The 72,089-nt window shown below is 38.8% G+C and overlaps 2 protein-coding genes, 1 long non-coding RNA gene and 2 pseudogenes across 3 annotated transcripts; 3 read left to right on the plus strand and 2 right to left on the minus strand.

The window, feature by feature from the left end:
• The first annotated feature begins 17,036 nt into the window (after positions 1–17,036).
• On the plus strand, positions 17,037–30,702 carry 4930552N02Rik (RIKEN cDNA 4930552N02 gene). The gene is made up of 4 exons (NR_040661.1): positions 17,037–17,165; positions 17,786–17,848; positions 28,094–28,196; positions 29,810–30,702. It is a non-coding gene; the product is annotated as an RIKEN cDNA 4930552N02 gene (long non-coding RNA).
• On the plus strand, positions 23,886–24,675 carry Gm12482 (predicted gene 12482; annotated as a pseudogene).
• Olfr275 (olfactory receptor 275) lies at positions 27,832–28,791 on the plus strand. The gene has a single exon (NM_146858.2). It carries the CDS (start codon positions 27,832–27,834, stop codon positions 28,789–28,791), a length of 960 nt encoding a protein of 319 aa, NP_667069.2.
• Positions 44,631–45,459, minus strand: Olfr274-ps1 (olfactory receptor 274, pseudogene 1; annotated as a pseudogene).
• On the minus strand, positions 57,991–58,944 carry Olfr273 (olfactory receptor 273). The gene has a single exon (NM_146824.1). It carries the CDS (start codon positions 58,942–58,944, stop codon positions 57,991–57,993), a length of 954 nt encoding a protein of 317 aa, NP_667035.1.
• Positions 58,945–72,089: the final 13,145 nt, after the last annotated feature.

Raw genomic sequence — 72,089 nt, forward strand, 5'->3', positions numbered from 1 at the left:
GGCTTGCAATATTTAGGAGGCATTGGATAGACATGAATGTATATTTGCTAAGATATGCAGTAAGGTATTGGCTTGATCCTATAAGAAAAAAAAAATAGCTCCTTACACTTCTCTGTTGGCATCTCAATTACACCACAGATGCCAAGAATTTGAAACCACAATATTGCTTACTAGCCTTGGCTATCCTAGCAGTGACATCATTGGTAGATTATAGCATCTCTTGGATAACCTTCTGGGTCTCTGTTACTCACTTTGTAGAGGCAATTGTACAAAGGTTTTTCAAGACATTCTGGAGGTGACTCATGACTCTAAAATGTCTTTAAAGAAAAAAAAACTTATGAATTCTGGAACTTTATCTCTAAAACATACAGTATCTTGTATGTCTTTTGCCTCTTTGAAAGGGTTTCATTATTTTGTAAAATATAAAATGATACAAAGAGATACATGGAATGCAGTAGGGTGTCATTTGAAATGTAAACTGATGGAATAATTAATAAATTTTAAAAACCAGTGAATTTATAAAAGTTTAAAACATCAATTATATTTCACTTTAAGTATTTCTTCAGGTTTAAGAAGATGGGTAAAAGGAGCTTCAATTGGGGATGTTTATGTTTCAGCTTTTGTAGTAACTCTTTGGAATTTTATCACGTTTGCTTTTGTATTTCAAGTACTGCAGAGAACTGGAAATCCTATTGTACAGAAGAGCAGCCCTTGTGTCTAATTTGGAAACATGAATGCCTTTCGTTTACCACAGATGAAAAAACAGTATGGAGTAAAAGAGAGATGTTAATGATTCTTATTGTCAAAGGCACATTCGGATGAGGGCTGTGTTCGGCTGTGAATCTGTACAGTGTGTTTGCCAAACTCCGATACTGACTTGGCTCTCGGGAGCAGAGCAGACTTACAAAGGCCATTCAAACACATTCTATATGAGTTCTTTGGCTTTTTAAATCTCCTCACTGTTAATAATAAAGGGGGAAACATGTAACTTAATGTAGAAAGAATAAAGAGAGCACTCCTTCTGAAGAGTTCCTGAGTTGTAAGTGGGGAAAGATCTGCTGTCTCCTGGAGGCTCCTGATGCTCACGAAGCTGCTGCTTCCCCAACTGAGGATGCAGGCATCCCAAGACTTCACTCTAGTCCTCGACCAGGGAGCCTGCCCTTTCTATGGTACCAGGAGCATACAAATTTCAGCAGGATCACCATCATGAACCTAGTCTTGTGCTAGGTACGCGCTGTGTGAATTAAGTTGGAACCAGTTATTTGTTTTCTCTCTGAAGTAGGAAATGAGTACACAGACAACCTAAGCGGCTTGTCTAAGTTACAAAGTTGGAGAACCTGGAGGCCATGATTGTGTCACAATATCTAACTCCAGCTCCTATGTTCTTGGCCTCTTTGCTCTAAAACAGCCCCACCAGAGCCCTGTTGCAGACAACAAACCTGTCTCCTTACCAGAATAAGAGGCTGGCCTTTGTTGGTAGTGTTTTCTTGTCTATAAATTATTCTTCTAATTAGAATTAAGTGTCCTACCCTTTTGAAAATGGTGCTACTTTAAAATAAAGTTTTTATTTTTGAACTCTTACATTTTTACAAGTATTCCATTTCCTCAATAAAGGAAAAATGAGTATGTTATCTTATCAGAGAGCTACCAAAATTTTTAGTAACATATTCTATGTATATGAATCAGTAGAGTAATAGGAGCTGAAGGAAAACCATCATATTATGTGTCAAAGTTAAAGCACAGGGCCTGACACAGAGAGGGCTCTCTGTAAACTCCAGTGCATACCAACATAGAACCTCACTCGTACAGAGTGCCCCAGAGAAGCCTCTGGTTTTCTGACCATAAACATTGTCTTGTTTGTGTTAGATCAGAACAAGAACACAGACACTGAAATTTCCCATGGGGATTCAGGGCAAAACAGAAAATTATTCTCTAAGTGTCTGCCAGAAAAATCAAGAACTATCCTTTTGAAGAATCACTTCAAAGTTATTTTATCCTTTCTTCCCCTAAAGTTACTTCTAAAAAAATTCTGAATGTGCAGCTTTCTGGACAGTTATATGTTTTGTTCTCTAATTCCCCAAATCATAAAGACTAGAAAACGATTACTGTGGGTTTTTTCTTTTTAGTTAATTTTTGTTTTGTTTTATATATATCTGGGGCCCCTTGGAATAGAATTCCCATTCTGTAGAATGAATATAATTCCTATTTTTGTTTGAAGGTGTGAAGGTCTTCCCTAATCACAAATTGGTATTGCCTTGAGTTGAGTTGCTCTGTCTAAATTTCAGACAATTGATCAGGCTGAGAAACAGAGGTGAGTTCCCAAATTACAAGAACTTGACTAGGCTATGCATCTGAGGTCTCTGGAGTTTATTTTATCAAACACAATGCATTATTGCTCAGATCTCACTCTCTTTCGAAACTAGCCCATGAGTATCCTAGACAACATCTGTAGATAGCTGATACCCACATCAAGAAGTACACTCTTTAAAGATGATTTCCTATCACCTTCACAGTAGAAAGCTTCCTTGACCATTGCAGGGAACCATAGGGTTGTAGCTGCCTTCAGGGGCATGTGTCATTAAGATTTTCAGGTTAGAGTCCATGGCTCCTGTGGCACAATGTGACATCCAGTTCCCGAGAGACCTATGCACTCCCTCAGGCAGTGAAGTGATAAGGCTGCTGATACTGGTTGTGTCGTGTGATGTTTTGCTGAGGCAGAGTCATGTGATGTCTTGCTAAAGCAGACTTGTGTAGTGTTTTGCTGAAGTAGACCTGTGATGTTTGGAGAGAGTATAAGTAGGACTCAACTGATAGTGATGTTGAGCTTGCTTTGCTTCGATGGTCTTGCTTCTTTGCTGATCTTTAATTCATTGATAAATGCTGGTATTCCTACTGGTGGTTGCTCTTGCTGATTTGTGCCAATTCGGTGGAGGCCTGGCAATTTCTGCTGGGTTGTGCCACCGGTGCTGATCCGTGTTTGGTGAACTGAACTGTTGGTATCCTGACAATGAAGATTAGAATTACCCCAAAGATCTACTTCTAAACAGGTCCACAAACCCTTGTCCTATTTATCATCTTTTCTCCCCTACCTTTGGATGGTGGCTAAAATGGGAGTCAAAGTATTTCAGAACCCTGATTAAAGAAGGTTTTGAAAACTCTAATCCAACAGGCTACTTCATGTATCTCTGTATGTTTCCTTGGAAGTGAAGGAAACATGGAAGCCTGACAGGACAATTGTTCTTAGACATGAATTCTCTATACCCTGTAAAGTTTGCAAACATCATTGAGTCCTGACAACTGCAACTGTATTGATTCTGGCAATTGCCACTGTATTCTGTTTCAGCTTAAGGTATAAAAAGTCTGATTGTTCTCAATAAAATTACCAATGTTAAGTTTTCCTGTGGGCCTTCCAACTGTCCTGGTTTTATTCCTTGTGGCCCCAACCATATCAGGTGGCTTTGACCCAGTAAGCAAGCTCTGGCACCCATAGGCCTTTGTCAATCTTCTGTGCTTAGATGGAATGAAAGAGCAGCCTATGTGATTCTGTGATGCTACTCTTACCTTGAGACATTCCTCTATCTCCAAAAAGCTTTATCCTTTTGGTCATTCAAAATAAATCAGTATGGAATTCAACCCAATCCTTTCATGACAAGGAATATCCCTAAAGCAGCCCACACAATACCATACTGCCATATTATTTGATCTGAGAGGTTGCTAAGAAAATTTATTTTTAACTCCCCTAGCACAGCCATTCTCTTGGGGACTGTTAATCAATACCCTCCCTTCTCCGAGTCATTCTGCAAAAGGGACTTCTTTGGGGAGTCAAAATCACTTCCAAACTTGTGCAGAACATGGCTAGAACTAAGCCTGGAGTAATGAAACACACTTGAGATACTCTGCTCTATGAAGTAAAATGTATATGCATTCCTACTGCTTCCAACTACTTCTTTCTTTATGTTAATCTCTTACAACCCAATGTTCATTTTTCACTTGATTTTAGAGATTATTATGTGGATCCTGTGGAGCACCCTCTTCCCCCTCTCTACCTTGTCCTGCAGTTCTCTTAGTCTTCATCTTACTTGACTTTAAGCTGTTTTCACAGTTCTTTTTTTTTTTTTCATGAGTTATCCAGATAGTTTTAGATTTTACCCTTTCAGAACTTGGAAATATAGTAAAGTCTCAATTGTCATTATTTTATTAAACAAACATGTATTCTGCATCTATAGTATAGTTTAAGGTAGATATGGAAATAAAATTGTCATAGGTCCCAAATTTTTTTATTAGATATTTTCTTCATATACATTTCAAATTTCAAATGCTATCCCGAAAGTTCCCTATACCCTCCCCCTGCCCTGCTCCCCTACCTACCCACTTCTGCTTCTTGGCCCTGGCATTCCCCTGCACTGAGGCATATAAAGTTTGCAATACCAAGGGGCCTCTCTTCCTAGTGATGGCCGGCTAGGTCATCTTCTGATACATATGCAGCTAGAGACACGAGCTCCAGGGGGCACTGGTTAGTTCATATTGCTGTTCCACCTATAGGGTTGCAGACCCCTTCAGCTCCTCGGATACTTTCTCTAGCTTCTCCATTGGGGGCCCTGTGTTCCATCTTATAGATGACTGTGAGCATCCACTTCTATATTTGCCAGGCACTGGCATAGCCTCATATGAGACAGCTATACCAGGGTCCCTTCATCAAAATCTTGCTGGCATATTCAATAGTGTCTGGGTTTGGTGGTTGATTATGGCATGGATCCCCGGGTGGGGTAGTCTCTGGATAGTCCATCCTTTCGACTTAGCTCCAAACTTTGTCTCTGTAACTCCTCTCATGGGTATTTTGTTCCCTATTCTAAGGAGGAACAAAGTATCCACCCATTTGTCTTCCCTCTTCTTGATTTTCATGTGTTTTGCAAATTGTATCTTGGGTGTTCTATGTTTCTGGGCTAATATCCACTTATCAGTGAGTGCATACCTAATGACTTCCTTTGTTTTTGGGTTACCTCACTCAGGATGATATCTTCCAGATAGATCCATTTGTCCAAAATTTCATAAATTCAGTTTTTAATAGCTGAGTAGTATACCACTGTGTAAATGTACCACATTTTCTGTATCCATTCTTCTGTTGAGGGACATCTGGGTTCTTTCCAGCTTCTGGCTATTATAAATAAGGCTGCTATGAACATAGTGGAGCAGGTGTTCTTATTACCAATTGGAACTTCTTCTGGGTATATGCCCAGGGGAGGTATTGCTGGATCTTCCAGTAGTATTATGTTCAATTTTCTGAGGAACCTCCAGACTGACTTCCAGAGTGGTTGTACAAGCTTGCAATCCCACCAGCAGTGGAGGAGTGTTCCTCTTTCTCCACATCCTCACCAGCATCTGTTGTCACCTGAATTTTTGCTCTTAGCCATTCTGACTGGTGTGAGGTGGAATCTCAGGGTTGTTTTGATTTGCATTTCCCTGATGATTAAGGATGTTAAACATTTTTTCAGGTGCTTCTTAGCCATTCGGTATTCCTCAGTTCAGAATTCTTTGTTTAGCTCTGAACCCCATTTTTAATGGGGTTATTTGAATTTCTGGAGTCCAGCTTCTTAAGCTCTTTGTATATATTGGATAGTAGTCCCCTATCAAATTTAGGATTGGTAAAAATCCTTTCCCAATCTCTTGGTGGCCTTTTTGTCTTATTGACAGTGTCCTTTGCCTTACAGAAGCTTTGCAATCTTATGAGGTTCCATTTGTCAATTCTTGATCTTACAGCACAAGCCATTGCTGTTCTGTTTAGGAATTTTTCCCCTGTGCCCATATCTTGGAGGCTTTTCCCCACTTTTTCCTCTATTCATTTCAGTGTCTCTGGTTTTATGTGCAGGTCTTTGATCCATTTAGACAAATTTTTAATCTACATTCTAATGGAACAGAGTATGGAGTCAACAATTAAGAAAGGAATACTTATATAGTATTTAATTGTGAAAGTTATATGAGAGAAAATTAATAGAAGCAGGGAGGAAAGCATAGAGAATAGGAGGAAAGGGAAAGCATAGAAAGAAGGGGGGAGGAAGGAGGAAGAGCAGGGGGAGGGAGAGGGAGGGGGAAGTAGGGAAGGAAGGAAGGAAGGAAGGAAGGGAGGGAGGGAGGGAGGGAGGGAGGGAGGGAGGGAGGAAGGAAGGAAGGAAGGAAGGAAGGAAGGAAGGAAGGAAGGAAGGAAGGAAGGAAGGAAGGAAAGAAAGTTTAAAAGTCCTCCCATCCTCGTATCCCTTAGCACATCTATTCCCATGGGACCATTAATCAATGCCCTCCATTCTGAGTCTCTCTGCATAGTTCCTCTGCCTCCAACCTTGGTTCTCCCCCAGGCCCCACCCCCACCTCAGGCAGTCTCTGTCTCCTAACAGCTTCCCAAAATATGCTTTAAATTAATTCAGCCAGTTAGTTTTAATGGGCTTGAAATTATTTTCAAAATATTAAAGGCCATTATGTTGGCAACAATTCACAAAGGAAAGGAATTTGATCTGTAAAACATCATGGTACACTCAATGGATGTCCAAGCTTATAATGCTCAATAAATTCTCACACATGCTTCCATCTGGACAGTGAACTGGCAGCCAAATGGGTCATTTACACATTATTTGTGAAATGGATGCTGAAAGAGTAATTTCAAACATTTAACCCTAGCAACTCCCTTTAAAACATAATGTACATGAGCACAGCTGAAGCACACTGACAACTTTCATTGGAGCCTTTACCCACATCAACTTTTGCAGATGGCCCTTACAGAAACTGTTTTGCAAAGTTTTCCTTACCCATTCTGGAAGTTGGAAGCAGAGGAATTTATTTTCATAGCATCCTCTATGCAAACCATATATCCATTCCCCAAATGTTCCCTTGAATTAAATAAGGCAGAAGTGTAGACTGAATAAATTAAAGAAAATCATAGCATGCAAATCTCATAGAAGGAATTAATTCAAACCTGCATAGCCATTTGGCCAGAAAAAATGAAAGAAACTAATAAGTCAATCCAGGAATGGGGGAAAATACTTTAGATGGTATTTATAGAAAATGGAGTGTAGGAAATGATAGGAAATAGTTGAAATGTATCATTATGAGGGGGATTATAGGTGACTTCACTAAAAAGAGATTAAGAGAAATTGAGACTTAAATGGGACTTTAATGCTCTGTAAGTCTGGACTCAATCATAGAACAAGATTTGCTTCTAAGAAATTATCACAAATTGCACTTGGTAAGATATAGTTCTACCACCACATGATAGGAAGAATTTGAATGAAGGAGACTCTTAAGTCTCCTTTGATAGATTGAACTTTATTTTAGAAGTATAATCATAATAATGAAATACATAACTTGTTGCACTCCTACTTAATACCCATGAGTGATGTCAAAATCGTTGCTTATTCTCCCAAAATAATGTGAGAATTTACACTACTAAGGCAACTCAAAATTCAGCTTTTTGGGATTATCAAATCTCGTTATTTGTGACCCTGAAGACATGAAGCCTATATAAAGGTTTGGTTTTTGTTTTGTTTTGTTTTGTTTTGTTTTGTTTTGTTTTGTTTTGTTTTTTTTAAACACTGAGTACTGAATAAACAAAGAGCTCTTTGGTAGATAGTTTCTAGTAAATAGCTGACAGTGGGTCATTGGAAGAAGAGGTCTGGAGAACTTCACAAAGTTCTTAGAAAGCATAGTGAAGATTTAATACAGGTTAGGAGGCATTGTACCACACTTTCATTGTATTTAAGAGATGACTAACAACAAGAAATTGAGAACACTTCTTGAGCTAAGAAAGAATGTGTGTAAAGAAACAGAAGTCTGGAAGGTTCTGTCTAGTCACCTCCCAATTGCTGGCTATAATACCTAAGCATGTGAGGTAAAAGAAAGGGGCAGGGAATGGAGCCAGGATGGAATTTACTCCTTGCAGGCAAGTAAGGAGGCAATTGCTACAGGCCAGGCAAAGGACTAGGGTCCAGGAGATGGAGTGGGCACTGTGATAAACTGAAGATATATTCTAAAGGATATGTCCTTTGACCAGCTCAAGTGTATTTGCATTGTGAGGTACCACACTCAAACACTTAGATCTATAAACTAGTCCATTAATGCTATATTTATGCTATCAGTACAATACATTGTCTTGTGGTTTCTTAAAATGGCAAATGCACTTGGTAGGTAAATTACAATCAATTTAACTAAGCTTTTAAATTTTTTATTCTGCAGAGCAGGGTCCATACTTTTATGTAGATGACAGAATCTTTGTTAACAAATTTCATTTCTTGGTGCCAGTGTTAAACCAATAACAGAATCCTAGAATACAGGAATCTGCCTTTTCAGGAAGCCCTTGAGTTTTTCACATTAGCTTATTAGCCTCATATTAACAAGATTTTATTTAAAGAGTATTCAATGTGAGGGGCTGGAGAGATGCTCAGCCATTAAGAATGCTGGCTGCTCTTCCAAAGGACCTGGCTTTGATTACTAGCATGCAAATAGCAGCTCACAACCATTTGTAAGTTTAGTTACAAGGAATCCAATCCCTCTGCTCTCCATGGGATACCAGGCATGCACATGGTACACAGACAACATTTGCATACACATAAAATAAAATTTAAAGTGTTAGAAAACATACCCGGTGAATGAAAATATTCATCTTTTTTTTCCATTACTTATACTGGATGTGACCTGAATCAGAGTTTAGTAAAAGTCCAGAAATCTGGGATAATAGTGGTATTCAGTTAGATCTAACTTTATTATGGGATACTCAATCTGACCCATGGAGACTTCCTTTAGACTAGCAGTAATATGCTAATGAGAAATCTGTAAATAACAGAGAGAAACATTACAGAATGTCAAACATTGTGATTTAGCTCTAGTTCACCAGCTACCTACCTTAGCTTCCAAAGAGGTTGCTCATAATCACCAGAAATAAACAAAAAGAACCACCACTGTGTTACATATCATTATTATTCTATAGCCTTACCTAACAGAGGGTTCACTCTCTGCAAAGCACATCCCTGTACTCAAACTCCAAATTCATGTCTTTCAGATATGACCTAATCAATCGACTCCTTATGATCAGGATCAGGTAATATGGGTGCAGCAATACAATTTATTGAAATTATATCTGCCCCCCTATCTTTCTTATTAGACCTTGAGGTATTGAGAATACTCGCTCTAAATGGTAAATGTATTAGCTCTTCACAGACACCTGACAAAAAAGCATGTTTAAATGTACCTGTGAAGATTGATAAAGCAGAGAACCCTTGAGCAATGAGGCCATAGACAGTCGGCTCAGACAAACCAAGTAGAAGTCTATTAAAAACTCTAAATGTATTCAATTGCTACATAATATACCCTGCATTCCATTGTTTTAATTGGTGAGATCTACTACATTGCAACATGTAGACCATTCACAATAAAGATTTTGATACCACAGTTGTCCTAGTAAAGGACAAGATCTTTATTAGAAATCATTTGATCAATTCAAGAGAACAGCATATCATAAAATACGTGGATCGAGGAGTCAAATCAGTCCAGGCTCAAGCTACACCATATGAATCGTTTACTTTATAGTCAAAAGCCTCTTAGTTAATCTAATAATAGGAATTTCTTCACAGGTGAAGAGCTAAATTAGATAATTAAATATGGATGAAAATACACAGTATCTTAACTAAGTCACACGTTCTTACTTGCTGCTATCCTTCCACTGAGCTGAACTGTTGAATCAGGACCAGTCCTTTCATTTATAAGGCCTGGACAAACTAAGGCATAAAGGAAAGCTGTGTCATTTGATTGAGCCCAGCCTTACAAAAGACATTAGCAGAAGAATTAAACATTCTGGGATGTTTGATATTAAAATACAGCCTGTAAGCTATTAGTTGGTAAGTCTGTTTTTAGTGTAAAAAGCCTATTTCTGAGAAACTTTGAATGTTTATACCTGCATGCCCGCCAACACATGATTAGAATATGGAAATATGGAAAAAGTATGGGACACACAATAGGTCCCCAGAACCTTCCTCGGGACCTGTGTAGGGATCAGAGTCAGGCCATTGACTTTTTAGTCCCATAAACTTGAACATAGTGCACCAATAGTTAACAGGCCTCTTTAAAGCCAATTTACAAAAGAAGAAAAAAATTCTCTAGAGCTAGAGGACAAAGCAGACAGTACCAGGTTTGTTAACTCACAGCGGGAGAATAAACACATGCAACAGACTCAGGGCCGTCTCGCCTTGGTGCAATAAGCCAGGTAAAGGGTGGTTTGAAATGGGTTGTGTGATCAGAAGGTTATTCAGAAACCAAGAATCAGAGGAAAGGAAATGGACATGTTTGAATAGCATTCCACAAAGATAGAGAAAGCTAAAACTCTCTCCAGGGGCACCAACCTGTGCATTTTCTAATGGTTGGACTGTGTCCTGTAGATAAAGGGTCTCTATCTGATATGAAATTTCTCCTCTTTCTAGACTCAAGTAGATAAAACTCTTTTGTCAATCCAAATGTGCAAACTGAAGATAACTCAGTAAGAGCTCCCTAGTTATAGCCAGGTCACTTCAGGAAGGTGTGGACACTGTTCATAACTCAATCATTTGTCTCGATTCTAGTTTGTAAGCTATATAGTTATGACTGCGATCCAGGATACTGTGCACTGGATCTGATGAGTTGTCTTCCCCAGGGAAGGATTTTATCTAGCTATGCGCATTGAAGGCACCTTATCATGACTTCTGTAGAGGTGACAGCACAGTGCTCAATGGTCCAGCGGGACACATAAAGCATCCTGATTTTACATAGCACAAAGGCCAGCAAGTCTGCTTCCAACTGACCTCACAGTAAATGATATAGTCATCTCTCAAGGACATGTGTTGTTATGGGTCATCTCTTTACCTGAAGTAGTATAGAAATATTTAAATGTGTTGCAGCAAGTTGAACATGTCAGCACCTGTCAAAACACTTAGGTAATAATGAGAGTCTATGACCTTAGGACAAACATGATGTCAATAGCAAAGACCTCATGCTATAATTAACGTCCTCTATAAATTGAGTCTCTTTGAAATGACTCTTTACCAAGCCCTTAAAATAGATGTTCATGGCCTCTAAATGAAATATCCACAGTATTCATTTTATAGAATTAAAGAATCTTAACAACTAGAATTTATTTCATTTGTCACAGTAAAAGGATTGTATTTCTAATAAAATCTTAATAAAAAAAGAAACTTGTCTCTATTAATAGGTGTGGGTGTACAATATTGCATCAAAATGGTTAAATTTTTGAATAATGAATAAAGGTCAATGAAAGTTAAAAATTTAGACAGTCTATATTAAAAAACACCCAAACAATGTTAAATGGAAAATTTATACATGTTATTATTGTACAAGTTTTTTATTAGGAAAATTTACCATGATTTTCATCTGAAATTACCTTTTGAACATTTTTTCAGTTTCAAATGAATAAATGGTTTTTGATCCCTGAACAATACAAGTGAATACATTGTAATGGTTTGTGTCAAGCACAATGATAAACTAATAGCAAATCAGGATTGCATACAGTGAAAGTATACTATATGATGTACAGTTTTTCTATTTTTTATTTCTAAATTTTAATTCTATTTAAATCTCAAAGATAACACTTCAATTATTTTCAAGTTTTTTAAAATTACAATGCTTGTAGTCTCTTGTAACCTACCTGAAAAATATTTACCAAACAGTTCTTAATAAATTCTTGATAGATCTCTAATCCCAAAACTACTGGATTATCTATTTCAATCTATTCAGACAAGGTCAATTAACACGTATTTGAATAGCACCAATATTGAGTAGAATATTGGCAATGCCGTGTGAGCACAAAGAGAAAAAAGGCTGTGAGTCTCATAAGATGACATAGAGACTTTGCCTACACACCTTTCCCCACTTCCATTTTTTGGCTGAGTCTTACTAAAAGTCCTTTCATGGGGATTTAAAGGAATATGCATTTTCTTGGCAGCCCTTCACCATCTCTCTGCTTGGTTCACTGACATCAGTAGTTCTCATGTCTGTTCCACTAGGAAAACACCTGAAGGACACAGTTTCCCTTCCAAAGAGTAGTTAACCTGGCATACAAATTAGGAAGGCCTTTTCTACTGAAACAGAACTCTCTTCCATCATCAAATTATAAAGAGAAACGTGCTGTTCCACGTGTTTAAAGGCTGTTGAGTGAGGTAAAACAAAAATTTATAAGTAAAACATACACCACTGAAGGAAGAGTTAGGTATTTAAACACGTTGTACAATGACGCTAATGAACTGAAGAGCTAACAGGCACACGAAGGCTATTGGAGGACATTCAGGCATTGCCCTTCATGGTGACAATCATACTCAGAAAAAGGTCTCAGAGATCTGTCCAAGTATTCTGCCTATGCTTGTGTGTTTGACCTATAGATGTGGCAAGAAGAATGGCCAATAAGGTATTTAAAAGAGAGGCAATTTAATTACAAGGACACACAAAAGCTATCAGGAAGCTGATGTGGTATCACCACCAACTACCCCCCAGGGTGACTGGCACTCAGCCAGCAGTCTGACACTGATCTCAGTGCAGATTCAGCTGTGTGAGATACATGTTTGTGTATCCAAGTTGTTGAATGAGCTAGGCTTACTGGGCATCACGGATACTTCTAAAGATAGAGAGTATGGTTGGCCAGCTCATTATCATCTGTCCTAGACACCAGCCTTCAGAAAATTCCTCCAGATTGTATTGTCATTATTATTGATAAACACACATTTATAAATGTGTGGGGGACATAAATAGCCCCTCTTTGTGAAAGTAAACGTAACAGAAGACTGAGACCAAGCCGCAATGCAGCTGCAGTTGGCGCTTGTTCTTGCTTTGGCAGAACCACTTCCTAACATTCTCCTTTTGGAATTCTTTCATGCAGCTCACATGGCTGCTACCAGACACAGTAACACCTGGAAGAAAGATACAAAGAAGTGAAGAAGGAAAGAAAGAAGTGAAGGAGGAGAGGAGGGAAGGAAGGAGGGAAGGAGAGAAGGAGGGAAGGAGGGAAGGAGGGAAGGAGGGAAGGAGGGAAGGAGGGAAGGAGGGAAGGAGGGAAGGAGGGAAGGAGGGAAGGAGGGAAGGAGGGAAGGAAGGAAGGAAGTTAGGTCATCCTTGTTTATCAAAAGAACTTAGAATACTTATTGGAAGGCCTGGTCATTTATTATTTCTAACACCTCTACACTGTCTTTGTTTTCTTTAAAAGATAAAATATGAGTGCTAAGGCATTGATAAATTATAAATATTGCTTCTTTCATACTCACATGTGTCTCCTATTGTCTAGCAATTAAATATTTTTTCAAATGTGTTCCAGATATAAACATGACATCATTGTGTGAAAAATGGAGGAAAGAAGGAAGGAAAGGAGGGGGAAAAGGAAGAAGGAAATATTTATAATATTTAATTTAATGATTTAGTTACATATTTTATATATTAATATAGATTACCCATGCTAGCCACTCACGAAAATTTAGCCACCCCTTTCAGTAAAAGAAATCAACTAGGTTATATTTATATTGATTTCTTGGGTGAAAACATCAAAGCCTTTTGTTTGGGCCAATCCGGTCCTGTGAAGATTCCTATATAGAAGTTGTAATCCTCAGTACCTCTCAGTCTTTGGCATCATTTGAAAATAATAGTATTATAAATGTAATGAATTAAGATGAAGTCACACCAGCTGCCTCCAGTTCCCTGTGTGCAATGTGACAGGTGTCCTTATAAAAAGAGAGGCTGTACAAAGAAATGATCACAAGGGGAATACTACAAAAAAAAAAAAAAAAAGAAGGCAGAGACTGGAGTGAAAACTCCCTCAAGCTATCAACTGTAAAACACTATCAAGCCACCAGAAGCCAGAGTGGAGAGGTAAGAGTCTGTAGACCTCCGAGGGAGCCAACCCTTGAACCACCTCCAAAACTGTGAGACAATGTACATTTCTGTTGTGCAAGCCACCAAGATTGGAGTACGTCCTTAAAATAGATTCAGAAAACTAAGACACTTTCTTTGGCCTTTTCTAGAAACAATGGTGCCCTTCTTGTCAGGGAAGCCCCTTCTCTTTCTAACACCTCACTGAAACCTGGCTATAGGACGGACATGCTTAAGCTCTGATTTGAGAATCATTGACTGTGGCCACAGCTCTGTATCAGGTCTTGCACGGTCATGATCACACAAAGAAGACTCGGGTTTATCCTTGCTGCTTCTCCTAGAGTGTTCCTATATTTATCATAAGCACTGGCCAAGCAAGGCAGCAACTGCTGAAACACTAGTGTAAGACACACTGACAAGCACAAAAATAGGGATAACCTTCCTGTTGCCACCTTTAGCCTCCACCTCAACGTTATGCACTTATTTCTTAGTATTTAATCTTTGATATGACATTAGCAACCCCTCCAGTAGTTTACTTTGTCTTAATATAATTTGAATAAAACTATAAGCAACTACATTTCCTGTTGTTTAAAAAAAAAAAAAAAAAAAAAGCAAGATGTCTGAGTACTTTCTGCCATCTACTGGCATGACAAAGTATAACATCATAGAGCTTAAATTTTAAGTGTTCCCTCATTCCTCTTTGATTTATTTGAAGAATACATTCCTCTTAGCACCGCTTTCCTGTGTCCCATAAGTTTGGGTATTGTGTGCCTTCATTTCCATTGAATCCTAGAAAGTTTTTGATTTTCTTCTTTAATTTTTTCCTGACCCAGTCAGTGATCATTGAGTAGAGTTGTTCAGTTTCCACAAGTATGTAGGATTTCTGTTGTTTCTGCTGTTGTTGAAGTCCAGTGCTAATCCGTGGTGGTCTGATAGGAAACAAGGAATTATTTCAATTTTCTTGTACATGTTGAGGCTTGCTTTGTGACTGCATATATAGTTTTGGAGAAGGATCCGTGAGGTGCTGAGAAGACGATATATTCTCTTGTGTTTGGGTGAAATATTCTACAGATGTCTGTTAGGTCCATTTGCTTCATAATGGCTGTTAGTTTCATTATTTTGCTGTTTAGTTTTTATCTGGATCACCTGTCAATTGATGAGGTTGGGGTATTGAAGACTTCCAGTATTAATGTGTGGGGTTTGATGTGCAATTTGAGCTGTAATAATGTTTCTTTTACAAATGTGGATACCCTCATGTTTGGGCATAGATGTTCAGAATAGAGATGTTATCTTGTTAATTTTTTTCCTGTGATTAGTATGAAGGGTGCTACCAGCAGGGAATATGGAAACTGAAGTGTCTACTTCCTCTAGCCAGGTGGGACGTCTTGTGAAGGGAGGGAGATATCAACCCACCCACAAAACCTTCAACCCAAAATTTGTCTTGCCTACAGATGCACAGGGATAAAGATGAAGGGCAGATTGAGGGAACAGCCCACCAATGACTGCCCCAACTTGAGACCCATCCCATGTAAAAGCGCCAACCCCTAACACTACTAATGATACTCTACTATGCTTGCAGACAGAAGCCTACCATAACTGTCTTCTGAGAGGCATCGTTCAGCAGCAGATGGAAACAGATGCAGAGACCCATAGCCAAGCACCAGGTAGAGTTCAGGATGTCTTGCAGAAGTGTAGGTAGAAGGCTTGAGGGATCCAGAAGGGTCAAGGACACCACAAGAAGACCTAGAGTCAACTAACCTTGGCCCATGGAGGCTTACAGAGACTGAGCCACCAACCAAAGGGCATGCAGGGTCTGGACCTAGAGCTCCGACACATTTGTAGCTTATGTGCAGCTTGTTCTTCGTGTGGGATTCCAAACAACTGGAGCAGGGACTGTCTATGACTCTGTTGTCTGCCTTTGGATCCCTTTTCCTAACTGGGCTGCCTTATCTAGCCTTCATAGGAGAAGAAATGCTTAATCTTACTGCAACTTGATATGACATGCCTGGTTAATATCCATGGGAGGCCTGCCCTTTTCTGAAGAGAAATAGAGGAGTGGATGGGGGAACTTGGAGGAGAAGAGGGAAGGGAAAGAAAGAAAGAAAGAAAGAAAGAGAGAGAGAGAGAGAGAGAGAGAGAGGGCGGGAGGGAGGAAGGAAGGAAAGAAGGAAGGAAGGAAGGGAGGGAGGGAGGGAGGGAGGAAGGAAGGGAGGGAGGGAGGGAGGGAGGGAGGGAGGAAGGGAGGGAGGGAGGGAGGGAGGGAGGAAGGGAGGGAGGAAGGAAGACTAGTAAATTTAACTAACAATAAGGAAGTCTGAAAAATGAAATTTTCTCATCTGGGCTGACAATAATATTCCTAAGAGCGGTAGACCATCTGACAAAGGCATGAGAAGTCCTTGTTAGTATTGTATGTTTTGAGTGGTTAGTTGAAATTGTCTGAAAGACCCCCAAACATTAAAGGATATTACTGTCTATAGGATCTAGCTGTTTCCCTTTTATTGTCTCCCAGAGGTGGAAAGAAATTTCCAATTGCTGGAAACACCCTGCACTCAGACACAGAACCTGGAAGATCAGAGCTGTATCTAACCTGAAAGTCTCCTCCCTGAAGAGTAGCTTCCAAGGGAGAGAAGCAAACATCAGTTCTACTTACCTATGATGCCAGTGGGAAACAACTATGACCAGCATGGCGCAATAAGCCTAAGGGTGCAATAGTGTCCTTGATATCCTTGTGGTAATGGCTGCTCTCTAATAGGCCTAAGACTGCCTCAACAAAAGGGAACCAATGCTAGTTCTGGAACCTAGTCAACTACCCAGGGCAAGCAAAATGGACCTTGGAGATGAAACTAAGAACTGCCACTCTGCCAAACCAGTGTAATTCCTAACCAGGCTCGAAGTATCAGTCTTTGCACCTACAGACAAGTGTAGTCCTCATTCCAATATCAAAGAGACTTCTCTTGGGAATGGATGGAGGCCATTACAGAAAACTGCGATTGATTCAAACACAGATAATAAGAGCTCCTGTAGATGCCCAGTCCCAGCTGGTACCTCTACAACTCAGCTCCTACACTTGAGACTCAGGAATGACTGTAGACAATGGGCAGAAGGATGGGAAGAGCCAGAGGAATGGAAAGGTTGCTATGAGACTGTCTCCTAGGAACATCAGAGAAACTACACCCATGGAGTTTTACCAACATGGCTGCCTGAACAAGGCCTGAACAACAATGGTGATACCAATGGAGCTGCTAACATGAACAGGGGAGAGATGGTGGGGCCTTAACTCTAGACAAGAGGTTAGTGTAACTGGAGCATGCTCAGAGTGGGAGAAAGGGTTTTCTCCAGGGAAGAACCCCAATTGCTAGTCCTGAGGTCAGACGTGTACAGGTAACATTATACAAACTATGCCAATGTGTGTGTGTGTGTGTGTGTGTGTGTGTGTGTGTGTGTGTGTGTGTGTGTGTGAAAACATTTTTTCAAAAGAAGCTATGTAATAGTTAAAATAATAATTATCAATATTCAATAGTGTAGAGCTGTGTTGAATATTGTACATAGGCCTGTTTGCAGAACAAATCTCCATTTGGCCAAACACACTCACTTATCTGTAGTTCATCTTTTCACACAAATGTCCACTTTCCTGTCCATTATGTTCCACCACAGTTTATATCTAACTTCCCATAGTTTGCAAACTCCTTGGTTTTACCTCATATTCCTGGACTCTCTTACTTTATTTCTTTGGGCTCCAGTTAATTGACTTTGTTCTTTAGAAGCTACTGGAGAAAGATAAAAAAGAAAGGATAAAAAACAAAGGAGAAAGAAAGGAAGGAAGGAAGGAATATCATTTCTCAATAACAAATAGGTATGACTATTGGTGTTATGTTAACTCACATAACGTAAAACTTTTCCCACGTTCAAGGTGCTGTACTCTCTACAATGCCCTGGATATGTACCTGAAAAACATGAAATCCACTTGTACCTAGTGAGTACAGCATGTTATATGAACTTAGCTTTGTATAATTTGAAGTCCTGGCCCAAATATCTCAGGATGTAACCATATTTGAAGATAAGACCCTCAAAGAGACTACTAAGTTAAAATAAGACTTTTAAAGGGGTAAAATGGCCAAAAAAACAAGTTTCTTCATAACAAAAGGGAGAAAGGGAAGAAAAGAGGGACAGACAGACAGACAGACAGGCGGGCAAATGAGCTTGTGAACACACCAAGAGTTATCTGTAAGTAGCGCCCTCATGAGATACTTTGCCTGCTGACACCTAGTCTTGAACTTTATTCTCCAAAAAAAGTGAGTAAAATGTAAAATATAACTGTGAAATAAAGCATAAAGTACGTAACATAGTCAGCCTGGAGCATTTTGCAATGACGGGGCTGGCACATTAACGCACTTCTCTATGCAACAGCCCTAATCTTGGTTCAACAGGCTTTTGGCTCTAGAATGCATGGGTGACTCCATAGTATCTTCAACTTTATTAATAGTCTCACTTCTTAGAAAATGAAGTTGTCTTTCCTTTAATCCTGACTCATCTTTGGGGAAACATAATGATTTTTCAAGGAGATTTTTGTTAATCCAGGAATGAAGAGCTGTTTTCTTTTTAAAAGTTCAATGAATTATCAAATAAATTTTACAAGGCTCCCATATTGATCGCTCTTGTGTAGGTCACATGTCAGTTGTTATCTAACCAGGCATGCAATCTTCCTGTGATCACTGAACAGGGTTCCTGGTACCCTTTACAAATACACTTTTGCCAAAGTTCCTAAGAACTTCTACCACAAGTCGAAATTCGCAATTAATCCAGCTTCTGCCAGGCTACACTATAATCTTGGTTGAGAGATTATTTTAATGTTTTTAAATCTTCTCATGGTATGCTCCACTCTGTTACTCAAACTACTCAAACTGAGTTATATTGAATAGTGAACAGCAGATGATGATATAACCCAAGTAATACACAAAACTCTTAACCTATCAGGACTCCGACTCTTTCTTATTTTGAAATTTTCTGTTTCAACTTTATCTCATTTTCTGATCACCTTTGTCAATCACAGCAAAGTGAATTACTAAAAATACAAGCTATATGGCTGATAATTGCTTTTCTGTTTGACCCTGGTTAGCCCCTAAATGTTAATACAAAACCATTCAATCAGAGACACTACCCCACATGCTAACACCAACATTACCACTGACAACCCCCTCTTTTACATTTAAACACCAGCCTTGCAGATCTGCTTATCTTTTCCCAGATGCAAAATGGTATTTTTGAAAAGCAAGTTTAAATGCATGTTATTCTCCTTGCTTGGAGGACTTTTATTTCTGTGGCACATTTGTCTGCTATTAAAGGCTTTTCAGAATCAACTGTGGTTGCAGGTCTTTAGTAACGCTTATTATAAAGCCACCCCAGACCACAGCAAAGGTTGCTCATTCATTCCCTCAGCTCCTAAGAGCCTTTATCATTGCACTGTATTTCCTGGTTAGACCGGCAAGTTACTAAGGGAGGGGTTTATGAATTCATTATCTTCTCATTTCTTTATACTTAGCACAATAATTTAAAACTGGTACCTGTTAATGAAATGATTTATTTAACATCTGGTGGGAAGAATCTATCTTTATTCATTTGTTTGCTTGGAGTTTTGTTGTTGTTTTTCTTTTCCTGTTTGGGCAATAGAAAGCAATGAAGTAGAAATTCTAGATGAGTTGATTTGGTAATGCCTCTGTTACATCAGCAAAAGAGCACCTTAACCTGACAGCCTCTGTGATCACCCCTGGCCTGCACTGTAGTTCACATTGAGTGTTGGCCTAGGACAAGCATCAGTGTTTCTACACTATCTACTGTCATCTCTTTCAAGGGGGTCATAGACTAACCCTATGCTCTGCATCACACTTAAGCATATAAAGGCAAACCATTGACAGGCTGTAAGCAGCAGCAAAGTTCTACTAGGAAAATCTCAACTCATTACCTTTACAGACAATGTTAGTGCTTTCCCCCAACATTTCTACTATTCCATCTCATAAACACACAAATGCACACAAATGCACACAAATGCACACACACACACACACACACACACACACACACACACACACACACACACACACGTACACATGCACCGCTCTAAAGTAGACCATCTGGGTTTCTTTGAGTTCTCAATGCAGGAGCAAACAACAGAGATTCATGTCTTGACTACTCACCACTACAAGTCACTGGCTTTAATCTTACTGGTTCTTTTAAATTACCATCAGGACCACGTTTCAGATGCTCATTCCTCTTTTGTTCTTCCAACTCAATGCCTGTTACTCTTTCACGATGATTCAATTACTTATTATATAAACACCTTAAAATAATCACCCTTTGATTCTCATCTTTCAGGGTTTATCCTTTAGCAGTGACAGATTAGGGCATGTGTGATTAGTAATGTTAATAAAACAAGAGATATTTGTGTGATTGGATGTAGACATAAAAACAGAATCTCATACTTGATGGAAGCACACACAGAAAGTAACAATTCCAATGCTCTATGCATCTTCTAAGAAAGAATCATTGTATCGCTGAGAAGACACTTGGGCATCTGAACACCAGAGTTCAGCGATGTCATAGCTGCAAAGATGTCAAAATGACTAACTTCAGTCTCTTCTGGGTTACTCAGGGTTTTTTGGGTTTTTTGTTTGTTTGTTTTTGTTTTTGTTTTTTGTTTTTTGGGTTTTTTTTTTCCTACTGTGACAAATACCTGAGATAAACAATTTTAAAGGAGATATTACTTGTTTTGGCCTACAGTTTTGAGACTTCAGTTCAAGGTTGACTAGATGAATTGCTTTGTGCCTGAGGCAAAGCATATGATGTCCTGAGGAGGTTGGTCAGCTCAGGGTGCCAGAAAGCAGAGACATCTGTCTTGTGACTTTCCCTTTCCCCTTTCCTCCCATCTGAGTGTGCAGCTATTGCATTCCACTGCCCACATTCCATGTAAAATCTTCCCTGCTTATTTGAATCTCTGCAAATGCTCTCACAGATGCACTCAGCAGTGCACAGTACTAACTTTATGTCTTAAATGATTAGTTGTGCATAGTTGAAGTCTGGGCCCTCTAGGTTCTTGGCATCTTATTAAAGAATGAAACAAATCACATAGATTGCAAAGTAACCTGCATCTTTAAAATCTTTATTCAATATGAAACAATAGTACAGATTGTAAAGGAACACGCTGTCAAGACTAACCCTGGACCACATAATGAGAATATTCAAGGACCTGGATTATTGTTTGAGGTACCTTTTTTTTTTAGGGGCTGAAGCTGAAAAGAGGAAAGTTTGGTTGCTATCTTAGGGTTTCTATTGCTGAGAAGAGACACCATGACCAGGGCAACTCTTATAAAAGAAAACATTTAATTAGGGCTGGCTTAGTTTCAGAAGTTTAGTCCATCGTCATTCATGGTGTGAAGCATGGTGGCATGCAGGATGACATGGCACTGAAGAAGGAGCTAAGAGTTCTCTTGATCCACAGGCAGCAAGGAGGAGATTGTTGCATTGAGCGCATCTTGAGCTTATATAGCCTCAAAGCCTACCTCCACAGTGACACATTTCCTCAACAAGGCCATACCTGCTCCAACAAGGCTACCTTCCTAATATTGCCACTCTTTATAGGCCAAGCATTCAAACATGAATCTATGGGGCCGTATTCAAACCACCATAGTTGCCAGGAAGCATAGTGTGGTGGTTCTTTGCTTTGACTGACAGATTAAGTTTAACAGGACTATCTTGATATTCGAATGTCTCTTCCCATAATGTATGTTATTTTAATCATATGCACATCCAATTTTGCAAAGACACATGGTGAGGATTTGCCTTAAAATTTTACTTAGAGTACCAAGTGGACTCAGAACCAATCTTGGCCAGACTGGCTGTTGCCATTAGTTTCAGGGTAATGTTCTGGGATGTGTTTGAATAAATATATTATTGAGGGAGTTGTTAAGAGGAGTTGTTTCTTTCCATTGTTTAAAACAATTATTTATTCCTTCTCTTCTACCCAAGCAACAAGTGTGGCAGAGATCCTAGATTGCTAATAGGTTGCTAGGAGCATTGTATGGAGAGGGGCACATACCTGATCTAAACTAAGTAAAAGTATAGCTTGCTAAACCATTCTTTAACTTGCTTACCTCACCAACAAAATTAGTCATCACATCCTCCAAGTATTAGTTAGATATAGGAATATACATAAAGCATAACAATGGTATAAAGTCTGTTGGATAATCTAAATAAATAACAGTTAAAGAGTATGCACCATCTCTATTTCTGTATGACATTGTACTAGGTGTCATATCTGATGTACAAGGCAAGAAAAATACTAAAGAATTAGAAATAAAAAGAAAGACAAACTATTACTATTCAGAAGCAACTGGTTTGTGGATGTATAATTTCTCTCTCTCTCTCTCTCTCTCTCTCTCTCTCTCACACACACACACACACACACATACACACACACACATGAGAGAGAGAGAGAGAGAGAGAGAGAGAGAGAGAGAGAAGGAATCCACACCACACAACTGTTCTTAAAAGTAAGACATTTGACCCAACTGTCAAGATGTATCAGGTTACATGACACAGGTACAACAACAAATAACTAGGAAATATTTCATCTTAAATACTGTTTATAATAGAATTAAAATAAAATAACTGATAGAAACCATCAGAAATAGTACAAGGTTTATAAAAATGAACGCTACTAAATAGTTTAGACAGAATTTAAAAGGAAGCAATGAATATAAGAGATATCCTTTGGGGGGATTGGAGGACTAGGTCTTATTCGGAGATCAATCCTTTGCATTATAAAATATAGATTAATGTCATCTCACTTTAAACACAAGCATGATCAGGCATGGTGTCACATGCCTGTAACTCCAGTACCTGAAAGGCTGATAGGAAAATCACTAGTTTAGAACCAGCCTAGAGCACATAATGAATTTGAGAATTTAAGGTCAGAGTGGGCTACATGGAGAAACTCTGTTTAGAAATAAATCTAGGCAGAGAGTTTGAAAAAATAAACAGGATCATTCCAGAACTAAAGAAATAAAAATGATCTAGAATAAGAAGACAAAGGTTAAATGATTTCCACTATCTTGTTATAAAACACAGGATAGTATAAGCCATTAATCCAGCCACCATTTCACCCATACAATGAAGGACAAGTTTTAAATGGAACAAAAATACAAGGGAGGGGGGAGCAGAAAGGATCTCACCCACATCTGGTTAATTGGTTTCAATGCATAATTAAAATGGTTTAATTGAGAAAGGCTCCTGTTTTCCCGCAACGGGTGCTGTAATAACTGTGTGTCCCTCTTGCACAACAGGCGCAACATTTATTCAAAGTATATCATAGGCTTAGCAAAATGTTTGATAGACCTTCCTGCAGAACACCCAGAATCTTCTTTTTAACTTTTGAAAATCAAAGATTTATTACACAAATGTATTTGTTACTTTTTATTACTGATAAAAAGCCTAGTATAAGCCATCTAAAGGAAGGAATTAAATATTTTGGCTCACAGTTTCCAAAGGTTCAGTCTAGATTGTTTCATGCCAGGCAGAAAAAGCATGCAGTAAAAGAGAGTTGTTTACTTCATAGTGATCAGGAAAAAGAGATGATGTGTGCAAAAGCAAGCCACTCCTGAGAGTCTGCCTGTAGTAACATATATCCCCCTAGGCTGGATCTCAAGACGGCACCAGCAACTGTGGTCTACCCTCTCAACACATGAAAAGCTGAGAGGGCTACTTCATATACAGATCAAAATATGTTTTCTCCACGGTCTCCCAAAGGGGAGCTGGATCCCCAGTAGGTTTCTTTAAGGTAGCCCCAGTAGGTTGACCGGTTGACCACATTCTAACAGATGAACCCGACCTACACACACATGCGCGCGCGCGCGCGCGCGCACACACACACACACACACACACACACACACACACACACACATCCATCAGCCTATGGCAGCACAAATTGAACTCAGTGGGTAAAAAAAATGATGTTGAGCTGCCACCATCTTGGTTCCGTGATCTTCGCACAAAATACCCGGTGAAGCCACAGAAACCGTCCCTGCTACAGAGCAGGAGTTGCCACAGCCTCAGGCTGAGACAGGATTGGGAACAGAGTCTGACAGTGATGAGTCAGTGCCAGAGCTCAAGGAACAAGACTCCACACAGACGGCCACGCAGCAAGCCCAGCTGGCAGCCGCAGCTGAGATCGATGAAGAACCTGTTAGTAAAGCCACGCAGAGTCGGAGTGAGAAGAAGGCAAGGAAGGCTATGTCCAAACTGGGTCTTCGACAGGTTACAGGGGTTACAAGAGTCTCACTATCCGAAAATCTAAAAGTATCCTCTTTGTCATCACAAAACCAGATGTCTACAAGAGCCCAGCTTCAGACACCTACATAGTGTTTGGGGAAGCCAAGATTGAAGATTTGTCTCAGCAAGCACAGTTAGCAGCTGCTGAAAAATTCAAAGTTCAAGGTGACGCTGTTTCAAACATTCAGGAAAACACTCAGACTCCAACCGTCCAAGAGGAGAGTGAAGAAGAGGAGGTTGATGAAACGGGTGTGGAAGTTAAGGACATAGAATTGGTCATGTCACAAGCAAACATATCAAGAGCAAAACAACAGTAACGATATTGTAAATGCTACTATGGAATTAACAATGTAACTATTTGACAGCGAAGACAACCCCCCCTTCCCCCCTTTTTGGTGTTTGAAAAGTGGAACTACAGCTTGGTTTAAAATTTGTACTGTTTCTATCACTAATAAAGTTGTGGCTTCTTGTTGGATGGATTAAAAAAAAATGATGTTGCGAGATGAGGAAGCATGGATGGATCAGGGAGGAATTAAGGAGGAGCAGTCGGGACCAATATGAATAAGATAGGTTGCATGAGGCCATTGCAAGGCTATTGTCTGATCTCCACAACCCAATAGTAAGGACCTATTGCTGAAGGCAACATTTAATTGGGTTATCAAGCACAGAGAAATCAAGCTGGTACCCAAACTAGACATTTCACCCTTACCAACAAGTATCCATCGTGATGGAAGGTACCCTTCATGTTACCAGAGGAGAAAGATTATTAATATTACCCAGCTACAAACCTTGTAAACTAAAACTGCAGCCTGTATACCAGTACAATAGTGGCACAAATGGTATGAGGCTAACCAACCACTTTTAAGTTCAATTTAGATCAAATGCCATCAGATGGAAACTGTATCTGGCACTGCTAAAGTAGATGAGAATTAGCACAGAAACCTATAACTGAGAAACATGAAGTGAGAGACATTAGAATACTGAGTTCTAAGTGATCTAAATAGAATGTCTTTATCAAGTCGTTCCCCCCCCTACCCCCCCCCCCACACACACACCTCAAGGCTTAGCAATCTGTGTGGAAGAGGAGATGGAAAGATTCTAGGGGCCAGAAATGGTAGATACATCCAAGGAACAGTGTTTTCCAGACACAGCAGCATTGGCATGCACATGAATTTACAGAGACTGTGCAGCACACATAAAACCTACACAGCTTCAAGCCAGATAGGGTCTCAGCACGGAGGAGAAGTGGAAATAGGCTATCATCCCTAAGAAGCCATTTGTAAGTGATACCCACTAGCAAACTAAAAATGGTTTCTTCAATGGAGTGTCATTGGGTATACCAACCAACTCTAGGACAGGCCTCACACCTAGGAGTAGTTGGACAACACAAAATAAAGTCCACAGAGGGTTTTGTGTGAGTGTGTTTTTATTTCATTATGGTGGTTTTGTCTCATTGATTTTCTGTTTCTCTATTTTGATTTTTTGTTTCATTTGTGTATTTTGTTGCTGTTGTGGGGGGTTTGGAGTGTTTCTGTTTTTGTTTTTGTTTTTTTTGGTTTTTGGGTTTTGGTTATTTTATTTATTTATTTATTTATTTATTTTAGAAAGAGAGAAAATGAGAAAATGAAGTTGGGTAGTTATAGTTGTAGGGAAAATCTGTAGGGGGGAGTTTGAGGGGGAGACAAAACAAAGAAAAAGTGAAAAAATACATTGTAAGAGATTCTCAAAGAATTAATAAACCATATTCCAAAGAGGATAAGGGATCTAGGATTACTTCTAGTTTTCTGACTAGAGAAAATTCTAATATTCAAGTACCTAGCACATTGGGTACTGTGTCAGTTCCTTTACAGAATATCTCTTTCCTCACAATGACCCTAATAAATACTGACACTTCCCTTTTACAACTCAACTGAAGTCCGCAAGACTCTCCAATTTGTCCAGAAAACAGAAATGACATGTGGAAGTGGAAAGTGTTTAGCCCTTTTTGTGAACAATGCAATCCTAAAGTTAAAAAGTATTAATTATACACATGATCCCAGGCCCATGGATAAGAGTGAATAAACAGTAGACCCAAAGGGTACATGTTGATTGCAAATACAAGTTAGTAAATATAGGGTTTGGATTGTAATGGCTTAATTTTAGGCAATAGGTCAAATACATAACTATCTTTATCTGAAAATGAAGAGGCATTTGATAAGTGAAGTAGATTATATAATGGCCATGGCTATAATCTATTAAATGAGAATAGTGTTATTCAGCTACAATTTCACAGCAAACATTTGTCCATGTATTTCCCCCATACCACCATACAGTGTCAAACTTCAGAGCATCTCTCAAAAGCAGGCTAGTTGTAAACTGGTGTGATACAGCTCAGCGGGATAAAGCCAGCCATTAGCATTCTAACGTCAAGATGCTTTTATATGCATCAGCTAACTTCCCCATATGAAATGCATTCCTTCATCAGGTGCAATTTCATTTTCCATAAAGATTGCCTGTAAGTCTTCTCATTAAGCCATCATCAGGAAGAGCAGTTACCCAGGCTCTTGTTCACCCATCTTGATGCTTCCATATCTAGCACAGCTTGTCTCATGCATACTATGAAACTCTCCTAGTTGAAAGAGAAAGATGACACTATCTTTTTCTTTTACATCAATGCAGCAAGCCTAACTTACTTCATAGCATATTTGAAAAAGAGTAAAGTTCCTCCTCCTCAAAGCAGTGACAATAGGAACATGCTTATTTCTTGTTTGAATAACAGCACAATTAGACTAAGCAAACTACTGGTGATAATTGGATCTATGGGACATCATCCCTGGAGTTTCAGTGTTTGTAATGCTGTTCTGACAGATTTGCAACTTTAATTTGCTGCAATATGGGAAATTTTTCAAAAGCAACAAATAGACTAAATTGTCTTCCGGAGGCAGAGGCTGGTCCTTTGGAGAATGTTTCTGTAGCTCAGTCGCTAAGGCAACTACAGACATGAAAAATGCAGACATTAGGTATTTTTCACCATGAGAATATCCATCATCACTTTCTTATGTTCAAAGGGAAACTCCGATTTGTTTCCCAAAGTTCAAGGTCTTCAATTAGTTTCTTTTATATCTTCAGAAATCTGTACATTATTTTACGTATCGACTCTCCAAACCATTGTGAGCATCTCTCTAGGACTGGCAAAAGAAACTGTGAACTTGGGAGCTAGAGATTTTCCTTCATGAAGAATATTACCAAGCTAAGAGAAGAAAATCATCTTAGTAACTTAAAGGTAAAAACACATTTGTAGCTGATCTACAAATGTAGTTTTGCAATAAGGGGGGAGCAAACGATTGCTTCTTTTGTTATTCTCTTACCATGTTTACTTAATGAATTCTTCTCTCGCTCCATCTTAACAGGAGGAAAGGTCTTGCTGCAAAAGCAGCAAGTTCACCATTTACTGGTGACTTCGTGGCTAAGTTATATTAATAACCAATTGTTCAAACGTGCACTTCTACAATAATACTCTCAATTTAGAGAGGCACTTAAATACAAAGCCAAAGTTCATATGAAGGAAAAACTGTGAGAAAATTTAAAGCAGGATTGGTTGCTTTATATATTTCTGCTCTGTAATTAGGACATACATATGAATATACTACCATAAAATGGTTCAGGGAAATTGGACCTCTGTCACAGTGTTTGTTTTTCTGGGATTTTCGCACTACCCCAGAATTGAAGTCACCGTATTTGTGCTGTGTCTGCTGATGTATCTGATCACCTTGCTGGGAAATACTATTCTGATCTCCATCACTATCCTTGATTCTCATCTGCACACTCCCATGTACTTTTTCCTCAGCAACCTCTCATTTCTGGACATCTGGTATACCTCTTCTGCTCTCACTCCTATGCTGGCAAACTTTGTTTCAGGGAAAAACACCATTTCCTTCTCGGGATGTGCCTCGCAGATGTACTTCTCTCTTGCCATGGGCTCCACTGAATGTGTGCTCCTCTCTATGATGGCCTATGACAGGTATGTGGCCATCTGTAACCCACTGAGATATCCCATTATTATGAACAGGAGGGTCTGTGTACAGATTGCAGGCAGCTCCTGGGTTACAGGCTGCCTCACTGCCTTGGTGGAAACTGGACCTGTGATTCATCTGTCTCTCTGTGGTAACAGCATCATCAATCATTTCACCTGTGAAATTCTGGCTCTCTTAAAATTGGCCTGTGGAGACACTTCCATGGTACAGTTAATTATGCTGGTGATCAGCATTCTTCTTCTCCCATTGCCAATGTTGCTCATTTGTGTCTCCTATGCATCTATCCTCTCCAACATCTTGAGGATCAGCTCAATGGATGGCCGAAGCAAAGCCTTTTCAACATGTGCAGCCCACTTGACTGTGGTGGTTCTGTTCTATGGGACAGCTCTCTCCATGTACCTGAAGCCCTCATCTGTAAACTCACAGGAAATTGATAAATTTATGGCATTAATATATACTGGACTAACACCAATGCTAAATCCTATTATCTACAGTCTACGGAACAAAGAAGTAAAAATGGCTGTGAAAAAATTGTTGATGAAAAACCCCTTCAGTGCTATCTTAACTTCTGTCCTCAAATAATATTGAAATAAGGCATACTCATCTAGATAAATCTTCAAATTGTTGAGAGAACTGCATAATAATACAAGCCAATTTCCCAGAAAACACTAATTTTAATCACAACTACCATTATGTCATATATCCTGATTTGCCTTGTAAAATGTTTTATATCAATGAATCATTTATATAGAAATATGTTGTCAAGAAGGTAGTTAGTACTTATTGCATATTAGTATAAACTTAAAATGATGTAGCTACCTATTTTTCTATTTGACCTACTAAATGATCTCACTGTCTAGCAGTGACATAACCATGAAAATAAGTAATATAATAAGGATGCAGAATTGTTAGAAAATTCTGAAGTGACATTTTCTCAGTGATTTGCAAATATCTCTGCATTTAAAAAGAAAGATATTTTAAGTTAGCATGTACATATGACCATCACTATCTGGTACTCTTCTAGTTTCTGAACATTAAAATGTTAAATTTATTTTTTTCAGATTTGGAAAGACCAACTTTGAATGACAACTTATTTAGGTTGCATATGTTGAAGAAGGATAAATATCTATAACATAACAAGAATATCATGATAAGGATTGCAAAATTATATTTTTATTTATGTGCTTCAATAGAAATATAAAAATGGGAGATCCGGAATTATGGGTCTAAGATGAAATGATTTCATATTATACTTCAGTGTCTTAATAAATTCATCAATTACCCACCCAAATTATTAACACATTAAACAACCGGTCTGGAATTGTAGCTCGATACAGCATGTACAAGGATTTAGCTTTAACCCCTCAGCACTGTTGAAAAGACATTTTAAAAACATGTTGCTTAACTGACCATGTAGGACTGATAAAGAAAGACCCCTACTCTATGTTGAGTGTAGTTTAAAAGAGATATTGTATCTGTCTTTAAAATATATGGACTAAAACATTCATAAATGTGTTCAATATGATTGAACAAAACTGCAGACTAAGATGTCACCATGATACAAACTAATGTCTTTTCCTTTTCTATTAAATCCTCCTAGAATCTGAACACAAAGCTGACATGTATGTTACTTCCTTGAAATTATGTAAATGATGGCTTCATCCTGTGAAAGTGTATCTCGTGCTACTGCAGACAAGCTTCATGTGGACCTTATGTTTAAGAAAGGAGAGATGATCACACATAAGCATCACCCCAGCACTGGTGTGAACTCTTGTAATCCCAACCTTGTGGAGGCTTAGACAGAAGGATTATAGAGCCAGCTGTGATCACACACTGAGATCCTCACCCAAAACACAGAGGATCTGAATAAAGAAAAAGAAGAAGAAAGTAATGAGGGGGAGAGAGAAAGAGACAGAGAAACAGAGGCGGGAGGTAGAATGAGGAAGGGAAAAGGGAAGGGAAAAATGAAGGAAAGAAGTTACTATGTGAGACCCATACCTGAGCAAGACAGGACTCACAAAAAATAAGTCAGTCACTGGTGCATGGATTTAGGGAAGAAGTTTATAAGAAGCATGTAAGGATTCAGTGGGGGTAGAATCCTTCTGGTGATCTTAATTCAAATGCCCTCAGCATGTACGAGAGAAGTTCTCACTCTCGGCCATCTGATACTACAGTCTGTCAACTCAAAATTCTCCAAAGGGAGGGACGGTTATTTTTATTTCATCTCTACTTAAATAGCTCATTGTAAACAGTGACCACAATATAATATTGGTTTGGGCTAAGAGTCCACAGTTTGTAGAGGACATATCTGAATGAGAAATGTCCTCTGGAATAGCTTATGAAGCTGCTCAGAGGCAAAACCCAGTAACGTGGCCTCAGTTGCTCTGGTTGGGTCAGTAGCCTAAACAAGGTCCTCTAATTTAAGAGTTTGGGGAGTAAGCTTTTTTTATAGTCTAGATGTTTTGTGTACCCCACAGATAAACCTGTGTATGCAATCTTGGATCGCGCTTTAATTACTTCATCACTGTTACTTGTTCTATTGGGAGTAGCCCCCACCTCTGCTGCAGCCCTTACTGTATTTAGAGAGGAAACAGTTCATTGGAATGTGCCTGACTGAATCACACCACAGTTCATGTCTGCTTCTCTGGAGCAACATCCAGTTTATTCTTTGTTTGTAATGTTTACATTCATTGGTCTTCCATACTTCAGTGCACAGGTGATTGACTTTGGTGAATGAGTTTTGTTTTGGAAGCTTTACCACTTTAGCTCTCACAGAGCAGCCATGATTTCAAGGTCTAAGGGAGAACTCACTGGCTATGAACCACCTTTGGAAACCACCTCCAGGTACATTCGTGCAAACTGATAGGAAACACTTTCTTGTCAAATAGTCTGGAGGTATCATTGTCGCATCATGTGGGGTAACTCCATTGATACCGTGCACATGTGCGTGTGTGCACGTATGTGTGCATGCACATGTGCTTATGTGTGTGTGTGTGTGTGTGTGTGTGTGTGCATTTGTATGTGTTGTTAAGTAACTTTATAAAATAGTATGCTTTCCTATAGCTTGTCAAAATATGCTTAGTATTACTTATAATACCTGCCTCTCCCTCTGTATCACACCAACTCTCTTCTTCTCTCCATCTTTCTATGTAAATTCTAAGTTATACACACAAAACAAATGATTCAAAGTATGATCCACAAATAAGAAAGAACATATGGTGTTTGTCTTTCTAGTGTGGTTTACTTTGCTTGGTGTAGTGTTTCCCAGTTCTATTCATTTACCTGAAGTCTTCATGATATCACTTTTCTTTACCACTGGAAACATTTTGATTGTGTATATATACACCACACTTTAATTATCTACTCGTCAGCTGATGGACATTTGGTTGCTCCCATTTCAAAGATATTGTGAATCAAGCAGCAATTAATATCATCAAGCAAGTTTCTATAGAGTGCAATGTCCAGTCCTTCAAGCATACATCAAGAAGTAGTATAGCTGGGATATATGCTAGGTCTATTTTTGATGGTTTATTTTTACTTTATGTGAGTGTTTTGCCTACATGTATGTATGTGCAATATATGCATGTAGTACATAGGGCCAGAAGAGGGCATTGGATTTCCTCAAACTGGGCTTACTGACATTTGCAAGCTGCCATGTGGCTGCTGGGAATTGAACCTGGGTTATCTGGAAGAGCAGCCGGTATTCTTAACTGCTGGCTGAGTCATCTCTCACGCCAGCTTGTTAGTTTTATGAGTTTTAACTTGTCAGTCGTTGCTTTCAATTCCTGAGCAAGTGGAGTCTAGTTCAGAAAGTTCTTTCCTACACCTGTGTCATTTAGGGTGGTGCCTATGTTTTCTTCTAGTACTTTCGTTTTTTTTTAAATTGGGGGTTTTGGTCCATTTGGAGTCGACTTTTATACAGGTTGATAAATGTGGATCTAATTTAATTCCTCTTCATGTGGGTATCTCATTTTCTCAGCACGGTTTATTAAAGATGCTCTCACTGATCACTGAAAGAGCAAAAGTTGTGAATGCAGTGGACCTGTGAGAAAGTATCATTTTAAGAATATCATGGCTGACATGCAAATTGTATAGTAAATGTGACAACTAAGCAGGTGAATATGTAAGACTTATATTTAGAAGAGCTCAGGCTAAGGATAAAAGCATGGGGTACCATGCAAATAGTAGCAGAAGACTGGAAAGATCAGCAAGGAGAGGGTTGTTGATAACAAAAGGAAGAGGTTGAGCTGTCAGGCAATGTTGCAGGGCTTTGTCTGCTCACATGTAGAGATGATATATATGACAGTGCAACCTCTATCTATTGATAGTGATATCAATGTCCTAAGCTGGTCAACACAGCTGTCACTTTTAAATGTGACTTCCTCTTTCATTAGCCACTCATATTGATTCATATGGATATAAAATACTTATCTAGATCAGCAGTTATCAACCCCTGGGTTGCAACCCCTTTGCCAAACCTCTATCTCCAAAAATATTTACATTGTAACTCATAACAGCAGCAAAATCACAGCAATGAAATAGCAAGGAAAATAACTTTATGGTTGGTTCTCACCACAACACGAAGCTCTGTATTAAAGGATCACAGCGTTAGGGAGGTGAGAACCACTGGCTGGATGGTTCCTCCTCCCAAAGTTCACAGCATTGGGATGGTCGAGAAGCACTGATCTACAGGATTCCTTCAATCAAGGTTATTTCTAATCTGCCAACTATCACTGCTGATCACAAAAAAATGACTTATTAGTCTGATTGTACTCTTGCATCATAATCTCAGGGAAGAAAAAAAATCTGGAAGTAATTTCACTTCTCCAAAGATAAACAATTTTGAGCTTCTTGTTAGAGAAAGTTTGTGGTTCCTAATATTTAACCCCAAATAGCTCTCTAAAGCAACTATGCCAATTTTCTTTACATATTTACATGTCTACCCAAACAGATAGTCTAAAGAAAAGAACTTGCCCAAAAAATTCAACAAAACTGAACTAGTAAAATTGGTCTCCACCCAATAGAGTCTTACACATAACTGTAACTATCTGGTTTATTTCCTTTGTGAATATCCAGTGTGTCTCTTCTTCATCTCTACAGACAGAAGTGGATTGGGTTTTTCAGATGCAGAGGAAAACTGAGTTCAGAAAGGATGTAGTAGCTGGAAGTAGGGTGAATCAAAAGTTCAGACTTAGAAATCATCCTCTGGCTACAGGTAAACTTCTAGTATCTGTGCAGAATAGGTCAGCAGTAATATTTTTTTTTTGAGAAGCTGAGGAGGGAGATTAATTATGGCTGAAGGTAGAATGTGAGGCTGAACCATTTCATCATATTATCAATAAAGAGTGAAGGGAAAATCATTAGAGGAAAAAGAATAAAGACCTAGATGTCAGTAAAAAACAAAAAACAAAAACAAACAAAAAAAAAACCCACAACCTTCCAGATCCCAGACTATGATTCTGTGTACCCCTGGGTTGGACAACACTCTGGAGAAGAAATTGTTACTAAAAAATATGCAGACAACTGTCACTTTTGTTTCACAATTTATCTTTGTATGGCCATCCCTAAAATTCTGGAAATTTACAAGAAAAATATTTAAATCCATCTAACATTAACAAAACAATTTTTATTATTTCTGCAAGCATCACGCCTGACTTTGCCAATATATTGGGTTGCAAAGTATATATGATTATTATAAACTGGTTTCCTAGGAAACAAACTCAGATGCAGGTTTGCCACCGAAGGATCACTGGAGAATGTCCTTAGGAATATCACCTGTCAGAGGATAAGAAGATTGTAAAGAGAGAGAAGTTAGCTGTGCTTACTACCTCCAGGAGCCTCTGGGATTCCCACAGGAATCAAGGAGGCTAGCAGAGGCCATTAGCAACAAACCAGATTAGAGATCTAAGATGAAAGCTTACACTTCTAGCTACAGCAGTCACAAAATGTAATCTTTGTTCAGGAAAAGTATAAAAATCGTGGGCAAGCAACTCTGCAACAATTCTCAAAAAGGTCCCTACCTCCACAATTTAGTCACCAGAACTCCCCAAGCCTGAGGGAGAGAGTGCCTCACCCTATGAATGCTAACTTGCATTGCAACACCTACCGCAATGAACAACTGAAAAACTACAGAGAAACACTTTAATTTGGCTCATGGATAGAGGAAGAAAAGAGAGAAAGCGGGAAGAAAAGAAGAATGGACCCCTAACACTGAAAACTAAAATACCCCAAATGCTAAGTGCATTTAGAGCAATTTTACACGTGATAGGATTAAACTCCAACAGAACTAATCTAGTCCCTTGTGCTACCATGGTTAGATGATCATACAGCAGGAACTTAATCCTTTATTCTATTTACAAAGCTCACATTTCTCCCAGTTTGCATCTACTGCTAAAGAACGTATCTAAGCATCTCTTAGATCCTGGGTCTTTCCCACTCTTTTAACACTTTGGCAGAAGAAGCAGAAAAATTTTGAGTTCAAAGGCAGCCTGAGCAAGACAAAAAAGCTCATTTCGAAAATCTAAACAAATGAATACAGTATCACTTGATTATTTAAAAAGAAAACTCAACAATGAGTCTTGGCAAGCTAAATAACCAGTATATGCCTTACAGTTAAGAGCACTTGTTTGGGGTCTGGAGTTGTTCAGAGATTTACAAGTCTGACAATGAATATATTTTAAAAAGGAGAGGTGGTTTCATTTCTGGCACCAGGTCTACACCTAAGATTCAGAATTCTCAAAGTGTTGCACTGGGCTAAGTTAGCTTAGGGCTTAGGGCAAACCCCACAACATTACATGTATCCTGCCTATGTGTAGGCAGGACTTATATTAATACATGCAACTTGCAGCTGTCCTAGTCATCTTTTTGAGGAGAGTAGCCAAGCTTAATTACAGATGCAGAATAGCAGCCTGGTGACCTTGCAAGAACAGTTAAATTTTAGAAGATCAGTCAACCACAAGAATAGTCTTCAGCATCTGAGGAAAAGAGGAGTGGGCTGCTAGGTTACAGCATGTACAAGATATGACTACATGCTAAAGGCATTTTTTGTTTTTATATATATATATATGTATATATGTGTGTGTGTGTGTGTGTGTGTGTGTGTGTGTACACATATATGGTTATATATGTACATTGTTATATATACTAATCATAGTATATACACTATGCATATACACATATATACAAATGTGTAGATACATATATAGCACATGTATAATATGTGCATATATAGTTCATATACATAGAATATATATACATACATATATTTTAATCATAGTCATTAAAACCTTAAGCATAATGTTAGCCATCACATAGTCTGTACACTCTGACTAATTGGAGGAAAACATGAAGTAAGAAGAAAATGTAAAAGTAACACAGAAAAGTAAAATGTAGAAAAATTATCAGTGTAGTATTTTATTGTGCCAGGTTCTATGTTTGAAAATTAGTAAGTACCTATGAGAAGTATATACTATTGTTTTCACATGAAGAAGAGAAAACTGAAACTCATAAACCTACTCATAAATATCTTCTTATTCATTCAGTACCTCTAGGGTCCAAATCTGATCTATTTGAATCAAAAGTATCCATTTTTCAGTACATTTTTCTTAGTGAAGGCATATTCCCCCCCAAATTGTATTACCTCGTACTTAAAAGAAGGATGTAGTAATTTAGAAAATAAATTATGATGAAACACCAGGCTATCCTGACCTGAGCAAGGATATCTCCTTCATGCCTCCCAGACTATTACAATGAGCATTGTAAATGCCTTTAATGTACATTATTATACATATATCACACTCAGTCCAAGCGCTGACATTTTGCTGACACTTCTTAATTTTGCATAAATTTATAAAATTTTACTAAAGATAACTCCTCCATATATCAAATAGGGAGGAAATATCTACTTTCATTGATATTTCAGGATTAAATTAATTAATAGGGGGGAGAGAGATTGGAGACCGTACTGTCTTCACTGCCTCCCACCCCAAAATAAAAAAGCCAATTGGCCTTATACTACAGAGCTGGCCGAACCCCTTCTCCCTGTTTCCCACCTATCATCCAAAAATGCGGAGGTCAACTAGAAAGTTACCTACCAAGTACTAATTAGCATCATAAAGTCAGAGCCTGCAGCTCCAGGTTTTTCAGTTAGTTGTTTACTAAGAAAGGACAGTCTTAAGCCAGATACAGTTTACCATAAGAAAAGTTAAAGAATCCCAGGGAAGCAAGTTTTTTCTTTAGCCCTAGATTCCAGGCAGAACTATTGAGCATAGATAATTTTTCCCCCTCAGGCCAGCTTTTTCTCTTTTTTTTTTTTTTTTTTTTTTGTTTTGTTTTGTTAATAAAAGGGAGGAAATGTAGTCTCCCCTCCCCCAGCCTGAAACCTGCTTGCTCAGGGGTGGAGCTTCCTGCTCATTCGTTCTGCCACGCCCACTGCTAGAACCTGCGGAGCCACACACGTGCACCTTTCTACTGGACCAGAGATTATTCGGCGGGAGTCGGGTCCCCTCCCCCTTCCTTTATAACTAGTGTCGCAACAATAAAATTTGAGCTTTGATCAGAATGAATTTGTCTTAGCTCCGTTTCTTCTTTCGCCCCGTCTAGATTCCTCTCTTACAGCTCGAGTGGCCTTCTCAGTCAAACCGTTCATGTTGCGAGCTGCTGGCGGCCGCAACATGCAATGAGATGAAGAAGAGAAATTTTGTTTTTGCCAGGGCATAAGGAGCAGAGATAGATGGATTCATATATGTTAGAGTAGTTTAAAGAATACAAACTTGTCAAAGTTGCCAAATCTAAATTTACAAAGCAGACTGGCAGGCCACAAATTCTAGCTAAGGTCAATGTTATGAATAAGAAGACAATCTAGAGGCAAAATTTCTTGCTTCTCTAAGGATTCAGTTTGCCTAAAACCACCACTTGACTGCATAAACCTCAAACAAACTGTGAAGGATAATCAATTTTCCAAAAGTCTACTGACTTGAATGCCAATTTAAAGTAAAATCCACTTCATAGCATCATCCAGATTGGTGCTTAGCCAAACATAATGGTAGCATAGCTCAACAGAGTTGACATAAGATTAATCTTCATTAAATGGTAAAATCTAGTTTCTTGATAGTGGTATAAAAGTAACATTTTCAATATTTTGCTATATAAGATAGTCTTTTCTCATAAATACATCCAGATTACAGCTTCTCTTTCCTCTACTGCTCACATTTCCTGCCCAACTCCCCTCTACTCCATATTTACCTTTCTTCTCTCATTAGAAAAGAACAGGCTTCTAAGAGCTGACAACCAAACATGACAAAATAAAATGTAATTAAAGGGAAAACTATCATATCACAGTTGGACACAACAATCCAATGGAAGGAAAAGAGTACCAAGAGCAGGCACAAGAGTCAAGAGAATCACATTTCCTCATAGTCACAAATTCCATAAAAATAGTAAGTTAATAGCAAGCACCCTGTAGGCCCCATGCTTGCTGCTTCTGTCTCTGTTAGCTCATGTGTGCGTTACTTCATTTATTCAAAGGTATTTCCCTCTTGGTGCCCTCCAACCATTCCCATCTGCTGCCAGAGTCTTTCTGATGAAGATTGGATAATGCACTCATCTAGGAGTATGAAGGAATATCATTAGGAACCGCTTTACTGATATTTTTAGGTCAGTCGTCTTTGCTTTTACCATGGGTCTCTAGGCTGTCTATTCTCTTATTCTTGGTTACCATGGAGGTATAAATTCCTTCTCATGGAGCAGGCCTTATGTCAAATCAGACATTGTTGGATACTCACCAAGTTCTGTGGTATCATTGCCTTAATGTTTTTGTAGGGAGGACAGATGATGGATCAAAGATTTTGTGGCTGAGTTGGTGTCCACGTTTTTCTTTTGGTAGCCTGTTAAGTACCTTCCTGCACTGAAGATTCTAGAACATAGGGGCAAAGACTCCATGTAGGTATCACATATTTTTCCATGCTCAATGAGTTGTGTTGGTGTTATCATTGACAATGGAGACCCCATGTCAGTTTTCAGAGAACAACCTCTTGTTCAAGCAACAGCCTTGGCTGTTTGAGGATTTTCACGGGTCCCCTTGGTCAACAGCTCAACTGAATGCAATCTAATTCTGCCATTTGAAGACTTGCCTGGCTACAAGACATTCACAGTTGAGACTCCATATCCCCTGTGGTGACTCACCAATAGACTCATGTGTTTGAATGTTTGGCCCATAGGGAGTGGTACTATTAGGAAGTGTGGCCTTGTTGGAGTAAGTGTGGTCTTGCTGGAGGACATTTGGAGGCTGAGAGGGTAGGCTTTGAAGTATCTTATGCTCAAGCAACATCCAGTCATACCCTCTTCTTCTGCTTCTACATTTCAGATCAAAATGTAGAACTCTCAGCTCTGTTCAAAGCACCATGTTGGCCTGTAGGCTGACATACTTCCTGCCATGACAATAATGGACTAAACCTCTGAAACTGTAAGCCAGATCCAATAAAGTGTTTTCCTTTCTAAGAGTTGCTTTGGTCATGCTGTCTTTTCACAGTAATGAAAACCTTAACTAAGATACCTGTATTACTAGGAGTCTTCATTTGGCTCACTTTCATTGATTCCAGAAACTTTCCATTACACTAGTTTCTTACCCTCCCTCCTAATGCCTCCTCAATTTGAGCCATCTCTCTCTGCATTCTCTCCCTCCCATCTCTAACACCACCTAGTTACTCTGGTCCACTGCCCTCCCATAACCCTATTCATCCTTAAATCAACTATATTTCCCTCTCCTAGGGATCTACCTTAAGTCTTGGTATTTACATATTGTGCCTTAGTTATCATTTACTATATCCCCCTATAAGTGGACACATACCATATTTGTCTTTCTAGGTCTACATTACTTTACTCAGGGTGATTATTTTCTAGCTCCATCCATTTGCCCGAAAATTCCATGATTTTTTTTAACAGCTGAATAATACTCCATTGTGTTAACGTACCAAATTTTATTTGTCCATACTTCAATTGAGAGAGACATCTAAGTTATTTCCAGTGTCTGACCATTATGATAAAACATAGTGGAGCAAGTGTCCTTGTGGTAGGATGAAGCATCTTTTGTGTATATGCACAAGAATGGTATAGCTGTGTCTTTAGGTAGATACCTGTTTTTCTAAGGAACTTCTATACCAGCTTCTATAGTGACTGAACAAATTTGCACTTCCACCAGCAATGGACAAGTATTCCCCTTTGCTCCATATCCTTGCCAGCATGATCTGCTACTTAAGGTTTTTTTTTTTCCTACTCATTCTGACAGGTGTAAGATGGTATCTCAAAGTCTTTCTGATTTCCATTTCCCTGAAGCCTAAGGATGTTGAACATTTCAGTGTTTCTCAGCCACTTAAGAATTCTCTATTGAGAATTCTGCTTATATTTCTTCTCTGTTGGGAGACCCTACTATTAAGGTAGCACTCCACCATGTCTGGACCTTCTTCATGTAGATGAAGAATTCCCAGTTTCTCTGCCAAAGCCAATAATGTACTCTCACCCTGAAAACCCCTACCCATTCCCCAAGGTTTATATAACCCTTGTTCACTCTAAATAAAGAGAACAAGCTGTTTCACTGGATATCAATCATTTAAGAGAGTTGTTTCAATGAATACTGTCTAAAATAGCTATAAAGCTAAAACCCTTACAGAAGACTCCAGGCACTTCCAGCCAGACTCAGATCCTGCTGACCCCCATCTAATGTGCAGTGGCAGGCACCTGGACACCCCTATAAGAACCATATTTCCCCACTTTTCAAATGGTTATTTTATTTATTTACATTTCAAATGTTGTCCTTCCAAGTCTTCCCTCTGCACCCTCCCCATTCCATCCCACCACCCCTTTGCCTCTAAGAGGGTGCTTCCTTACCCACCCACATACTCCAGCCTCACCACTCTAGCATTCCCCTGCTGGGGCAACAAGTCTCCACAGGACTCCCCCTCCCATTGATGCCAGATAAGGCAATCCTCTGCTTTATATGTAGCTGGAGACATGGACCCATCTATGCATACTCTTTGGTTGGTGGTTTACTACCTGGGAGTTCTGGGGATCCGATTAGTTGATATTGTTGTTCTTCCCACTGGGTTGCAATCCCCTTCAGCTCCCTCAAGTCCTCCCACTAAGGCTTACATTTGGGTTTCTGGGCTCAGTCTGATGCTTGACTATGAGTATCTGCATCTGTCTTAGTCAGATGCTGGTGGAGTCTCTCCCTTCCCCATTTTAACTGGATTTTTCCCCCTGATATCCAGTTTCTTCAGTTTTTTATTTTATATTTTTGGATGATAGTCTATCAGATGTGGTGTTCATAATTCTGTTTTCCATTCTGTAGGCTGCTGTTTTGTCCAATTGATTGTGTCCTTTGCCATACAGAAGCTTTTTCAGTTTCATGAGATCCCATTTACTAATTGTTGGTTTTAATGCCTGCACTATTGGTGTTCTGTTCAGAAAGTCATCTGCTGTGCCAATATGGTCAAGGTTATTCCTCACTTTCTCTTTTATCAGGTTGAGTGCATTTGATTTTACGTTTAAGTCTTTGATTCACTTGGATTTTAGTTTTGTGCAAGGTGATAAATATGTATTTAAATTGCATAATTCTATATACAGACATCCAGTTTGGCCAGCATCATTTGTTAAAGATGCTATCTTTTTTCCAGTACGTATTTCTGCCTTCATTAGCAAAAATAAGGTGTTGATATATGTGTAGATTTATGTCTGGTACATCAATTCTTTCCCATTGATCAATGCGTCTGTTTTATGCCAATACAATGCAGTACTTATTGTTATAGCTCTGTAGTAAAACTCAAGGTTGGAAATGGTGGTATTTCCAGCCATTCATTTATTGGTCAGGATTGTTTTAGATATTTGCGGGGAAGGTTGTTTGTTTGTTTTCCTTATGAAGTTAAGAAAGTTAAGATAAGTCTGTATCTTTTTATTAAAGAACTGAAATCACTGACATTGAGAAATATTCATGACAAATCGTTTGTTATTTGTTGTTATTATTGTTATTGTTCTTGGTGGTGGTGGTGTTTTGTGTGTGTGTGTGTGTGTGTGTGTGTGTGTGTGTGTGTGTGTGTGTGTGTTCCTCCCTTTCTACATTGCTGGCCTGAGATGATTTATTGTCTATGTTCTCATGATTGTGATTTACCTCCTTAAGTTGGTGTTTTCCTTTTATCATCATCTGCAGAGCTGAATGTGTGAGTAGATATTGTTTAAATTTGACTTTTTCATGGAATACCTTAATTTCTTTCTCTATGGTGATTAAATTTTTGCTGGATAGAGTAGTCTGAGCTGTCATTCATGGTTTCTTAGAGTCTACAGAACATTTGTTCAGATCCTTCTGACTTTTAGAGTCTCCACTGAGAAATCAAGTGTAATTATTTAAGTCTACCTTAATATGTTCCTTGTTCTTTTCTTTTTTCAGCTTTTAATATTTTTCTTTATTCTGTATGTCTAGTGTTTTGATTATTATGTGACAAGGGGACTTTCCTTTCTACTCAATCTATTTTGTGTTCTGTACGCTTCTTGTACCTTTAAAGGCATCTCCTTTAAGTTTAGCAATTTTTCTTCTATGATTTTGTTGAAAATATTTTCTGAGCCTTTAAGCTGGTTTCTTTTCCCTCTTTTATACTTATTATTTTTAGGTTTGGTTATTTTTCATGCTGTCTGGGATTTCCTAGATGTTTTATGTCAAGAGTTTTTTAGATTTAACATTTTGCTTAACCAATGTATCCATTTCTTCTATTCTATTTCGTTGCTTGAGAATCTCTCTTCCATGTGCTGTACTCTGCTGGTGAAACTTCCTCTGTAGTTCCTGTTCAAGTTCCTAAATTTTTTATTTCCAGAATTCCCCAAACCTGTGTTTTCTTTATTGATTCTGTTTGAATTTCAAGTCTTGGACAGTTTTCTTTATTTCCTTATACTCTTTGTGCTTTCCTGTTTTTCTTTAAGGGATTTATTCATTTCCTCCTTAAAGACCTCTATCATATTCATATATTTGGTTTTATGATCTTTTTCTTGTGTTTCAGTTATGTTGGAAGATTCAGGGCCTGTTGTGGAAGGATAGCTGAGTCTAATGAAGACATATTACCCTGGCAGTTACAAATTATGTCTTTACACTGGACTCTCAGCACCTGGGTTTGGGTGATTAAAGGTTTAAGAGCTGATGTCTAGATTTGTCTTTGTTGGGTGGGAATTTGGTTCCTTGATTTCTGTTTCTTCTCTGGAGTCTTAGAAAGTGAGATGGCTCTATATTGCCTTTCTGTTCTGTTCAGCTGGTGTGTTCACAAAGAATGTCTGCTGGTATTGGATCTATGTTATTGAGATGAGTTGGGGTAAGACAGAAGATCATTGCGATCCCTTGGGGATGGGGTCAGAGAGGAAAGGGAAACTACATCAGGTTTCTAGATATAGAGCTGGGTCTCAGTGGCAGAGAGGTGAGGGTCTGCCTTCAGCATACTTGATATCCTGGGAAAGGAGGCCCTTGGGTTATCAGGGGTGCCTGGTGAATTTGGGTGTGGGATAAAGCAACTAGCGTGGGGATGATTAGGAGGGTGTGATCTTTGGGATCCACAGGAGATGTGGGCAAACATGAAAGAAGGCTACAACTGGTTTTCTGTTGCAGAGCTAGAGATGAGACTGTATGGTTGGGTCTGAAGAAACAGAGACACAGGAGAAGGTCTGTAGGCGGCCTACCTGATTTTCTGGCAGGCATAGCATGTGGTCTAGTGGGGCACATCTGCAGGAATTGAGGGCTGGGACATAGTAACCAGTGGGAGGAAAGAGGTTAGAAGAGGTTGGTCTGTAGGATACATAGGAGAGGTGAGCAAGGGTGTGGGGTTGGAGAGATTGAAGGCAGGTGGAGGTTTCAGCTGAAGTTCTGGTGTGTCATTAGGGAATAACACTGTGGGATTGTATCTAGGGAAACAGAGAGACAGGAGAAAGTCTGCCAAGGCATATATTTTTAATTGTTATGGAGGTTACAAAAATCTGTACATGGAAATAAATTACATGGAGTTATAAATGCAAATGTGTGCATACACAAACATAAATATATTTCAAAATGGTAAATCAGAAAAGTTGTGTATTCTATCAATAACTTCAAATTAATGACAACTTTGTGGTTTTGATGTTATGCTACCACAACATGAAGGTCAGAATTATGGCACATAATGTCCCTTGAGTCTATAGTTATTTAGAAATAAAATCATTTTCAAACATTAGTAAAACCTAAGTTTGAGATGCGTTATGAAGTAGAAATACTGTTACTTTAATTTCTTCAATAGTTCAAAAATGTAATCATTCCTAGTTGAGTTGGCCACACAGAAACCAATGATAGGACAGGTTTGCCCAGGGTCATTATTTCCTGGTTTCTAAATTATATAGCAGTGTGTATTATAGCTCTGTGTTGTGAATTGCATAGTTGTTATGTAAATGATGTCTTCAAGTGGCTCCTGGAAAGATCAGGTTAAAATCTTTAAGTAAAATTTTTTAAACTGCCTTGTTATTTTCAGACCCAAACTATTGGTGCCAACTTTCCTCAAGACTAATTCCTGTGCCTGGGGATTTAGGGGGAAGCACCTCAGGCCCTCTCTCCTCCTTGATTTCCATGGGAATCCTTGTTGATGCTTTCTTCCTTTGTAGAAATATGTTAGAGAAAGGATGAGAAGGAATGGTGAAACGTTTTATCATGAAGACTTATGAGAAAGATGCTAAACTCTAACAATTAATTAGTAGCTCCCAAAAGCCTGTGATGTTAGCTATGATTATTTATCTTCAAGCCAGCATCTTTACCTTAACCCTCAAACTCAAAGCCAAAGGTATGAGTCATCCTCACTACACTCTGCAGAAGGGAGCAACTGACAACTTGGCACAATTCTGATGTTTTTGTGCAATTTAATGAAGTCTTCCAATATCACTGAAAGCTCAGCTCACTTACTTGTTCCCATTTTGAAAATGAGAAAACTACAGTTTTGAAAAGATAATAACCACCCAATACTATTTAAGTAGTTTATGACAGAACAGAATTTATACTTTGGATGCCTACTTACAAAACTTACATGTGATATTTTCCATTCTGATGACCCCCCTAAAAAAATATTGAGAAAGACTCAGTTCAGATATCATCAGGGATCAGACTCAAAAGCAATTTATTGTCTTTGAAAAAGTTGGATCAGAGATAATTTTATAGCAATACTTTCAGTGATTCTAGTTGAGTAAGTGAAGGTAAAGAATGAAGCCATCTCTCCATACCTTTGTTTTCAACACCATTGATGGTCAACTAGTTGTTTTTTTATACCACTTTTAAACTTTAGCTTAAATGACAACTTTGAAATATATACTTATATTATGTAATATGTTTTGATAAACCAAGTTCATTACTGATGTCTTACGTTTCCCTTTGGTGGATTTTAACTAACAGATTCACAATAGAATACATATTTCACAGCAGCTTTTACATTTTTATTTTTATGCTGTAGATGATAGAATTTAGCATAAAAGTTACTATCCAATAAAGCACATATGAGAAGCCCTTCTCTAGCTTGTAAACTGGCTTTCCAAAGCTCCTGGGACTTGTGTTTTGCATATAAAAAAATGGTACTATGATCATCACCATAAGATGAGCTGAGCAATTGGAAAAAACCCTTGAGTCTCCTTGTGATTGAGTTCTTATCAAAATTGTGTACAATATGAACACATAGGAGGAACAGACCAGATGCTGAAGAACCAGTAAAGACATATTTGATATAATTAAATTAAAAGCATTGAAAGATATGTCACTTCACGTTAACAAGAAGGAAGCTGAGATCTCACACACAACAAGTAATTAACAGTGTTATTCAGCCGGGTATGGTGGTGCACCCCTTTAATCCCAGCACTCAGGAGGGAGAGGCAAGCAGATTTCTGAGCTCGAGGCCAGTCTGCTCTACAAAGTGAGTTCCAGGACAGCCAAAGCTATACAGAAGCCCTGTCTCGAAGAAAACAAAAACAAAACAAAAACAAAAACAAAAACAGTGTTATTCCCTCAGAAGGTCAATCACCTGGCAAAAAAAAATATTTGTATATTTTTTGTTCGATTACAGCAGAGAGCCATGACACAGAAGGCATCAGTACACAGACCCTCTTGCTGATGATGATGAGGTATCTAAGGTTATAGATGGCCATATATCAGTCAAAACCCATCATGCTCAGCACAAAACATTCTGTTGCTCCCATTGCAAATCTAAAGAATATTTGCAAGAAACATACAGGGACAAAGAACTTCAGACCAGTCTCACTTATAAATATCAATGCAAAAATACTCAATAAAATTCTCACAAACTGAATCCAAGAATACACCAAAACAATCATTCACCACAATCAAGTAGAATTCATCCCAGGGATGCAGAGATGGTCTAACATATAAAATTTCATCAATAAAATAGACTACATAAACACATTCAAGAAAAAAAGCCACATAATAATCTCAATAGACACCGAAAAAGCCTTCGACAAAATACAACAACCCTTTATGTTGAAAGTTTTAGAAAAAAACCAAGAATTCATGGCACATACCTAAACATAATAAAATCAATATATTGCAAACCAACAGCCAACATCAAATTAAATGGAGAGAAATTTGAAGCAATCTGACTAAAATCCAGGACAAGATAAGACTGCCCTCTCTATTTATTCAATATAGTGCTTAAAGTTCTAGCTGGAGTAATTAAACAACAAAAGGAGATCAAGGGGATACAAATTGGAAAGGAAAAAGTCAAAGAATCACTATTTGCAGATGATATGATAGTATACATAAGTGACCCCCTAAATTCCACCAAAGAACTCCTACATCTGATAAACAACTTCAGCAAAGTGACAGGATATAAATTAACTTAAATAAATCAGTAGCCTTCCTTTTTACAAATGATAAACAGTCTGAGAAAGAAATTAGGGAAACAACACCCTTTTGTGATAGCCACAAATAGGATAAAGTATCTTGGTGTAACTGTTACCAAGCAAGTGAAATGTCTGTATGACAAGAACTTCAAATGCCTGAAAAAGGATATCAAAGAAGAACTCAGAAGATGGCGAGGATGTGAAGAAAGAGGAACACTTCTCCATTGGTGGTGGGATTGCAAGCTTGTACAACCACTCTGGAAGTCGGTCTGAAGGTTCCTCAGAAAATTGGACATAATACTACCGGAAGATCCAGCAATACCTCTCCTGGGCATATACCCAGAAGAAGTTCCAACTGGTAATAAGAACACATGTTCCACTATGTTCATAGCAGCCTTATTTATAATAGCCAGAAGCTGGAAAAGAACCCAGATGTCCCTCAACAGAAGAATGGATACAGAAAATGTGGTACATTTACACAATGGAGTACTACTCAGCTATTAAAAACAATAAATTTATGAAATTCTTGGAAAAATGAAGGATATCATCCTTAGTGAGGTAACCCAATCACAAAAGAAGTCACTTGATATGTACTCACTGATAAGTGGATATTAGCCCAGAAACATAGAACACCCAGGATAAAATTTGCAAAACACAAGAAAATCAAGAAGAGGGAAGACCAATGGGTGGATACTTCATTCCTCCTTAGAATAGGGAACAAAATACCTATTAAAGGAGTTACAGAGACAAAGTTTGGAGCTAAGACAACAGGATGGACTACCCAGAGACTGTCCCACCTGGGGGTCCATCCCATAATCAGCCACCAAACCCAGACACTACTGCATATTCCAGCAAGATTTTGATGAAGGGACCCTGGTATAGCTGTCTCATATGAGGCTATGCCAGTGCCTGGCAAATACAGAAGTGGATGCTCACAGTCATCTATAAGATGGAACACAGGGCCCCCAATGGAGAAGCTAGAGAAAGCATCCAAGGAGCTGAAGGGGTCTGCAGCCCTATAGGTGGAACAACAATATGAACTAACCAGTACCCCCAGAGCTCGTGTCTCTAGCTGCATATGTAGCAGAAGATGGCCTAGTCGGCCATCACTAGGACTAGACGGCCTAGTCGGCCCCTTGGTATTGCAAACTTTATATGCCCCAGTGCAGGGGAATGCCAGGGCCAAGAAGCGGGAGTGGGTGGGTAGGGGAGCAGGGTGGTGGTGGGGGGTATAGGGAACTTTCAGGATAGCATTTGAAATTTGAAATGTATATAAAGAAAATATCTAATTAAAAAAATGGAAAAAAAAAGATGGAAAGATCTCCCATGCTTATCAATTATTGGTGTTGTTAATATTGAAAAATGGCTATCTTATCAAAAGCAATCTAGAGATTAATGCAATCCCTATCAAATTTCCAACACAATTCTTCACAGACAGAAAGAGCAATTCTCAACTTCTTATGGAAAAAGAAAAAACAAAAAACAGGGTAGCCAACACATTTCCCGACAATAAAAGAACTTCCAGGGGAACCATCTCCGACCTCAAGCAGTAGTAATTAAAATCCACATGGTATTGGAACAGAAGCAGACAGGTCAATCAATGGAATGGAATCAAGATCCAGAAGTGAACCTATGGACACTTTGACAAAGAAGCCAAAAACATCCTGTAGCTGCCTGCGGCCACAATAACTAGATTCCTGAGTGGGAGGCTGGAGCTGCATGGGAGAGAACGACTAGAGAAATAATGGAGACCAAGACAGGTTTCTGATCATGGCCCAAAGTTTAATAAGTCTGTACTTATAAAGGTGGGGAGGCCTATCCCCTGCCAATCCATCCTGTAGCCAGCCTGTAGGTGATCTGCCAGACAGAACTGGTTTGGCAAGTAGGTGTAAATTACTGGATTGTTTGCTGTCTCTGGAATATCTCAGGGGCCTCTCAGCAGGAAGCAGTGTCTTGGAGAAGAGCAGCAGCAAGTGACAGAACAATAGAACCATCTAGGTGGGAAGGCTCGACCCCAGGTGGTCTCATTCTCTGTGGCAGTGAGGTCTGAATCAGCCTGCTTCAAGGCTGGGGGAGGCTACAACATACAGTGGAAAAAAGAAAGCATCTTCAATAAATGGTGCTGGTCTAACTGGCAGTCTGTATGTAGAAAAATAAAAATAGATCTTTATCACTTTGCACAAGTCCAAGTGGTTCAAGGACCTCAATATAAAACCAGATACACTGAATCTAGTAGAAGAGAAAGTGAGAAAGAGCCTTGAACTCATTGGCATAGAGGGAATTTTCCTGAACAGAATATCAATGGCTCAGGCTCTAAGGTCAATATTGATAAATGGGACCTCATGAAACCAAAAAGCTTCTGTAAGACAAAAGACACCATCAGTAGGACATATTGTCAACCATCTGACAGAGGGTTAATAGCCAAAATATATAAAGAACTCAGGAAGCTAACCTCCAGAAAACCAAATAACCCAGTGGAAAATGGGGGGGGGGGGGGGGGTAACAGAGATAAACAGAGAATTCACAATAGAAGAATCTTGAATGACCAAGAAGCACTTAAAGAAATGTTCAAATTCCTTAGTCATCAGAGAAATACAAATTAAAACGACCCTGGGATTCCACCTCACACCAATCAGAATGGCTAAGATAAAAAAAAACTCAAGTGACAGCACATACCGGTGAGGATGTATAGAAAGACAAACACTCTTCCTTTGTTGATGGAATTGCAAACTGGTACAACCACTCTGGAAATCAATCTGGAGGTTCCTCAGAAAATTGGAAATAGATCTACCTGAAGACCCAGCTATAACACTCTTGGGCATATGCTCAAAAGACACCCTACCATACCACAAGAACAAATGTTCCACCATGTTCATAGCAGCCTTATCTGTAGTAGCCAGAAGCTGGAATGACCCTCAACCCAAGAATGGCTACAGTAAATATGGTTCATTTACACACTGTAATACTATCAGCTATTAAAAACGATGACATCATGAATTTTGCAGGCAAATGGATACAACTAGAAAATATCATTCTGTGCGTGGTAACCCATACTCAAAAGGATATGCATGGTATGTACTCACTGATAAGTGGATATTAGCCAAAAACAAAAAAACAAAAATAAAAACCCAGAATACTTAGGATGCAACCCACAAACTGTAAGAAGTGTAAGCAGAAAAGTCTAAGTGAGGATGTTTCAATTCCATTTGGAAGGACAAAGGAAATGATTGTGGGAGGCAATGGGAAGGAGAGACTTGAGTGGGAGAGAGGAGGGGGAGAAGAAAGATGGAACAGGATTATGAAAGGGGAGGGGACAGGAGAGAAGCCTAGAGGGCCAGAAGAATGAATGGAAATATGCAGCCTTGTGGGTGGGGAGGTGGGAGGACCCTCTAGAAAGTACCAGAGACCCAGGAAGAGAAAGACTTTCAGGACTCAGTGGGGGTGACCTTAACCAAAATGCTCAACATTGGGGAGAGAGAACTCAAAGGGTCCACTTTCAGTTGACACACAGGGCCTCAAGTGGAGGGACTGGGTTATCAACTCAGAGACAAAATTTCTGATCTAGAATTGTTCCTGTCTAAAAGAACTTCAGGGACAAAAATGGACAAGAGACTGAGGGAAAGGCAGCCCAATTACCAGCCCAACTTAGGATCTATCTCCCCAAGGGGTTGGAGGTATCAAGGCCTGACACTTCTACTGATGCTATGATGTGCTTACAGACAGGAGCCTGGCATGGCTGTCATTTGAGAGGTCCTACCAGCTCCCTCCAGGTCCTACCAGGTCCACTCCACAAATGTGAGTGAGGGTTATCCTATCAATGGCCCACCATTCAGGATGTCAGAGGAGGAGCCTGCAAATGTGTCTATGGCAAAACAACACGTCTAACAAATACCTTATTGTTACTGTAAGGAGAAAGTGTTTTAAAGCATTGATATTCACTTAGCTTTAATGGCATTCACACCTAAAATAAATACCAGGACCTTGAGAGTGTCTGTGCCAGAGAGTTAATATATGAAGATTTATTTAGGATCAGAAGCAAATTTGGAAGGAATCTTCATTACTGAGGATGCCTGAGTTTTCCATGCAACCAACTAAGTCATTTCCTCACTTCATAAATCTCAGTGAGAGACGAATGAAGACAAGAGAACTCAACAGAGACTGGAAATTCAATATCAATTTATACCAGAATGGCGCAGATTAAAGAAATCTATGCATGTGTTTGTCGACCTAGAGCTGACCTTCCAGTCAATTTAATGTGTATTTCCATAGGATAGCCATTTCCTCACAGCAAATCGATGTGCACAAACTGCAATAGCATCTATCAGGGATGAAGCACATGTCCACGGTGAATACATGTATTATCACTAAGGTGTTTAGCTTTCTTTCTTTTTATTATTTTGGGTAAATTAATTTCATAAAAGATACCATGACCAATCATTTTGGAATAAAAAAGCAGATAAATAATGAAATAAATGAACAAGGCAAAGGTAAATCCCTTAAAGAAACAAAAGAAAAATAAAGTTGGATTGAATAAATAAGCTATAGATTTAGATAGGTAGATAGTATATTATTTAATTATAGTGATTTGTGAAAGTTTGCTAAGCTATAATGTGGATGTTAATACGTAAATCACAACTGTGCTTTTCCAAGAGATGTCTCAATTACAGTGAAATATTTGAATTCGAAAAGACAATAACTTACTCAATATAGCAAAATTATATAAAAACACGTACACACCACAAACCATGAAATGTGTTCATTAAAGGTGATGAAATGATATCAAAGTCATTTCTACACTAAGATATCACAGGATAAATAATAAAAGAAGAGACTGTGAGTGTGAGAGGGGAACACGGGTGTTTAACAGGAAAGGGGGATTAGAGTGATGTTTACAAGATGTTCATGTACAAAATTCTCAAAGAAAATATAAAAAGAAAGGAGATCACAGATGCACAGGGCCAACAAAGCTAAATAACATTTAGTAAGTTTCTACAGATGTATACATGGAGCTGTGAGTGATGGATAATATTCACAGGTTATTGTGAATAATTGATTTAGGAACACTTAATAACAATATTCCTCACTCATCTGAGGCACTAGAAAATGACAACAAGATGCCACGTGAACTTTTAACATGGTTTTTCAAAGAGGATAACTAAGTGAATACACGGTACAGTCTATAGATCCAGGCTTTCTGTGGCTGTGGAGTCATGTGAGGTATAAATTGTGGTAAATCTTAACTTATGGGTGCAAAGTGTGGTTATCAAACTTGAGCAGTATCTGTCTATGTCTGACAAAAAATTAATAATAATAAAATGAAAGTAAAAACCCCTTTCTTTCTGAATTCAGAAAAGACTAAGGGAAACAGAACGCTTTGTTCTCTCTTTGGAAGTGGCTTCCTAGGGAACTAAGATAAAGTGAAATGAAGGCATTTGGCCAAGTAGAGAACAAACGAGAGAAAGTGTGAAGCTTTTCATTTCCCCCGAGACAACAAGTAAACATAAGATTGTTCTTTTGGTCAGCATAAAAATTAAAAGCTACCAGATGGCCACCGAGGGTTCAGAAAAAGCCATAGCTGGAAAGTGAATGACCCTGGCTGGTTGCCCATGTTTACAGGTGGATAACAGTGACCCTCAGTGGAGACACAGATACCCAGGAAATGAAGTTAATTACTCTTGCCACTCTTGGGGCCTGCAACAGGAGTGTTTTTTAATTTGAATGTTAATCATCTAATTAAGACACTTCATGTAAAATTCAACAATGTGCTAAAGAGAATCACAGACTCACTGGGTGCATTCTCGTTCACAAAACATGGATGACAACAGACCTGTATGTCTGCATGTGTCCAACAGTACTTATATAACTGGGTCTAAAGAGGGACATATTGGCCACACTTACATTGCTGCTAACTTTGGGAGTCAGTTACCTGGCTAAATCCAGCAGACCAACTCCAAGAAGGATTATCAAGATGAAATAAGCATAAGGTAGAATACTAAACAGATTGCCAGTTTTATGTACAAGCATACAGGAAGCACTTTAGCTTGCTCAGACAAGTAAACTTTGGGGTTGCAATGGCAACCTGGGGAAACTAGCATTTAAGACCCAATATTTACGTTCAGTGACTGAACAACGTGACTGTTATTGTACTACATGACCGCTGTACAAGCCAACACTGACAGAAATGTTCTAAAACACAGTTGGAGCAGTTTGAACTAGTTCCCGATTCTCCATCTGGTCCTGAAATGTCCTTATCATGGATAATCAGGCCTATGTCTTTACTGAAGCTCCATTTGAGTACATACTACAGCATCTCACGTGTTCTGTAAAGGGTGACAGTGAGCAAGAATGAAGTGTTTGAAAATAAGGCCTGTCTTGAACTTAAAAAAAAGAAAAATCAACATACTGCCTGAATTACCTCACAGCAGCAATGCGCTGGAAGGAGTAATTATGGAGTTTACATGGTTCAAGGGCCCATGCCCTGATCCATTACTCAACTATCAGGAATATCATGTTATATATTGCAGTTCTAAGGAACTACAGTTGTAGCACGTGGACTGGTGTAAGTTACTGAATAGTCATGCACACTTCTATCTACTGATGTAATAATATCAGGCACTGATATATAGTTATTTACATAACACATGAGTTCTATATAATATGATTATGTCCAGATTTTGCCTCAAGATAATCAGGAGGATGAAAATAAGTCAGTGTGGATGAGGAAGACTGACTGGGTTCTGGGGATTACATTAGCTCATTAGCTTTATAATTTGCAAATAGGGCTTTATAATTCTTACTATGGTGTGTGTGTGTGTGTGTGTGTGTGTGTGTGTGTGTGCGCGTGCGCGCGTGCGCTTTTGATGTCTGTATACATATGAATAGATTGCACTCTCATGTATGTATTGAAGTCAGAGGAAGTCATAGAGAAATTCATGTTTAAACAGTCTTTTGATATAAATATGTTACCCTTCATTCAAGCTTAAAACAAACTTGCACACTAATGAGATGCAATGTTCTTGTTTATTTTTACAGAGAGAATTACATCTCGGCTTGAACATTTGGTATAGAAGGATGTAGATTCAACATTTTTCAGACTTGGGTGGTAGTCTGAACTTATAATCTTCAATGTGAGAGAGCACTGTATTGAAAAATATATACATTAAAAATAGCAAAAGTATCTTAGAGCCATTTTAAAATGTTGGAAATCTATTTTACATTCAAACCAATACACTTTTAACAATCTTTATATGAAACCCAAGTCATCAACTAAGCCACAATTTTAAAATTAAATACTCTGACGTGACTCAACTGAAAGGTCTACTGCTCTGGTACTTATATGCTGAGCCGGGCCAGGAGGAAATATTAAACGTTTTTGTTTGCCATAATTAAGCCATTGTGTTTCTAAAATGGAGATAGTCAAGGAAAGCCTGAGTAAGTTAGTCCCGAATAAATGTGTATGATTCACATGGGCACAGCCATGTCAAGGACTCCAGAACTTCTGACCCATGGGACAATTGGAATCGCCTTTATCTGCATGGGGCAGGCTGAAGCGGGATGGCAAAGGCCTCCTCCAGACTCCAAGTATAAGCTGATGAGGGATGAATCACTGTGTGGAAATAGTAACTGTAGGGTTATTGGTCTGCATCAGCTCTGCCACTGGGCACCGACTGCTTGGGGATGCGGAACACAGGAGTTTGACTGCAATCATCCCACATCACCACTAAGGTGGGTGCCAGGCTGTAAGGAAGCACTAAGACATCACTCTGGGGATAGAGCAGTCTGAGACGTGAGAAAGCCAGAGCTGGCTGGGGATCCCTGGGCCTGCGACAAGGATGTATGTGGGTCTAAAGCACTGCTGGGAATCGCGGAAGAGCAGAGAAAGTAGTTGGGGGCCCACAAGCTGTGGACAGCTTCTAGCCCAGGGAGGGGAGGGTGGAGGATGGCTGTCTTTAGCTTGGCAAAGGCAGACTTGGTGGGGGTTGTGGCTAGGAGCTCAGCAAAGCCTTCTACTGGAGACTGGTCTGAGGCTCTGTAGACAAAGGCCTTCTTCATGGCTCCCCATAGCGGATCTTGGTGAAAAGAGACAGTCCATGGTTCTAAACAGTTTATTGTCATGGCAAAATTAGATGCATAAAACCATACCTCACTTCTCATGGTGGGCCTGAGATTAAATACCTCTTTCAGTGAAGAATGTCTGGGAAGGGAAGTTTAATGGCTAAGACCTCCAGGCCTCTAGGTACCTCATTAGCATGGAGACCTCTGTCTTGAGCCTACATGACTATGTTGGCAGGGAGCTGGGAGTCACTAAAGCCTCATTCAGGTATGTGCCCACCTGTCTCCGGGTCTCGATTTGCTCTACCTTACCAAACTTCCTGGCACAGTTTTACAAGTAGCCACTGCCACTTCCATCTCCTGGATGTTTCCAGTCTGAGACCTCCTACAGAGACTACCTCTTCTGCACTATACCTAATAAACAGGACTGAAGTTTCAAGTTCGGCAGCAATGGTTGCAGTAAGCCCTGACTACAGCATCCCCGTGTGCAACTTTGTGTCTCTGTGTCTGGTCTGCTCTCTCCTTCCTTCATTCCTTTGCTATCCCTAGTCACCATTCCAGGACCCAAACAGGTTGGGACTAGGCACTAATGGAGCTGAAAAACGTCTGAAATAAAAGCATTGCAATTCACAGTATACTATAGTCTTATTTATTGGTATTCTGTGGTGGGACAGCATGCTTCATGTAAAGAATGAATGATGTGTCAGAGGCACAGTGAATCATATAATGAAAAATGCCAAAGGTACCACAAACACTTCAGATGCATTTCATATTTGATTTTGATTAACTTTCAATCACTGAGCATTTATAAAACTTGTACGTGTTTACAACTTTTCCACTCAGTGAGTCTCATATTTGGGGTTTCAAGGCAGCTTAAGAAGTGGGGTGTTTTCTACCTGATAAAAAGCCTGCGTGTAAGTTGGGGACATTCTTGATACTGTGATGAAAACTTAAGGTGAGGTTGGGTGGGCTGGCCAAAACAAAGGAATATTTCCATATACTTAAAGTCCTGTAATTGTCAAAAGTAATAGACATCCCATCAAGATATCTCATAGTAAACAAGCTTGACATGCCCTGCCCCCATGACCTACATTCTGGAAGGAAAGCATCAACAGGTGCAAGTTGACCTCTGACCTCTACACATGTGCTCCCCTGCATAATAATAATAGATAGATAGATAGATAGATAGATAGATAGATAGATAGATAGATAGATGATAGATAGATAGATAGATAGATAGATAGATAGATAGATAGATAGATAGGCAAAAGCTAGTTTTTATTAACAAAGATAAAGATTTAGAAAGAGTGAAACTGGGATCTATCAGTGTAAGGCCTATGGCAGAAATGAATCAATGCCATTGGGGCCAAACCACAAGTATCTATAGGTTCTTTACAGTAACAAAATAATTCCTTTTCAGGAGTAACAGGAGAAGACAACAGGATTTGGGAGCTACACCATTTAAATATAAGCCTGGACTACCTGAAGGTTATCGCTGAGCAAAGAGTGAAGTATTTTAGGAGAGATGTGGAAGAATGACAACAAATGGAACAAAGAAAACGGATCGGGAGAATAAGGTCAAAGCCCCACTGTCATGGTGAGTTCAGAGATATCCGTGAGCCTGAACAGGGCAGACCAGCTTTTCCTGAGCTCAGATCTCTCCTCTCTACAAGTCATCTACAGAAAAGGAAAACGTCATACTCAATTTATTTTGGAGTTTCAACCTCATTTGAAAATAATTGGCTGGCTTTATATTACTAATCATGAACTATTGTTGATCTTTCTTCCTGAACCTGTGAGGACATCTCAGGGGCATGTAAAAGCATTTCTGTTCGCTTTGGCTATACCCACCTTTATCACTCTTCTAGACTACCTCCTCTGCCAGTCTGCTTTCTGGAGGGTGAAGCAGGCCTCCGCTCATCAAATCTGTTGCCAGCTCTTCCTGCCTCCCAAACACTCCAAACAGTAATGGGCTCTCTTTCAGGATCCTCGGCCTCCGATTGAATTGAACTTGTGTTCTCTCACACAGACAGTACGGAAATTCCTCCCACCACTCATGGAACGTTTCCATATCTTCTTCTTCCCTGAGCTCTCGATTTGGATGTGCATGAAGATGTGATTAATATTAATGGAGTGGATAGGAGAGGCATATATCTGGCTCTAATAATGAATGGCTTTGTGATTCCTCATTGTGGCACCTGGACTTCACTTACCATGACATTGACCTCGGAAACTGTGTTTTCGAGCTTAGTAAAACTTCAAAGGGTACTGAGAACTTGACTTCCTTTCCTTATCGCTAACAAGTTAACTGTGGATTTGAAAGAATGAATAATCTAACCAAAGAATTGATTAGAGTTTTGGGAATAGAACCATTTGCACACTTGTCTCTCTTGCTTCCTGAGTTTGGATGTAGTCATTCCTCAGTGTTTCCACACAGCCCACTGGATGCACTTAACTCGGACCAAGGATAGGACTATAACTGGAATTCATAGTGCTGGAGAGATCAAGACAAGTTTGAAGATCCATTTGAAGCAAACACTAATCCTCAGTAAATGTAGCTGAGGATGACTAGTGAAGGCAAAGAATGAAAATCTCTCTCCCTAACCAAGGGTTCTCTCTTTTATTTTATTTTTGAGATTATAATTTATTTACAACATTTCTCCCTTCCCTTTCCTCCTCCAAGCCCTCTCATACACTCTTCCTTTCCAATATATGGCCCTTTTAACTAATTGTTATTGTATGCATATATTTTTTCTTTTCTTTTATCAATAGCAAATATGTATATTTGTATACATAAATTGCTAAATAGAATCTGTTCAGTCCGTATAATACTACCTGCATGCATGTTTTCAGGGATTACCATTTGGAACTGTACAACTAACTGGTGCGTTCTTCCCTGGGAAAGGCTACCTTTCCCATGCCCAGATTTACTGAATTGCTTGTGGTTCTTTGTAGAGGGTTGCTGCATTGTGAAATCTTCCCTGTGCACTTTGGCATGTTTGTTTGTGTCCTCTTTGTTCAAGCCATATTTGGGCACTCATGTTAGTGAGACTTTATAAGTGTAGCTTCTCGTGCTACAAGAGACACAATCTCACAGCAAAATCCCTGATACTCGGGCTACTACAATCACTCAGCCACATCTTTGGCAATGTTCCGTGAGACAGAAGTGTGGAATTGTTTGGTAGATAACATCCATTGTGACTGGGCTCCACAATTCTGCATGTTTATTAGTGGCGATTTTCTGTAGTGGTCTCTGTCTGTTGGAAAAGAAAAGTTTCCTTTGTGAGGAGTGAAAATTCCAATTATCTGTGGATATAACAACAAATATATATATATATATATATATATGTATATATATATATACATATATATATATATATATACATTACATATATATGTGTATATATGTGTATGTATGTATGTATATATATATATATATATATATATAGAGAGAGAGAGAGAGAGAGAGAGAGAGAGAGATGCCATTACTGTGCCCTTAAGATCACTGTGCATACTGTTCATTGAAATGGTTCATAGGCATCATAGCTGAGTAAGACTGGTAGTTGTATTCCTCCTTATACAGCTTGCATTGTGCTTTCTGGTACCATGAAAGCTAGACCTCAAGGAGGGATCTTTAAGGTCCATCTCAGGAGTTTCTGGGCCCTGTTTCCAAATTTCATGGTGTCTTTAGCACTAGGGCTTACCTTCTCCTTCTGGGAGGCAACCAAGTAGCCTAGAGTTTTCCAAAATGAATAAATAATTAATGAAAATGTGCTCACAGATTTGCAATTAAGTCAATCTCATGATTGCGACACAAAAAAAAACCTGTGTTTGCTGATGTCTCTAAGGAACGTACTTTTGTTTCAGTATGTATTTTACGGCAGCTTTAACATCTTTATTCCTCAAGCTGTAGATGATTGGATTCAGCATGGGGGTCACTACTCCGTAAAATAAAGAAATGATCTTATCTGAGGTTTGGAACTTGTCTTGCCCAGTCAGATCTTGAGATTTGGGTTTTGCATACATGGAGAAGATAGTTCCATAAAATATGATCACCACAGTCAGGTGGGCAGAGCACGTGGAGAATGCCTTTCGTCTCCCTGTGGCTGAGTTCATTCTCAAGATTGTGTGGAGGATGAACAGGTAGGAGAAAAAGATGACTAGTAGTGGAAGAACCAGGAAGGCCATATTTGATATGACCATGGTAATGATATTGAGAGATATATCAGCACATGCTAGCTTGAGGACAGCTAAGACCTCACACGTAAAATGATTAATCACATTATTCCCACAGAAAGGCAGCCGCATGGCAAGGGATGTTTGCACAACTGAATTGATGCTGCCAGAGAACCATGATGCGGATGCCATGAACACATACACTTCTTTGCTCATGATGATGGAGTATCTCAGAGGGTTGCAGATGGCCACGTAGCGATCAAAAGCCATCATGCCAAGTAGCAAACATTCTGTTGATCCCATTGCAAATCCAAAGAACATCTGCACTGCACAACCAGAGAAAGAAATGTTTCTTTTCTTTGAAATTAGGCTCACCAATGTTGAAGGGACAGAAGATGTTGTGTAGCAGATATCCAGGAAAGAGAGGTTGCCCAGGAAGAAGTACATGGGTGTGTGAAGACGGGAATCAAAGATGCTTGCTATGATCAGAACACCATTGCCAGTTAGAATCACTAGATACATGACCAGAACAATAACAAAGTAAATGATCTCAGTCTTTGGGTATCCAGCAAGACCCAAAAGAAGGAATTCAGAAACAAACGTCTGGTTATTTTTATCCATGTCATCCACGGTCAGCCATCATTGGAAGATCTACCATAGCACATATCCACTGCGCCCAAAACAAACAGTACAAAGTACCTGAAAATCATTTTTCTTTATTAGAAAGAGTTCATTTCTTAATCTCTGGCATTGATACCCACAGTAATGTATGTTATTGAATATAGTGAAATTAAATATGTTGAAAGTATGCATGCCCACTGCCACCATGTGACTATCTATCCATATCAGATGCACATTCAAAATCAATACACTTTTAATACTTTTTATCGTTGAGAATACATTCCTAAATTGATGTTTTCAAACTCCTGGCTAATTACCCATTATACACCTGACTTCTTCATTTCATCTGCTCTAGCAAACTAGCAATAAAGAAGACAAAACAAAAGTCTACTAAAAAAAAAAAAAGAAAAAAGGAAAAAACTGTGATTCTGAGTGAGTGGTTGATAATAGTCAAAATTTTATAACAACTTTTATTTTTTGAATAACATTTCTTTGTAGGCTTGATGTTGCATACACTATTAATCCTTTTAATTATATATTACCAACATTTTCTCACGAAAAAGTTAAGTGATATAAGCTAAAATTTAGCATCAAACCAAAAGCATAGTTGTATCTACATATTTTAGCCCACTCTTAGCATCTTGTGTGATTATTCCTATGACAAGACCATTATACAGACTAGATCCACAAAAATGTGATTGAAAATCTGCAGCACAAGGGTTCATTTTGAGAATCTACTTGTTTAAAACAACTTAACGATAGCAATAAAGAAAGACTTAAATGAACACAGAGCTGGTGCTTCTGGCTTTCTTCTGATTCACATCCATTTCATTTTGCCATATTATACAGGCTGGCATAGAAACTGTGAGAGATTCAAGAACAATAATTCTTTTGAATTTTATAGATAACTCCAGATTACCATAATGGTAAATACTAGAGAAATTTAAAGACACATTTTTAATGCATAATCAATTTGTACCAAACTACTATAATGTTTTAGAATGCTGCTAGTAGCTTACCTTGCAGTCAATCTCATTCTAAAAACAATTAAGCGTCAATAATGTAAGAAATTACCACTTTGAGGTTGACAATAGAATTTAGAATACAGAAAAGGTATTCTATAGAGATATATTGTGAAGACTAATATTCTGTATCTTAGGTTAAAATTATGAGTTTGCAAGACAGATAATGTTTATGAGAAATAATCATCAAAGGAGACTCAAAGGAATGTTCTGGACATTCTAGATCTAGAAACATGGAAAGGATCGGAAAGGTTGGGAAAAGAAAAGAGGATGGTAAATGTAATATGAGAAGCTGAGCCAGCTTTAGGAGAAGGCAGGTTGGCTGCATATCCATTTTATTCGAGCTGTCTCTGTGAGGCTGTGATGCTAAGCACACTTAGGAAAGTAGTAAATGGGGACCACTGGTAGCCTTGCCTGACTGGTAACACTAAAAATGTCTATAGAAATCCTCTTGTCAACAACAGAGTGGTCAACAAGAACCATAGAGAAATTAGTCACGATGGCGAAGAATTGTATTGATTAAACTTTGCTCAGAGAAATGAGGCAATGATTTTATGCTTATCTAATAGTACCTGATAAATCAAATTCCCCTGCAGGTGAATTTCAGAAATGGCTCAAGAGACACTGGATCAGTGACATTAGCAGAAGGGTCCATCCAGAGACATGAAAAGGGAAGGAGGAAGATTGACTCACCTGGACGTGTGGCCATGCTGAGTCTTCTCATAGTGGAGTCCAGGCATATGGAGGCCATCTTCCTCATCCAGACAAATGTCATGGTGATGCATCTTAGATGACCTGAATGGCTTCTCCTGTCACAGATCTCAGTCTTTTTTTCCTTAGCTGAAATCCCATCACCTACTCAAAGCCACCAAGAACCAAGCCTGTCTTTCCGTCTTTGGTTCTCCTCTGCTCGTGACACTCTAAGTGGGTTCACTTCTGGGTTGAAAATAAGTAAGAGGAGGAGTGAGCCTGTCTGCATTGCTCATATCTTTCCTCAAACACAGCGACTAGACACAGTGCAGAGTTTTAACTGAATACATCAACTTTTCCTTTCTAAGGCACTTTTCCCTGCAGTATTTACGGAGTCGAGTCCAAAGTAACTTAATGTACCCAATTGCTGGCTAGTAACAGACTTTAATTATCTTTCAGCTTCCTTTAGTCAGTACTAACAAGCAGTAGTCATAACTAGATACCAAATAATGATAGCACTGGTGGTAACAAGGGCACCCAACACACTCACTGAAGTACATATGAAACAAATTGAGCATCAGGAAAAGGCATTCAGACTAGAATTACAGACTAGGTTTGAAAATCTCTCTTATTTTATCATTTGTTTTGCATTTTGGATGTAGCATATAAATACCTTAATCTTTTCCATGTATTACATATTATAATAAAAAAGTATGTGGAAGTTTCTTTAAATATTAACAGTTATAAAATTACAATATACAGTAATAACTCACAGAAGTATTTGGGGAAAATAAATTACTATATGGCTTCTGGCCATTTGTATTATTAATGCATAATAATGAATGCCTTTAATTACAGAAAGGCTTTAATTGATTTAATTGACTCACCCTGAGAGTCTGAATCTTCACCCCTTATAAGAACCAGTTATATTTTTATAGAATTAGTTTCAGTATTCTGAAGATTCAACAAATATGCCAGATTCCATAGATGTGGCAGAATATTGGTTATGCAACAGCTATTATAATTGTTCCCCAAATCCCAAAGCAATTTAAAATTGGAGGGAGGGATGTGGGATAGAGAAACTTCTTATGCGATTGGGATAGTGTCCCACAGACCCAATTAAGTGTAGCTGAGAGTGTACTGTAGCTGCACAAACACCTAAGAAGGAAATAATGTTTTCCATTCCCAGTGACTTTAGGGAAAGGCAGCAGATGTACAATAAACAAACTTCCAAGAGTGGAAATCTCCAGTGTAAAACACAACTAGAAAAGCAAAGTTAATATAAGAGATTAGTTATTTAAACAATTATGACTCTTGTTTAATGTTATAACTAAACAAGTGATCTCAGGGCTAGAGAGATGGTTCAGCAAATAAGAGTACATACTGCTCTTGAAGAGGGTCTGAGTTCAGTTCCCAGGAGCCATACCAAGCAGTTCACAACTGCCTGTAATTCCAATTCTAGAAAGATCTGATGCCTCCCTACATGAAACTTGCACTCACAAGTATACACACACACACACACACACACACACACACACACACTTAAAAAAAAAAACCACTGACCACACATTGGTGAACATCATTTAACTTTTCCTTTACTATCTCTTGATTCATTTGTTACATTAAAACATGGATAATTTCATTACCAGCCATTTTTTTTAATGGAAATAAAACAATACAGTAAATACGTCTACAGGATATACTGGTTTCATATGTTAATGTCACAGAATTTGGGTGTTGTTTATTTGTTTGTTCATTTGTAGGTTTTCTTGTACTCATGGTAAATAGTTTATGAGGAATCCAGAGTAGTATTAAACCAAAGCATTGGAGGAACTGCTATAGAGAGAGGTTGACTGCAAACCCTCTAAGTTCTGAAACAGAATCATTTGCTTAGCAGAGCAGGCACAAGATAGATAGATAGATAGATAGATAGATAGATAAATAGATAGATAGATAGATAGATAGATAGATAGATAGATAGATAGATAGATAGATAGATAGATAGATGGATGGATGGATGGATGGATGGATGGATGGATGGATGGATGGGTGGGTGGGTGGGTGGGTGGGTGGGTGGGTGGATGGATGGATGGATAGATAGATAGATAGATAGATAGATAGATAGATAGATAGATAGATAGATAGATGATAGATAGATAGATAGATAGATAGATGATTGATATATATATATATAGATAGATGGATAGATAGATAGATAGATAGATAGATAGATAAGATAGATATGGAGAGAGAGAGAGAAAGAGAGTTTTTAAAAGTTGTAGAAATGCCACTGAAGCATTACCTTATCAAAGATGAGTAAATTAGGGTGTGTAATGTTAAAACATTTTGAAGTTAAACAGTGATATTTGAATAATCAAAACTTGTGGAATTCAAATAGTCAAGATTATGTGTATTGAGACTCCTATATGCTTTTTTTTTACAACTTTCCTATCAATTACAAACTATTCTAAAATTGCAAGATAATTTAAATAAATATAAATTAAAATACATCTATGAACTGTTTATATTTTTCAATTTAGACATTTTAAACTGAAAATCCTATGAATTCTGCTGGCTCCACTTTTTAGTGACCCACTGGTCAACAGCTATAAAGTGGTAAAACAAAATTCAAAGTCATACTAGCTCTTAGTATTTTAATGAGTAGTGGCTACAATATCTAATATTTAAGGTGATAAATCTCTCTAAAATGTGTCTTAAGCAACATTTTATCTTTGGTAACCAACATTAATTCATTACAATTTTAATTGATTAAGTCAATTTAATAAAAATTATTTGCCACCTATGAGCAGGTTCTCTGGACACTGATGTAGCAATTTGCAAGGAACTCAGGTCTAGTAAAACAAATACATATTAAATGCACATAACATATGAAGATCACGTAGTTTTGTAAGGAAATTTTCTTACAAAGTGCTTAAAGTGGCAATATTCTCTCAATTTACATAACTCATATATATGCAAATATGTATATATGATGTCGAGGTTTAAATAAAATACCAGAAAATCTTGTTACTTTTTTTAAGATTTTATTTTTAACTTATTCACTTTACATCCCACTCACTGCCTCCTCCTGGTCACTCCCTCCCACAGTCCTCCCCCCCTTCCCTTCTCCTCTGAGCAGGTGGGGTATCCCCCTACCCTGGCACATAAAGTATCTCTGAGGCCAGGTGCTTCCTTTCCTACTGAGGCCAGATAAGGCAGCCCAGCTAAATGAACATAACCCACATACAGGCAACAGCTTCTGAGATAGCCCCTGCCCCAGTTGTTCGGGACCCACATGAAGGTCAAGCTGCACATCTGGTACATATGTGCGGGGAGGCTTAGGTCCAGGCCATTTGTTTTTTGGTTGGTAGTTCAGTCTCTGAGAGCCCCAAGGGTCCGGGTTGGTTGACTCTGTTGATCTTCCTGTGAGTTCCTATCCCCTCTGGGGCCTGCAATCCTTCCTCCTATTCTTGCATAGAATACCGAAGTTCCATCCACTGTTTGGTTGTGGGTATCTGTATCTGTCTGAGTCCTAGCTGTTAGGTGGAGCCTTTCAGAGGACAGCCATGTTAGACTCCTGTTGAAAGCATAACAGAATATCATTAATGGTGTTGGGGACTGATCCTTGTCCATGGATGGGTCTCAAGTTGGTCTGGTCATTTCTTCATTCTCTGCTTCATTCCCCGTCCCTGCATTTCTTATAGACAGAATACATTTTGAGTCGAAAGTTTTATTGGTGGGTTGGTGTCCCTATTGCTCCACTGGGATTCCTGCCTGGCCACAGGAGGTGGCCTCTTCAGGTTCTATATCCTCAATGGTATGAGTCACACCTAATAACACTTACATTGATTCTTAGGCGCCTCCCTTATCCCCGAATCTCTGTCTCTTCTTGGAGATGCTCCCTACCTCCCAGCCCTGGCAGTTGCAGATTTCCTTTCATTCTCATGGCCATCTGGCCATCCTCCTGTCCCTTCCCACACTTGATCCTGAATCCATCCCATTCCCCTCCCCATCTCCTCTCTGACCCAGTTCCCTCCTTCCATCTACCTCTTATGACTATTTTCATTTCCTCTTCTGTACTGGCTTGTTTTGTGTCAACTTGACACAGGCTGGAGTTATCACAGAGAAAGGAGCTTCAGTTGGGGAAATGCCTCCATGAGATCCAGCTGTGGGGCATTTTCTCAATTAGTGATCATGAGGGGAGGACCCCTTGTGGGTGGGACCATCTCTGGGCTGGTAGTCTTGGGTTCTATAAGAGAGCAAGCTGAACAAGCCAGGGGAAGCAAGCCAGTAAGAAACATCCCTCATGGCCTCTGCATTAGCTCCTGCTTCCTGCCCTGCTTGAGTTCCAGTCCTGACTTCCTTTGGTAATGAACAGCAGTATGGAAGTGTAAGCTGAATAAACCCTTTCCTCCCCAACTTGCTTCTTGGTCATGATGTTTGTGCAGGAATAGAAACCCTGACTAAGACACCTTCTAAGTGAGATTCAAGCATCCTCACTTGTGCCTTCCTTCTTGTTTACCTTCTTTGGGTCTGTGGAGTATAGCATGGGTATCCTGTATTTTTATGACTAATATTCACTTCTAAGTGAGTATATATCATGCATGTCCTTTGGGACTGGGTTACTTTACTTAGGATGATATATTCTCAAGGTCCATCCATTTTCCTGCAAAATTCACAATGTCTTTGTTTTTAATAGCTGAATAATATTCCATTGTGTAAATGTTCCATGTTTTCTTTATTCAGTCTTCAGTTGTGGGACATTGAGGTTGTTTCCAGATTTTGGCTATTAAAAATAACACTGCTATGAACATAGTTGAGCAAGTGTCTTTGATAGTATATTCTTATATCAAAATTTAAAAATGAAAATTGAACTGTGAAACATGCATATGTATACATATATAATTAAAACAAAATAAAAATTACTTGTATAATTTTCTCCATTTTCTTCACTAAGCAGAATGAGATGCTTTTCTGGAAAAGTCAAAAAAACCTATAACATCATATTGACTTATGATAGTCAGCTCTATACCAACACCAAGAGAGACTCTGAGTCAAACAATATTTTACCTTCATTTTTCTTGGCTTCACTTTTTCAGAGTAAAACCCAAAAGAAGCTTAGAGTTCACAAACTATGCTCATACTTATAATTGAATTTATCAGGATTTCTGAGTGTCTATTATCTGTAAGACAATGAAGTCATTATAATTCCTCTCCTTGGATTTTAAACACAATGGGATAAACAGACCTATGAAGGACTAAATATAATACAATTTGATGAGCAGTTGAAAATAATTTATGAGCAATCTTATTGTATTTCTATAGTAATTTCCTCTCCCTCACTTTAATGTGCCTAGTAATTCTAAAAGAGCACAAGACATTCATTAGAATTTAATGCCTTATGAAACTATCAGTGTACAATTTAACACCAAAACTCCACAGCTGTGTGCAGTGAAGTTTCTCAGTATTAATCTTTCTCTACATCTCTTCAATTTATCTACTGATTAAACCATTTCTAGCTTCGTTTTATCCAAAATTGACAAATGTCTCTATTTTGATACTGAAATAATTATGTTCTCATTTTAATCTGAATCAATTTTTTCTTACTCAAAGATAGATTGATTAGAGTGGACATTTACAAAGCTAGCTCACTATTGGTTTATTTTCAAAGAAATCATATTCTCCAAAGTATTTTAAATTCAGTATCACTAGAAAGCTAAGTTATTCCCTTCACATGTTGCTCATCAGCTCAAATACCAGGAATAATATTAAGTTTTAAGGGCAAAAAAAGCAGAACAAAATTTTATTTTAAAAAACATACAGAATATAAAACAAAGAAGGAGAGCGGTCAGATCGCTCAGAGTGTCAAACACAAGCACTTGCCGTGCAAAACTGTGTTCCATGTCAGGAGAAAACATGGGCTCTTAAACGTTGTTCTCTGATCTTCAGCAGGAACCACTGCAAGCATGTGACTATCGCCACATTGACACTTGTGTTTGCGTGCATGCGTGAGCATACAAGCGCGCTTACACACAATGATAATAATTAAAACTTAAAGAAAAAAAAGAACAAGGAAGATACAGAAGCACTCAAGATGCTCATCACAGGCAGCAGATGGGAGTGGGTGCAGAGACCCACAGCCAGGAATTACGCGGAGAGTCTAAATTGGAGATCTGTATTCCCTTCCCTCAATCCCTCCCCTCAGAGATCAGGGAACCCCTCAAAAGAGGGGGAGGAAGAACTGTAGGACTCAGAGGAGATGGAGGACACCAGGAAAACGTGGTCCACAGAATCACATAGGCTCGCAGAAACTGAAACAGCAAGCATGGAGCCTACGTGGGTCTGCACTAGGTCTCTGTGTGTATGTCATGGCTGTTAGCTTGGTACTCTTGTGGACTCCCAACAGTGACAGTGAATGTACCTCTGACTCTTGTCTGCTCTTGAGACCTTTTTCTCATGTTGGATTGCCTTGTTCAGCCTCAATATGAGGGCTTTTACCATGTGTTATTTATTGTATCTCGATTTGTCCTGTCTGGCTGTCCTCTCTTATAGACCTGCTCTTTTATGAAGAGAAAATGGAGGGGGAGTGGATATGGGAAAGAGGAGATGTGTGAGGAAGCTCGGAAGGATGGAGAGATAGGAAAGTGTGGTGGAGACGTATTATATGGAAGAATCTATTTTTCCATATTTATTTATTTATTTATTTATTATTCATCTCTCATACAATACATCTTGATCACAATTTCTCCTTCTTCCACCCTTCCCATCCTCCAATATGTACTCCCCCAGATGCACTCCTTCTCCAGTTTCCCTTCAGAAAAGATGAGGTTTCCAGGAATACCAACCAAGCACAGCATAACAAGTTACAAGAAGACTAGGTACAAACTCTTTTATCAAGGTTGGGCAAAGCAACCCAGTAGGAAGGCAAAGGCCCCAAGATGGGCAAAGGAGTCAGAGACACTCCTCACTCCCACTATTAGAAGTCTCACAAGAACACTAAGCTACACAACCATATACAGAGGACTTAGCACAGACCAGAGCAGGCTGAAGCCTCTGTAAAGCCCTCTGAGCCCTGCTTAGTTGATTGATACCAGTGCCTTGTACTCCGGGTGCTCTCTATCTAAATGATTCCTGCAATCCTTCCTCCCTATCTCTCAGGGCATTTGACCAAGCTCCATCTAATGTTTGGCTGTTTCTCCCTGCATCTGCTCCCATCAGTTGCTGGGTGAAAAGCCTCTTTGATGATAACTGGACTAGGCACTAATCCATGAGTACAGTAGAATATCATTTGGAATCAAAAGAATCTATTTTCTGATTTTTTCTTTTATTTTCTTCTCACATATTAAATCCAGACCACCGTTTCCTCTCCTTATCCTTCCTCCAGCCTTTTCCCATGCCTCTCTTCTCCCCCAGAACCACTCCCCTTCCACATCCCCTCTGCCTAATGCTTGGCTGTAGTACTCTGCATCTGCTTCTAACAGTTGTTGGATGAAGTCTGTCTGTCTGGTCTCTTTGATGATTCTGCTAGGCTCTGATTCCAGCACATTCTGCAGGCAGGATGAAATGTAGGTCAAAGGTTTGGGGGCTGTGTTGGTGTCCTGTCCCAGTTGAGATCTTGCCTGGTTACAGAAGATGGCCAGTTCAAGCTCCATGTCGCCCATTAGCAGGAGTCTTTGCTAGGGTCACTCTTAGATTCCATGCAGTTTCCCTTGCACTAGGTTTCTACCTTGTCCTGAAATGCCTCCTCCCCCCAATTCCAGTCGTTTCTCTCAGTATATTCTCCCTCCCTCCCACTCAAGAATCTATTTTCAATTTAAAAAGAAAAGAAATTAAGAGAGAGAAATACTCAAGAGAAGTTTGAGTGGTTTTGAAGGGAGAGAAATACAATTAGCCGGGTGGGCACTGATCCGGTTAATTAAGCATGAAAAGTAATTTGAAATTTTACCAGCGTGCTATGGAGCTAGTTGAAACAGATACTTGGTTTTTGTATTTTATCACCTACCTGTGAAGTATCTATTGGGGCCTGGTGAAGGTAATCAGCATTTTATATAATGAAGAGACAAATGACTGTAACAGCTGCATGTTTACAATTATGAGCACCTAGAAACTGACACTTGGATGAGACAAGGGTGAAGTGTCTAAATTTGTGATCAACTTACCATGTAGAGCCTGAAACTCCCCTGCAGACACTCTGTGCTCGCCTGTTTATGAAAATGATCTGTGTGGGGTTTAAATCCCTCGTGCAGTGTTTTGCATATATGACTAGTGGATACTAATGATCTCTTACCCAACTTTAACTTTGGTTCTCTGAGGCCAAATTTCTTCAAAACCTGTCTTGGTGGTTTAAATAATTGACATTAATTTATCATGAGCTATTTTGCAGGATTCATCAGTGAATTCGGCATGACCTATATTTTCTTTGGGGGAAAGCTGGTGATTATTGATTCATTTTTCGTATCTGTTGGTGATCTATTCGAAGTATCTATTTCTTTTTTTTTTTTTTTCAAAGTATCTATTTCTTAATTACTCAGTTTTGGTACAGACTCATTTCTTCAAGATTTTCCAATTCATGGCGTATTGTGTAAGACCACTCCATGATCTCTCACACTTCAGTAGCATCATGTAGACTGTCTTATCCCTCGGTTTTATTCCATTTACATGAATTTACTCTGGCACCTTTAGTTATGTAGAAGGCCTGTGACTTTTGTTTATCTTACAAAGGACAAGTCTTAGTTTCACTAGTTTGTGCTTCTGCTCGGGTACTCTCCATTCCATCTATTTTTACTCTAAGATTTTACTACAAGACAAGAAAATGTATAGACCAACATTTCTAACTAACAATGATAGAAAAACCATCAACAAAATGCTAACAAATCCAATGACAGAGGAGTACCTTCCACTGCCATTGGTCCCCTTCTTCCTCCCAACCATTTCCCCATTTTACTCTCCTGTAATAATCAAGTATATATGTAAAGTAAATAAATAAACAGAGACATAGAGAAAAATAGCAAGGCTCCACACATGAAACAACATTAGTCTTTTTATATTACAGAATTGGTAGTATGTTAAGCTGAAAAGAGGAATCAGGAAGTTTCAAAGAAATGATATTAATTAGTTCACATATTCTTTCTTATAACACTTTAAGGACCAATATCTAAATGGTCTCCATTAAATTATATAACTAAATGTATTTCTAAATAAATAAACTGTAAGAGTGAAGCTGAAATATGTAAAAATTCTACACAAGTGTTGTAAGTCAGAATGAGTGCCTCTGTAACACAAAGATGACCATAGTATATGTATTAACTAGATATTGCCTGTATTATATCGTAGAAGAAAGTAAAAGCAAAAATCAAACTTCAGCCAAATTATTTTTTAATTTATTTTTTATTAGATATTTTCTTTATTTACATTTCAAATGCTATCCCTTTTCCTGGTTTCCCCTCCAAAAATGTCGTCCTTCTACCCCTTCCCCCCTCCCCCTGCTCACCACCCTACTCACTCCCACTTCTTGGCCCTGGCATTCCCCTACATTGGGGAATTGAGCCTTCACAGGACCAATGGCCTCTCCTCCCATTGATCACTGACTAGGCCATTCTCTGAATTGAAACTTCATGAAACAAAGTCTGAAGGCATAGCCATTGCTTCTATTGTGTTTTCTGTTATAGTGACTGCTGAATAGTTGGTATGCCATAGTCTTTGTAACATATTCTCACCGTCCCTTCTGTTAATAAGTTATCTATGAGAGAATAATGCATATTGAAATTGACTAGATGCATAATTAGTATGACAATTTGTAGGAAAGTGGTCTATATAAGCTAATATATTTTAAATCTGTTTCCCAGTTGGTAGAACTGTTTGGGGAGGATTAAGAGGTGTATCACCTGGGTTGATTTGGGGGTTTTAGTCATGCTCCACATCATGGTGGTCATGGGCTTACTCTGTGACACTCTAAGCAAACTCCCAAACAATTCTTTCTTGTATAAGATGGCTTGATCATGGTGAGTCCTCACAGCAATAGAAAGCTATCTAAGACAATTAGTTTTGGAGGAAATAGTCATATATAAATTCTCATACTTGGAAAGGAGGAAACAGAATAGAAAGTGGAAATGATGCAAAAAAGAATCTAAACAATTCTAATTCAGAACATGTATGCCAGATGTTATACTGTATTCATATCCTATTATTTCTTAATAAAGTTTCACAATAATATTAAAAGACATGCATAATTTCATAATTTATGGCTGAAGACTCTAAGTTTTATAGATGTTTATGAAGGATGTAAATGCTACAGATAGACTTAAATTTCTAGATTGGAATTTTCTTTCCTCCAGAGGCCAACTGTCAACAAAGAAATACCCTAACCTCCAATTATATTTACATCTGGAAAACAATTATTGGAGCGTCTTTGCATTTTCCAGAAGGGAACATGGGAGCAGCAGGCAGACGTGGTGCTGGAGCAGTAACCCAGAGCTTCCATCCTAATTTATCCACAAGTCCAGCTCGATAAACAAACCAAGGAGGTGGAGGAGTTCACTTATAAAAAGGTTTTCTCAGGATGAAAGAAGATCACTAAGTTCATAGTATCTAGCTAATATATAGAGACCTGATGTTGTATGCTGTGATGAGTACTCACTTTGTGTCTGTATAGAATATAATTGCTAATGCAAATATAGTCCTTGCAAGTGTATAAAAAAGGTACAGTAGTCACTAGTAATCTAATCTCACTTTAAGAGAACTGAGGCCACTAACAGAAGAGGCAAGATCTATGTCAAAAGAGTAAGAAAGGAGCCATGGCTGTGTAGACTCACAGAGATCAAAAGAAAGGACTCTCTGGGGGTCTGAAAGGGAATATTCTAACTTAGGAAAGTACATTGAAGATGCTGAGATCAAAGATATTCTTACAGAGAAGACTCTGAGATGACTTTGGTAATGACTCTTCTGGGGCAGTTAAAGAGTCACAAGGAATAAGTCCAAAGTTGGCATATGTCAATGGGACTCTAACCAAGATAAAAGACCAGCAATTTCCCTGAGACCAAATGAGGCCAACTCTTTTAAGTAACTCCACTCAATATCCTTGAAGTTACCTACTGCAGAGTAATTAAAAGTGAAGCTATCATCTCTTCATTGTGTATGCCATTGTGCAGGGAAAGAACCTCATTGAAAACATTATTCTACAGATAGATTTATTCCTCACAAAAACTAAAACTATGCAAATTTATACAATTAAGTAGGTAGAGTCCACATAGTTCAGGGGAGACTGGAACAATGGGCTTGAAAATTCATACTATCAAATCATATGATCGTGCTGTGTTTTTGGCTGATGAAGACATATTAAGACCTCTTTCTTTAACTACTAGTTAATAACAGTTTTAAGCTCTATAAGACTTAGGCCAGGTAAAACAAGGTGCTTTCAAAGAGGCAGCCAGCACG

This window comes from Mus musculus, chromosome 4, assembly GCF_000001635.26.
Source record: "Mus musculus strain C57BL/6J chromosome 4, GRCm38.p6 C57BL/6J".
Taxonomy (NCBI): domain Eukaryota; kingdom Metazoa; phylum Chordata; class Mammalia; order Rodentia; family Muridae; genus Mus; species Mus musculus.

Bases quoted from the DNA above. Each gene is read 5' to 3' on its own strand.
- Olfr273 (NM_146824.1), bottom strand. From the start codon at position 58,944: ATGGATAAAAATAACCAGACGTTTGTTTCTGAATTCCTTCTTTTGGGT.
- Olfr275 (NM_146858.2), top strand. From the start codon at position 27,832: ATGGTTCAGGGAAATTGGACCTCTGTCACAGTGTTTGTTTTTCTGGGA.